Genomic DNA, 72089 nt, shown 5'->3' with positions numbered 1-72089 from the left:
TATTTATTACTGCTCCCTCTTCATCCCATTTCCCACCCCTCTCTTTTTTTTCTCAAAAGAGAAAATAAACAGATGTTAGCAGAGTAACCCTTAAGATAAAAATACGTAAGAAACCATGCATAATCTCCCATGAATTCCTGCTAAAGGAATATGGTCATGCACTGTAAGCCTCATACTGACCTCTGGTCAGTGTGGGACATTGTTTTATACTACCAGAATAGAAATGCTGTTCTAACTAAATCAAAAAGCTTACAAAGTTTATAAACTTAGAAAGTTGAGAAATTCTCTGCTGGCAAGGTTAAATTATCCTTTGTTCTGAAACTAAACATTGAAACCATCTGGGAAGAAAAAACCCCAAAGTGTCAATTATCTAAAATGAGTTTGTGCTTTACATATAGCTTATTAATAAATACATAATCAGACCACATCAATTCTACTGAGCAAATCCAGCCTGCAGGAAGCTTATTTTAGGCATGTGATTTGGGAAGCATGCAGAAGAGAAGGCTCATCCAGAGCTGGAGCAGTCATTTGGAAGAATGCTGTTAACTCGAATGGATGTCAGAGGACTCTGATGGCTGACAGTTGGATACCTTTGGCTGTCAGCATCGTAGTCAACCAAAGCTGTGGTTTTCTACACTGAACTCCCCACTACCTAGAAGTCCAAGTTACCTTGACTATCAGTGTTCATCATCAGGTTGGAGCATTTACTATCCGAGGTCTATAATCCTTCCACTCTCAAAAATCCCAATGGCTGTAAGACTCTTTCCAATTAAGACCAAATCATACAACCCCTGCAGCAGTACTCAAAAATGTAGTTTTTGAAATTTCACAAATCCAACTCAGATTCTTCAAATGTAATTTTGGAGTCATTCTAATTTAATTGTTGCGTTTTGCCTCAGAGTTTTTTTTGTGCCTATGTGCTTGAATTGAGCATTTTCAAGCCAAAACCTAAAAGCATTTTGCTGTAAGTAACAGTAGATGTTAATGTAAAAGCTAATGGAGATTGTGCTTACCACTGAATAAGGCACAAAGGAAAATAACAGCCCCAAAGAATTTACCATCTAAGGGCTCATTAAATTCAGTGGGACTACTTCCAAGATTAAATGAACACTTCTGGGCTAAGTACTTGTGAGATCAGTTTCATTTTGCAGGCATAAGATACAAAATTGCCCCTTGAGACTGGGAGAATAATTCTGCGTAACAGGAGGCATGTACTCACTCTTACTATAATCTATAGCAAAACTTTAATGATTGTAGGAGAGCCCTCTGAATTGCTTTTACAATACACTCACTCATATACACTTCTATATACGTACATAAACGTTTTATCTTTATATATATATATATGTGACTTCCAGTTACATTAATATTAAAATCTTTCTATATTCATATATGTATTAAAATCCAATCTATCACTGCTGAATAGCATATAATACGAGCATATATAAGCTTACAAAGCAAGATGGTTAGAAGACAGGAAGCATTTCATAAAGGCTGCAGCTTCATTCTCATAAGACATTAGAGGTCCCAATTCCAATTTGAGAATCTCATAATCTTATTGAGTATATGAAGTAACTCCTCTGCCTAGAGGAATTCTATCTCCAACTACGGTCAATTGAAAGTTTTCCTGAGCTTCCAAGAAAAATCAGCCCAGGCCTTGCTGCATCCAAACAGAAACAATTCAGACAAGACTATGGTGTCCCTGCTGATGCAGGGGGTTGGGTCTGGTAGTTATATATTTTAAAGCACCAGATAATTCAGATTCACCAATAAAAGGAGAAAAACAAAAAAACCCACACTCAACTAAACCTATTTCTTATGTGGATTATATCAGATGTAGCAAAATTCCCTCTTTCCAACCTATGGTACAATTTTAAACAATCAGATTTTATGAAAGTGAGGAAGTAGATACTGACCACTGCTTTGGAATTAGCCAGGTTAACATTCTCGCAAGATATCAGGAATTAAACCTAGAAATTAGAAGGGATTATGATCTGCAAGAAACCCCCTACATCTCACCATGCTGTTCAAACTAGTTTCTAGTATTAATATTGAGCTCCTACCAGGTTGGTTTTTTCGTTTGTTTTAACACTAAATTCGGATTTATGCAAACATTCCTGAAACAGGATGAACTTATTATATCTTTTTAAGTAGGAGACTGAAAACTGCCTACACGCCTACAAAATCATCATTGCTCTATCAGTTAAAATTACACCCCATATTGCTCTGATTTAATCAAAAGCCAATCTTCTCAAGTTATTAAAAAAGCCTAGCTTCTTAACATTAGCTAATACCAACATTAAACAAACAAACAAAAAAAGTAATAGCTGATCCAAGAATTAAGGAAAGTGTGAAAAGGAAAAATTATCTTAATTTAATTGGAGTAGACTCCTTTCTCCAATAAATAAAAAGAAAATATTGGCAATTTTCAACAAGCATTGGCAGAGCACACATTAAGAAAATCATGTACGATTTCATCATGGTAAAAGTAAGATAGCATCAATATTTCAGATTTTGTAACATCTGTTTACAGTCAAGACTTTTTTTCTGAAGTACTATAAATTGGCAATTGTTTATCTACAGTAAGGGACTCAATTACTGCTACCCCAGATTATGTAATAAGCATATTCAGTAACTGAGATAATTAAGCAATAAACATATACTTTGAGCTACAGCAAAGCCTTGCCAGCATTAATTCTGCCAAATCAGAAGACATGCACACACTGCAATGTCATTTATTTGCACTTCATTTCTCAGTACTTTGTCCTTCACTGTTCACTTCTGTAATGCTAATGTACTATTGCTTTGGAAATAATTAAAATTATAGTCTGACCACATGCAGCTTGAAGAAATGAGTGCACGACCTTCAACACTACACAGAAACACATACATGCCTGATGACAAGGTTATGCAGCATTAGAGAAACCGCTACATGCAAACTTACACACATTATAAATGTCAATACTCTAACCAAAATTTTGAAAGACAGATTTTCATCGCACAAAGATGTGTACACTACAAGCTTACATTACAGAAACATAAGTTTTAAAAAGTGTCCCTCAGAATCTCAATTTAACCACCAACATTTGTCTCCAGCCTTTAAATACGTCAGGAATATTCTTTATTTCCATTAATTTTTCATGCTTTTTTTTGTAGGCCCAACACCTAAGCTGCTAATGGTTGCCTTTGAAGGCCTAAACCTCCTTAAGTTTACTAAATCCATGGGAGAGCAAAAATGCTTCACACCATCAAACTTGCATTATCTAACATCTCTTAGAACTTGCTAATTAGGAGAGACAGAACGTCACTGCAGATTAATGCACCTTCTTTCACTTTGAGCACCTGAGCTGAATCTAATCTGCACAAAAGTGACTAAAAATCAATCTAATCTGACAGTGGTGAAATTATTAGGTATAATTATATGCATTCTCAGATCCTTAGCTGGAGAAGACAGATTCCTTAGAACCTTTCAAGAGGGGAATTTAAATTATATTTGTAGGGGTTTTTAAAATCAAGATCATGCAGAAAACATTTGTTTTCAATCATAAAAGATAAAAGGTGATAAGACAGTATCTTTTGCTCATATCAGCCCTTAATATTTGCTACAGGAAACAACAAACCCCCATGCCAGAACTGTGTTGGAGGAAGGAAGGAATTGGGGGAAGGGAAAAAATCCTTGAAAAGTACTCAGCAGCACCATTTTTCATTACCTGAAAACATGCATTACATTTTTTAATGAAGGGCTCCTCTCTGTTAAAGGGGCAGAGAACTTAGCTTGCTCAGACAATGAAATAATTAGCAAAATTCCTTTTTTGCAAGGGGACATATATATAAATATATATATATATACACACACCCCTAATGCAAGCAAGTAAACTCGGCCCTTTTGCCAAACTCAGAGCAACGGACATGACCAGGAGAGCATAACCCTGACTTGAAGCTACTTTTTCCTCTCACTCAAGTTTGCTGAGCCATATTCAACTACAAATTAGGAAATAAAAAAGGCACTACAACTGGCTGACTCACCTATTTTTTGTTAATAATCTCAGCAATAACACAACACTAATCAATGCTGGAAAAATATAGTTTGTTTAAATACTAATCATGCCTATTGAAAAGATTCAAATGGGTTGCAAATTTTGTACTGTACAACATGACATACTCAACAGCACACAGTTAATGTTCTTCATCAAAATCTTTCTTCAAGTGGTAAAATGCATCCATTTATAATTCCAGTATTTCAAAAATGAAGACACAGATGAAATCATTGTATTCTGAGCATTAAAAAGCACAGCAATTCTATGCATCAGAACTAGGAATGTAATACTGTATTTGTATTTGGTGAGAATAGTTTCTCATGTAAAAGAGAATCACATTGTTTGCTACTACTGTTGTATTTTTACGCCCACAAGCACATGGGCAGTGGAAATCCAGTTGATACAATCTATCTGGATTTGCAGAAGGTTTACAAAACCTAAGTACCTACCAAAAAAACAATTAAAGTTCTTGCACAGATAGAGAACTTGTCAAAAAATAGAATATAATTGCCTAAAAGAGTTAGGGAAGTAGACTCCTGTCCTGGGACTCCGTGCTGCTCATTGTATTTATAACCAGCTAGAAAAAGGGTGTAGCAAGGTGGCAAAAGCTGCTGATGCTAGTTCATTATTTAGCATAGTGAAAGTGAGGGCTCATAATGAAGAACTACATACAGACCTTATGTGACTTACTAAACAGGCAATAAACCACCACAGGAAATTCAATATAGATAAATACAAAAAGGTACACAGGAGAATAAAGCTGTCCAAATTTCAGATATACAATGAGTCAACCAGTATCACTCAGAAAGAGAGACCTTCAGGTTAGGACAGACAGATTATGGAAACATAAGCTTGGTGCGCAACCATAGTCAAGGAAAGAAAATAACTTACTCAAAAAGGAAATTAGAATAAAACAGAGAACATCCCTTTGCTACCTATAGAGTGCCTGCATCTTAAACACTGCATGCGGTTTGTTCCCTCCATCTGAAAGGATGTAGAGCTGAAAATGTTCCAAACAGGGCAACAAGGAGAATCCAAGCATCACCTTCCATATAAAAAGTAGCTAAGTAAGCTAGAACTCTTGAGTCTGGAAACAGAAATGTTTAACACTGAATAAAGGAAAGGTCTATAAAGTTTTTAGTGGCAAAGGAGAGGATGGATCTCTAATGTCTCTCCAAAAAACAAGTGCCAAAAAGGACCAAATGTGGCTAGAAGGGAGTCAGGTTCAAAGCGAGGAGGAGGTGGGTTTTCACACACATGACTCAGCTGCAAAACTTCTGGTTGTGGGACACCATGAACACCAACAGCTCAGACTTGTTCCAGAGGCATTGGATGAATTTACAGAACTGGAATCTACCAAGAGCTACTAAATACACAGAAACCATCTACAGAAAAGTATCGTCTTGCGTAGTTACCCTGTTTGTACAGTCTTCCCCACACATCTGCTTTCAGCTCCCGCTGAGGATGATGTACTGGGTTGAACACTCTGACCCCGTACCACTAGCCTCACATTCTCACTTCTCTGTGTGAAAGCACATCCCTTTTACAAATAACGATGGAATAGACAGTCACAGAAAACTGAACTGGAAAAATCCTTGAGAGGTCATCTAATCTACACTTCTGTCTCTTGGTAGAATCAACTGTGCACAATCTTTTGTGGCAGATGTCTAACCTGTTTTTCAAAACCTTCAAAAGCAAGCTCTTCAAGTGTGAAGCTGGCCTTCTCTGAAAAAAGCTCTTTTTAATACAATCTGAATCTTCCTTGCTGCAAAGTTAATACCTTTATTTCTTCATTGTTACAGATACGGAGAGAGATGGTCCCTCCCGCCTTGCAGTGGCCTTTCATATCCTTGGTCTTATCTACCAAAACCCAGAAAGAAAACACAAGCCCTCAAAAATTGCAGTAAAACTAATCATTGAAAGAAAAAAAACCCCAAACCACCAATGCCCCCCCCCCTTTCCCCAATACCAAAATTCCTCTACATAGTACCCATTTGAGTGCATCACAGAAAGTAACAAAACAGATCCTTCCAGTAGGGCCATTACTAGTACAAAAAATAATAGATGTATGTGTGGAATATGGTTAAAGAATGGCCTACACTGCTCAGTGAAATGAGTTCATCTAACAGGCACAGAGAACTGTTCTTCCTTTTCCAAAGAAATCTCCTCCAGCCCCCTTCTCCTCCATATGCCACACATGTAACCCAAATTCTCTATCACTATTCACAGATTACAATTCCTAGACCTCAGAGCATCCTCTTACTCTCTTTAAGAAAGATAGGAAAGATTTGGAGACAGTCCAGAAGTGTAATGCCCAAAGCTAGACATAGCATTCAAATTGAGCTTAACCAAAGCTTTGACAAGTGAAAGGATTACAGCATGTGCCTTGCAGGCTTCCTGCATGTGTGACGTGTGTGTTTCAAGGCACTGTGATACCGCTGATTCATATCCAGCTCATAATTCACCCAGGCTTTGCAATGCCTTCTGCTGCAAACTCATTTTTACCCCAGCCCATGATTTATGTAGTTCCAATTATTTTCAATTTTTTCTGTCTTGTAGAACACTTTTTACTCAAAAAGAGACGATGTTTTTTAGGAACATCACAGAAATTACACTGTTGCTAAGCAGTATCAATTTGCTTCTCTTGGTCACCTCACATGGACTCTAGGGATTTCCCAGGATCAACAGATGAGACTTCAAAATCACTAGCTATAGAAATAAAGTATGAATTTGTGCTTGTCTGTGCTGGTTTATTTATACATACATTTTCAAAAAAACCCCAAACAACAAAACCCAAACCGGAAAAAACTTTTCTCTAAATTCTAATCTTATGCTCCTACCATCTCCTCTTGGCTTGGTATCATGTGCAAATTTAGTCAGGTTTTTTTCTTGTCTGTCCCATCATCTGGTTTGCACAGTAGCAACTCAGCAGAGCAGAGACCTTGGCTAAGACACTGAGTGCGATTGCAGTCTGAGTAGTGCAGCACCCACCACAGTGGTTTATCTAGCATCTGAATTCCTAGTTTGTATTTGAAGAAAAGAAAAAAAAAAAAAAGGGGAAAAAAAAAAAGAAATGAGGCTAACAAATAACCACCAAAGTCAAGATGTTATCAAGCAGACATTACATATTGGTTTCACTTTGCATCTTCATCTTTTGGGCTTTTTTTTGCATCGAGAAAACAATAGTGAGCAAAGCAGATAACATTCACAAATGGCCCACTAACACTTAGAGATACTTTTGGCAACGTTAACTTACTCAAATTTATAACCAAATTGTAATAAAAATACCACAGCCTTAATCTACAGGCAAACACAAAATCACTATAAAACTGAAAGTGCTGTAGTACTAGAAGACTTGTTCTAACAAGCAGTGATGCATGAGCTAATCCCTATGAGCAATTTATTCAGTGACTCCAACCCCTGTTCTGTTAATGAATTCAATGGGACATTTTTATTTCTGTGAATTTATTCTTTATTTAATTATGAATAAATTAATTATATGACCATGCTCAGTCTCCAGATTGCTTGCAAACTATCTGCCATCCCACCAAGATCTTATGTTCATAAATCAGATTACTTACTCAGCTAATCCACATTTTTTTCAGTCTACAAACCTACAGCATTTTCAAGGTGGTTACTGCATTAAAGATTATGCAAATGAGCATCATGACATTTTTATCTTTCTCAGCTGAGCATTTCATAAATCAAGAACTTGTTCACATGAATAACTGCAGAAAACATTAATCAGAATCTGAATGCAAACTAAATAGCGAAATTAACCCATTTTCACTTTCAAAAAGATGAAATCTAATATGATAAATTAATTCATAAATCTTTTGAGATGGTGGGTAAATATGTTAAATATTGCATAATAAATAATTATCCAGGATATACAGAATACAGGGTTCCATTAACTGCACAATGGCAAATTTCTTTCTTTATTCTGTTTGCGTACACTGTGGAAGTTTAAAATCAAATACTACATGTCAGTGTTTTTTCCAGTGTAGAACTCTATTTTACCATAGTGAAATCTGTATTTAATATAACTTTTGGGGTTAGATTTCCCTTGCCTACACAATATTTTGGTCAAACTTCCCAGACACAGCATTGCATACAATTTTTGGTCAGAAGGTAACAACACTGATAAATGGTAAATGTGCTGCCAACATAACTTTTCTGAGTTAGTAGCAAACAATCCAAATGAAGTAAGACTAAACTGCAAACAGAAAACCACTTTGACTCTTCTCTTACAGCTCATTCTGAGGTGTCAAATTCATCACATTTTAAAGTAAACTTCAAGAAGGCGAGGCTACTAGAAAATAGGCACAAAAGGCATTTCTAAAGACCCTGCTTCTCTTTTCGCATTACTAAGAATACAGAAATGGCTTTTTCAAAATTTCTAACAGGAAGATTGCATTGAAAGTTACATACTTGATGTGTGCAGTAAAAAGGCCTTTAATATTACAAAAGTAGTCTCCTTAATCCAAAGTTCAAATTCCTATTTTAAAGGCATTCAACATTATATTTAAACAAAGCTAGTGCAGTGCCTGCAGCTGCAAATTGCAGGGAACAAATGCAAATCACAAGAGTTCACACTGCAGGCTCTGAAAAGTCATCAAAGCCTCCAAGTACTTGTAAAGAATAATGTACAGAATGCCACCAGACCTCACAAGCTACCCTGCAGGAACCCATTGCTTTTTACCTGATAGAGCGGTGAAGCTAAGAACTTCAATCCCTTCTTTTTCCAGAGTCTCTATAAAAATGCAAATGACACCCAGTAGACACATACACAACTAAAAGAAAAGGTGTTTGTTTTATTTTTAAAGATTTTAAAGCTTAGAAATTACAGCACAAATTGCATCTGTGCAATGCTGCTAAAAATGCATAAATTAACAGAAAAGTCATCTGATACTGTTGCCAGGAAATTGTAATGGTACAAATTACTATGTAACCAACACTAGGAGACATTTCTCAACTGCCACAACTTCCTACATTGAGCTCAACCTACCATCTAGCGAAAAGTTATCCCCGCTTTCTAGATACAGAAAAAGAAAAAAAGAGAGAGAAAAAAAAGCAGAAAGAGGTTATTTAAGCATGTAAAACCTTAATTTTAATTCAGTGGTATACAGAGGGATTATATATATTCTCTTGCACCATTTTAATTAAATTTATTTATTTAATTAATTATAATTTAAATACCTAATAATCTTACAAACTGCAATATGGCCAATGAGTGAAGCCACATACAATTTCATTTTTAACCTGCCCATTTTTCTGGTAATATAGAAGTATGAAGAGTAGGAATGCTGAAAACTAAACAGCCAGGTGGGATGTAAATTTGGTACTCAGGGAGATTTAATTTCAAAGTTTGGAACAGAATAAATTCAGTTGCAAAGACCAGCCTTTTCCTTTTGATGGAGCAGAAGAGTACCAAAGCATTTGATCCAAAAGCATTCAAGGTATTTGCTCCCACACATCCTGAATGTGGCAGTCTGAGAGTGTCCCACTGCTACCAGCCGCTCTGCTGGGCTGGTTCACCAGTACCCCTACAAAATGAGCTGGCACAACTCCCTACTCACTAAGAAGCTGCTCCCAGGGCTGGGCCCAGCAAGGAGCAGCTCTGACACAGCTTATGCTCTCCCAACCATTTCTTGCCAACAGATCTTCTGTCAGCTGTCCCTGCATCTCCAAATACACATTACTAAGGTTCATAATGGTGGGCCATCCTCCTCCATTTCAGGTCAGTCCTTGCTGTCCTGGCAGCAGATGTCATGCCTCGCAGCCTACAACAGAGCTCTCCCATGACTGCTGTGGCTCATGGCTACAGCATGCACAGGGGCAAAGCGTGGCTGCCAGGGGCCTCACTCTCCCTACTCTGCTTTATTCTAAGTAATGCTAAAGATACTTCTGCTGGTTTTCAAAACATTTTCTTCTCTCATCACTTTCTTCCTCCACTAAGATAAAAAAAAAAATTAACCTTAAATTATCCTAATCATGAGGCCCCCACCACCCTTCATAAGCCTCAACAACTTCACACTGGAATAATTCCCTCTGCATTATGAGAAAACTATCATTAGTAGTCAATTTTTATCCAGACAAAGGGGGAAAAAAGAACCCCAAATAACAAAACCAAAATGCTGCCTCACAAACCTACAATAAGAGGCTGAGATCTTCCCTAATTCAGCAGACTGCTGTATTTTTGCTCACATATTATTGAAAAAAGTAGAAGGGGCCTCTCCAGTTCACTGAGACTATTACTAACAGGCAGGTGGGTAACTGCTCACATCACAAAGTATGCAGGTCTGTTGCTGAGCTGTATTTAATTGTCTTGTTAGCAAGGCAGCATATAAAAAAAAAAAATAGACCTTGCAGTACTAGTGAGGGAAATGGTGTTCAGCTTGAGCCAGGTTCAGAATGAAGAGCAGGAAAAGCCAGGTCACACCAAGCCAGACTAGCAATTGCCATTTGCACTTCTTCAGGCAAGCCCTCATCCATCTCACAAAGCAACTGCCCACTGGAGTGTGTAACAGGAACCTAGCAAGACATATATTGCACTTACTCACCAGAATGCCATCTCTTAATTTTCAGCAGGGCTGGGTGTGGACAACCACTCAAGAAGCGGGGAAAAGGCAGCCTTGCAACTCCATAGCCCTTCCTACATCCCTCATTCTACTACTCATCTCCTGCAGACACTCTCACCATTTACACTGCCATTATTGCTATTTTCCAATGAGTTGTAGGCCTTCTGGGATTGTAAAGCATTTGGTACCATGTAAAATTGCATTGTACTTAGTATTGCTGCAATACACACGGGCCTTGTAATTTTGTTTTTAGTAAACTGATGGATAAAAATGGGTACAGATAAGAGAATGCCTGGCTAAGTGCTATTTAAAAACTTTCACTGATGCAGCACTTTAATTCTCTGCATGATTCACATGCAACATCTACTTTGCAGCAGCCTTGAAGATGCTCCTCTCAGTAAAAATATCCCTATGATAAGGTATGCTTTCTTTTTTAATTGGGCATGCCTGGGAGCTGAGCACACAGCATGTGCATGGGAAAGAGATGGCATGTAGCTCTGGGAATGAAAAAAAGGCTGAGTAAGACAAGAACAATGCTTTGAACGCACAGAAAAGCAGATCTGGCTTTGTCAGGAGACATGACTCCCCTGCAATTCCCAGTGCCCTTGCCAATTACAAACTCGGATCACCATCTTGAGCATGTGATGGGAGGCTGTCATCTGAAGTGAGAAGAAACATACTGCATAGCACACATCAGCCTAAAACAATCACTAAGGGTAAATACAATCGCATGTACCAAGCCAGCTTGGCAATGCTGCTGCCAGCCTGTGTGCTCAGACAGAAAGACAGTGACTACAGTTGGGAAGGAGATGGAACTTGGATGTTTGTATAAGGTCTAAGGTCTTGCTTACAACCCTGGCAAGCAAATTTTGTCTTGCTTTAGTGCTATATACACAGGTGCCTGGAACATAGCCTGGAAGTCCAGGCTTTTGTCTTCAACTTTTTTTCAGGCCACCTTCAAAGCTTTTGTTTTACACAGCACTGCCGGGCACCCCTACTGTGACCAAGCTAAGTCCTCATTACAGCACCGTCTATAAACGTGACCTAATTTTTATGCCTGAGTATCAACTTCTTGGACCTCTGTCTTTCCACAAGGCATGCGCTGGGGCAGGATCTCATACAGCTGCAACTAGAAACCCAGTAGTCAGGCACTGCATAGAAGCAGCTGAAACAGGTATAGTAGTAAGTTGACCGTATGTTGAATGCAGGTCTATACAAGCATAAAAATGCTAAAACAAGTTTTATTAGTTATCAAGCGGCTAGAGAACTGCCTGCACCCCATATTACCACCAACCAGTTCTCTGGGCTAGGGTATGAAACAGCACAGACAGCAAGAGGCCTGTGAAAACGCTTTGGAGCACAGTCTGAATCATCACTGTTTCAGTATGTTGCTCTGGTGCAAAATAACTCCAGATTCCAACAAGAGGAAAAATTGCTGGACCAGGTCATGTCAAAACAGAATGGAACCAAACAAATCTGTAACAGTATGAATTACCCAGCAATACATTCACTATCAGCTATCTGTAGTCATATTTTGAGATCTTTAGTGACAACTGTCATTACTTGAAACTTGCATTTAAAAAGATCACAGCTGAAGTGTGGACAGTCACATAGAACACTCACCAGTAGGCTTCTCAAAGGTCATGGTCTTAGAACTGAAAGGAGCAATTAAAACCAGCTGTGTGCTCTCTCAAGGCAACTGGGAAAAGCTGGCACACTGGAGACTCAGAGAGCTTTCTTGCAGTCTGTAAGTGTTCGACATAAACTTCACCTCACTTCGGGCAGGCTTAAGACAGCCATTGCCTGCAAACATGGCACCATACCCCAGCGCTCACGCTGTGGCGGGCGAGGCGAGGTCCCCCCATCTCCCACACTGTATATTCAGTCGAGTCTTACAGGTTTTTATTTCACACTTCCCAAATGACTGTGCACTGCACGACCCCAAGGCCTCCGTGACATACGGGACTCGGCGAGCGCTGCCCGCCCGCTGCCGCCAAGGGCTGGCACACCCGAGGCTCGCCGCGTTTCGTCACCTCCCACACACGGGGCCCGGCCGGGGCCGCGCTCCGCCGCCGCCAGCCCTCCGCCGGGGCCCGAGCTGCGGTGAGGAGGCGGGCGGCTTCCTGCGAAGTCCGCCCCAGCTGCCAGAGCACCGCGCCCGCAGCCCCAGGTGCAAACCCCTCACCGGCGAAAGCCAAACCCCCGCGCCCGCCGCCCCCCCGACCACCCTCCGCAGGCCCGGCGCGGGGGAGGGGCAGGCCCGCCGCCGCTACTGCGCATGCCCGCCCGCCCGCCGCGCCGCCAGCCAGGGCCCGGGCCCGCGCCCCGCTGCGCCTGCGTCGCGCTGCCCGGCGCCCGGCGGGGGGAGGGGCCGCGCTCCCGCCCGGTTCTGCTCCGGCGGCGCGCTCGGCCCGGGCGCGGAGGGACGGGGAGGGGGCAGCAATGGCGAGTCTGATCCCCGCGGCGGCCTCTTCTCCCGCCGGCGCCCCGCCCCGCAGCAAGAAGCGGCCGGCGAGCCCAGGCACCGGCAGCGGCCCTGCCAAGAAAAAGAAAGCGACGGCGCCGGGTGGCTCGCAGGTAACGGGAGCGGGGCGGCAGGGCGCGGGCGCGGCGGCGACATCCCTCCCCTCCCCTCCCCTCCCCTCCGCGCATGCGGGCGGGAGCGCGCGGGGCCGCGTGGCCATCCCCGCCCCCCGGGCGGTGCGTGGTCCCGGCGGGCTCCGCCCTCTGTCGCCGTGTGCCCGCTGCTGCCACCCGGCCGCCTCCTCCGCGCCAGCTCCGGGTTGGGGCTGGCCGCCGGTGCCTGCCGCGGGGCCGGGGCGCCCTGGCGGCCCTCGGGCTGGCGGTTTGTTCCCGGGCGTTCGCAGGCCGCGCTCCGCGCCTCTCCCTTCATTCCCCCCGCGGCGAGGGGGTGATGGGCCCCTCCGTGTGCGCAGCCGGTCGCATGCCTTCCTCAGCCGGGGGTGCGGCCAAGCAGCAAGGCGTAACCCCGAGGTGCAGTTAAAGCTCTGTTTGAAATACTGGTCGGTGTGCTGTGTGTGCCAGCGCTCTCTGACCAAACCCATTTGCAGCTGTTAGGTTTTTTTCCCTTTGCCTTCAGTAGCTTGCTTTGTACCGATATTACATATCCGAGCGCCGCATGTACACCGGCGTGCACAACGCCCAGATTGTGCATTGTGATGGTTTTAATTTGAGGTAGTGGATCTGTCACAGAGGAGGGACTAACGCTCGGAGCACTTTTTAACAGCTGCTAGTTCTGTGGTGTGCGGCTTAAATACAGTTTTGCGTTACGGCCTTCTCTCAGTTGAGCTGAGTGGACCTAATGGTTAAATGTGAGGTGAAGATGTAACTTCAGAGCCTGAGTTTTGGGGAACAGGGTCAGGGGAGGGGGAAGGTCTATTAATATGAGTTTCTCCTAACCTCCTACTCCCAGTTGCAGCGGGTAGTGCAGCTTCAGTTTCTGCATCGTGTGGCCCTTATGTGCAGCTCCGCAGACCCATCCCCAACTGATGACATCTGCCTCTTGATCATGAGGTAGCATCTCATACCCCAAAACTAAGTCCCTGGAGAAGTTCAGAGTCAGTGTGTATATGACACCTGTATAGACTTCAGATGCAGCATGTCTTGAATTACTTCTTTTAGAAGGACTTGAGTAGCTAAAGTGGTCAAAAAAAGGCTGGAAAAAATAGTAGTCTCCCCTGCCCCACCCCCCTACCCCAAATGATTCTTCTGAGCAGTATTTCATTAACTATAGCAGTAGCACAGCTACAAAGTATGCCCTACTGCCAGTAGGTTGCTTGTTTGCATTTCACACGAGCCATCTGATCAGGGGAATGTTTCAGCGTTTTTCAGCAGATCTTCTCTCCAGACAATTAAAAGCCATTGTGCACACTTCAGAGCACAGACACAAACCCTTCCTCACTCTGAATGATGCTCTTGTAACACTTGTTTTCACCCGGTGGCAGTTACATAGTTTCTTTTCTGGTGGCCTTATCCCTGGGAGAGGGAGTATGAGCCACAGTGATTAATGTAGTTAAAGTGCACTGCAAGTGTGAAAAATTACTGCCTGGCATGATCACGTTTGACAACTTTTTCAAGGTCTGCTAGAGGTAACAGTCTAGATTTTTCAGCATGGAGAGGACTGCTCTGTGCATGTGTGCACGTGTGTGTGTGCGTGTGTATACAGATATAAAACATTATATATATGATGTAAATGCAAATAAATCTTTTGTATTTTAAGAACTTCCCCAAAGCCTTCAGCCTCTAAAACTGTTTTCTGAATGTCACACCAAACTTAAACCTGTGGACGGTTTCCAGTGTTATGAGGCAATCCATGGTTTCATACTCAAACTGGGTTTTCATAGTGTGTGATAAACAGTTTTTGCAATTCTTCTCACAAGTGATTTCAGTGGAGAAAGGAGTAATTTCTCTACATTATGTCTAAGTCAGCATACGCATTCACTGACTTCAGCAGTGCAGATCAATCCCGTAAGGAAAAGAAAAAAATTAGTCTCAGAAAATGTGTAACCTCAGGAATGGGAGAAGAAACAGCTCGTTGATCTTCTAGCAATCACATTCATTGTTGCTGACTAGCTCTGGAGCGAGCCAGTTGAAACAGAAAATAAATGGGGGTTTCATGTTTTTTGAGTTAGAAACATTGGTCGCTGGGCACTTTCTTCTTCAGTACCTTATTTCATCTTAATCTCCAAATGTCCTTATAAAGTACTTAGTTAATTGCTGAATAATTTAGTTTTTCTGGATAAGGAAACCTATGACAATGAAACACTCAATAACTGTAGTCCACTGAGCTATTCACAATATAGCCAGTCAACAAGCACTTATCACTCTATTTTATAACTTATCCAGTCTTTAAGTAGCTCAGCCAATCAGGACCTAGATCGTCCATGAATTTTAAATACTTTTTCCAAATATATTGTATAGTGTGTATCCAGCCATTATGGGATTTTTATTTTACTTATCTAACTCCAAAGAAGTAACATTCACCTGACAGTCTGATAGGTACACACCTTTAATACACAACACTTTCAGCACAGCTTTGGAGGTAGCACTTGTTAGTCCTCTTGACTGTTCACTTTCCTAATTAACCCCTTTGATATTTTTTAACAGCCTTTTACAGCATATTTTCAGCCTTTCAGAAGTCAAATATACTATGCCATAGCTCAGCAGGGAATGGTTTCCATTTTAAGTAAACTGACATTGTGAAACAGATGGAGAAACAGTGAATTATTTCCTTGGTTAACTAGAAAACTGTAGGTAAGAGGATCCCTACTGAGAGGTTTGTAACTATTTGCAGGGGTCAGCCTGGGATCTGGGGACTCATTATATTAACTGGTACTTCTGCTGAGACCTTGTGCCTGGCCTACATGAAAATATACTTCACATTGTCCTACTGTGAATTTAACCACATCTGTGATTCCATATTCCATCACTATGATATTAAACAAAAAGGGGATTTTATAGTTTCCACAGATCACATAGTTTATTTTCCTTTCATATGGTTTATGTCACAAGTAGCTATCACAGTGCTCACCCTGAAAGACATGCTGCTCTGGTAAAAAAGTAGATTTCAAAAATGTGTTTATTTTTCTATATAACGAATTTGCTTAAGTATAGTGATGTAATTAACTAATTTGAGTAACTATGTGTATCCTACAAGAAGGCACAATTATCACACAGTATACGGATTTTTATAAACCCAATTTTGATTATGTTTCTCAAACATAGGAGTTGCTACTTTGTCTAAGATACACTTTAGGAACATTACCAAAAACCATTCTTCATCGTTTTGTATAAGCCCAAAGGTATTAAGTCATATTTGTTTTGGAAGCACATAGGGCTTGTCAGTCATGTCTACAGAAGGAGACACATGCTTTTTGGATATAATGCCAGTATTTGCCAAATGTAAAATTAAAAGTGAGTTTACAGGAAAGCATGATTGCAAATTGATTACATCACTTTTGTTAGCATTACACAAATACTCCTCCCATGCAGTTGTGCCACTGAAAAATACCTGTCTTTGCTGCAGCAGAAGATCTTTAATGTTGAAGATTATTATGTATATTAAATGTTAACATTCATGTCTCAAAACCAGTGCTGTTTAGTGGTTTACGCAGCACTGTTCAGTTAGATGTCCTTATCCAATGATCCCCAATAGCTGCTGTGCTGGTTCAGCTCCATTGCTGGCTCTTGTGCAGACTTGCCTCCAGGTCTCCAGTCTTTTTAATTGCTAACACTTAACCTGGGATACAATCTTTGTCACTGATCTTAAAATGGCACCAGTTTCCTCTACCTTAATGTTCACACCATTATTTTGTAGATCATACAGCAACAGGAAGCTTTTAAGAATATATTCTACATGAATATGTAATTGGTGAAACAAAATGTGTACCCATGACAGCTAGCAAGCTTTAAAGATAACATTTGCAGTGAGATAAGAGATGATTTGGGGGGCAAAAAAAAAATGACTCTGATTTTGTCAGAGAACAATTAAAGAGAGAAAATACGCTAAGTATTATGGTAAATGTATGTTTGCTTACGTTATTTGTGAAACAGCTTCAGACTTAAATGATGAAGTATAGGAAACGCTTTGAGAATGACATCATGTTTTGCCTTACATTCTGAGTTGATGTAAACTGCCCTGTAAACTACAGAAATGCAAAGAGAATCCTTTTTGCTTCCTTCTTCTCCATCACTGTAGCAACAGCAGGTCTTGGTACCATTTAGAAAATAAAGGCTGAACTTCTGCAATGGTATTTAAGAATTAAATTATTAAATATATTGATCTAACCTCTAATTATGAATATTGTGGCAGTACTACTGGCAATCTCCATTTTATGTAACTAGCTCTCATATGTATACCTAACACTTTCTGTATTTCTTGCTCTATGCTTAAAACCAGAAACCCTACAACAATATTAGAAGATAAAGTAAAAACGGGTTTAAAGTTATCATCCTCTTAGATAAGCTCCTCTCACGCACAAAGTGAAAATAAAAGGAGGGAATCTAAGATACACTTAGAACTCCATTTTTATTTCAAATGAAACTGAATGCTGATGTTTTATATCATAAACTAAGATAATCAGATTAGAGTTCTGATAGACAGCTGTAAGTTCATCAAGAAGACTTAAATATATACATATTAACATGTTTACTGTTATGTACTCAGAAGCTGTTCACTGAAGACAGAGTTTACCCTAGTACATAAATAGCATGCAATTGGACTCTAAAGCATCAGTAAATTTAATCAGTTCTCCTGTTATGCTATTTTACCAAGGCTATCACTGTAAGTAGGAAATCATCAGATCAATTTTAAAATAACTTTGTTTTAAAAAGTCCATTTGATCTGGCTGTAATTTCCTGAAAAATGAGGTTGAGGAGAATGAGTTTAACTACAGAATTGGTGAGTACCACTACAAGTACTGAGCTGAACTGCTGCTCTCACCATGTTCTGGGACAAGTACCTCTTTTAGTGCATCATAGTGTAATAACTTTCTAATCTGAAATTAAAAATTACCTACTTACAAATTCAGACCTTGTTTACTCCAATTACTATAACACTATACTTATTCTAATTATTATAACACTGTTCCATATAAGACTTCCTGTAGCAGAAAAGCATGGTTTTCCTTTGTAGCTGGAAACCTAATAAACAAGCTGCATTTCTCACCAATCCACCTGACCTGAAAGAGATAGCAGGGCCCTGATACAACATGCTGGTAGGGAGATGTAAGTACGTACATATTTGCCAGTTATTAAAAAACTATCACATCATTATGCTCTAGGCAATGCTTTTTTAAAACAAAACAAAACATCTTTCAGCCCTTAAGGTTATGACAGTAACTGAAAATATATTAATTTAATGAATGAAGCAGTACCAGTCTGAAGCTGCTGCTTGCCTGGAATGGTATCTTTAAAAGATGTAATGTGCTTCCAGGGGATGGTAACTCAAACCTAATTAAAGTGATTTAAATGACACTCTCACTGGATAAAGTCTAGATACCACGATATGGTGCAGTCGATTGCTAGTTATTGGTGGTACTGCTGAGGTGAGTTCAGCTCCTTACACACTTATTCACAGCCCTACCCAAGTCTTTGCTCCTGCAAAACTAGCAGCCAGTTTAAAACAAATTGCCATGTCTTAATGAGACTTTTAGCAGGTAGTGTTTAAATTGGGATAGCTGTCCCACAGATAGGTAACATACAGCGCATGTCACCAGAGCAGAGAGCACTGAAAATCTCCGGAACTTGCAGGCTTACATCTCTTGTCCCACTTAACCACAAAGGTACTTTCTGCTACAAAGTAATTGCTGTAAATCACTGAAGTAGTAAGCATCTCTTCTTCCACCGGGTTTTTGTACTCTTCCCAAAACCCAGCTTATTTTCAGGCAGTCCATTAGTGAAAGCCAGGATTATGCCTAGGTACCAGTTTTTGTCACTTGCACATTTGAAGTCAAATCTGTTAAAGAACCAGAATCTCTCCAGTCCCAGATGGGGAAAAATGATAATTAAAAGACAATTAGCAGATTTTGTAGGGAAATCTGGCAAAATTTCTGTGTGTTTTAAGTTTAGCTTTATTCAAAGAAGGGAATTGCTTTTATGGAATAATCTAGTTTAAAAGGGAAACTGTCAAAAGTGAGAGCTTTGCTTGAAATTTATCACATATTGAAGGCTTTAGATGATCTGTAATCATAAAAGTATGTGAATTTCCAAACCAGACTACGCCAGTCTCAGAGTTACCAACCCCCCAACCAAATGTGATTAGATTTTAGATTTAAAGTAAACACAGATGTGTTATGTTGTAGAAAGGCAAAAGCATCTGTGTATTGAGTTTTACTATGGCTGTCCATACGCTGGTGTCACAGGCTTTTTTACCCTTCAGCCCTTATCCTAGTAGACAATTTTAATTTCTCCTTTAGCTAACAGAAGATGGAGAGTCCTACTATGGTCATACTTAATTTGGGGATTCATAATAAACATATGAGAAACTTAGGAGAGCTAGTAAAGGTGGTTCACTGCTTTTATTGTAAGGAGATAAAATAGGATGAGTTATTTTTGTGAAAGAGAAAGAGCACTCTAAAACACTGCATGCGTGTACTTCTGCATGATGTTTTTGTCTGAGAGGTAGTGCTCCTAAAAAGCAATCTGAGAATCCAGTTAGTCCATTAAAAGGTTCAGATTAACATAAGAAAGCTTGGAGTCACTTAACTGTTTAGATACTGCAGATTCAAAGAGGTATCAGACTGTTTTTCACATTTTTGTGAAGTCATAACGCTTGTGTTAGGTAATAACTTCAGGTTTTGCTTTAGCAAGGCATTAGTAGTTATATAAATGTATGGATTTTGGATTAGAAAATCTAATAGAAATATTAATTTGGTAGCCTGGGAGGATTTTGAACACATTTTTTAAGCATTCTAAGAAAACAGAATGGAGAAATAAGCTATTTATTTAGACCTGCAGAAAGCGATAACAGTTGGGACACTCGGTGTTGTGAAATAACCCGGCCCTCGCAACAGAATTCATGGTTGTGAACAGCAGCCTGTCTTGCCTCACTGCAGAGCACACCTGCAACTTCAAGAGGCTCAATCAGGTAATCTGTTAGCTTCTCATGATTACAAAGGAAAGAGTCCTCGCCGCCTCCTGTCTTACATACCTCCACAAGTCTCAGCTGTATGCTCCTGCTGTCTGCATCAAGTCAGCTTTATGGTACTCACCAGACCTGCTCAGCCACTGACAGAGGTCATCAGTCAGAAGACTCCGTTAGGAAACCTGTCCCCTCTCCCGGGAAGCTGCATCGTCTTCTGCTGCGTGGGTGAACTGGACTGATTCACAGGGAAGTCTAACAGGTATCAGCGAGTAGCATAAGGAGAAAACAGGACCACTTGGCGAGGAAAACCACTTTTCCACTACAAGTGAGCTATTTCACGAGCTTAGATGCTCTTAACTGCAGATTTCATTAGTTAATCGTAACAAACTAAATGAAAACTGGAGCAGTTCAAGATCTCATTCATTATAGATCCAGTTTTCATTAGTTTATCGTAACAAACTAAATGAAAACTGGAGCAGTTCAAGATCTCATTCATTATAGATCCAGTGTCCCTGCCTGTGGGAAGACCTGAGGAGTAACAGCTTCAGCTGTCATACTGCTTGCCTGTCAGTCTCTAGGTGCCTTAGCTGATTTTACAAACTCGGGCAAACTCTGTGAGATGCCACCAAAATAAGCTAGCAGGAAATACTACAGACGACTCCTAATTCTACTTCTCCCTGAAGATTTAGGCAACTCTTTCTGCTTGGGATTCAGAACCATGAACATCTGCCTTTCTGAAAGCAGATATTAAAATCTTTCAAAAGTAGAACAGAAGTCACACTTACGGCACTGATACTTGCTTTTTATATCATGCGTCCTTAAAAGTGCTTGCTGTGTTCTGCACTTAAAGTTGATCCAGTTCCTGCCTCTGCCTGAGGGGATTCAAACCCTCTTTTTCCCCATGCACACCTTACCACCACTGGCATGGTGGGAGGGGGGCGTGGGTATGTTTTCTCCTCTCCAGCCAAGGATGGATGTTCTGTCTGTTCCAAAGAGAATGACTCCCTAGTCTGATATTGAATGCAGTTGTCAGGATGATCTGCTTGTGTGGTTTAGGTATTTATTTCTCTTTAATATTTTGTCTAATGATGATTTAAATGCAAAATATACAGTTGTGCGGACAGGGATCAGAAATCTTTTCCTTCCAAAACTCTCACCAAAAAGCTACATAGTCATGCCATCTAATAACATGCATTTATGTTGTAATAAAAATGCATCACTGTTAATTCAAGAAACAAATTTGAAATGGATAAAAGGAAACTATTTTGTGATTAATATGCAATTAAACTGTAGCAGAGTTCATCATTCTGGGAAGGGTGAATATCTGTAGTTACATGGTTTGTAATCATCCTGCCCCAGGATGTTAGTGCTGGCTGACTCAGAAAAATTGTCCTTGCTAATTATAAGACTCTGCTTTGGATAAGGAACATTTTGGGGAATTAAAAGAAAAAACCTTCTGTAAAGCATTGCAGGCCATTGCTAGGGTTTACCACATGAAGAGAGACTTGAAGTATCGTATCTGGCCCTTTATCATTTATTAAACAGAAAAAAAAAGATTTGTTTTATATAATTTGTCCTTCATTTTCATTAACAGACAAAATATCGTGCTTCTGTGTACTTCTATGCACAAACTGTCTAATATGTGAATTACATAAAATTTAACTTAATTTAAAAAGATACCTCATTTTCCAAACATCCACACAGGCCTAGAGGTGAAAACCTTGTAAACAGTTTTAAGCAAGTTAGGGTTTTTTTCACTTTTCTGCCCTTACAGTGTTGGCATGCTAGTAGCACTACCAACCCCTGTGTACATAAAGATGCAACATGCTTGTCACGACAGGACCATTTACTGCTTCCTCAGATCTGGGCTTTTCTGAGTTAGGGAAAGAACGAGAAGGGCATAAAAGGCTGAGATGCCTATGATAGTTTGCGCATTATTTAGGCAAGGTTTACACGTACGCATGGTGTCACTTAAGTGGTACAAGCTGGAAAAACCAAATAAGCTTTCAAGCATCCATGTCTTTTTTCAAATCTGAAAATACTTGAAACTTCCTAAGCTAAATACAGAACAACTGCTTAGAGTTTGGTTAGGTATGTATCAAGTAGACCATCTTTGAATGAAAGGTTAGTGGCATCTCAAGAGTACACGGGATATTAATCAGGGATGGGAGAGGGTATTGTGAAAATATAATCTAGGAGAAAGGAGGAGGGAGTTAAAACCCTGTAGAAAACTCTGTGAAAGTTATGTGCCATAAAAACAGTCTTTCTGTTGAGTCCGTGGTGTATTGGTATGCAGTCCATCCAGAAGCTTGTCTTAATTTTCCAGATAAACAGGTACATTTAATAAAAGATGACCGCTCTGTGACCACTCTGCCTAGCAACTTTGTTACATTTATGCCCTGAAACCACCAGGGCTACAGCAAAATACCGCTGAAATGGAACATGCAGAAATTAGGGCAGTAATTAACATGAGTTATATGACTGCTCAAGACCAGAAGAGCTTTTTGTTAATAAAACCAGTATTTCCTATTTCATAGGATATTGATTTCTAACTAGGGAGATGGAGAGTTGCCCGGAGAGCTGTGGAATCTCTGTCCTCGGAAGGTGTTCAAGACCTGCTGGGACAAAGCCCTAAGCAGCTTGGTCCAAGTCAGTTTTGACCCCGCTTTGAGCAGAAGGTGGGCTGGTGACCTCCCAAGACCCTTTCCAGCCTCTGTCTCATTTCAGATGTCTGATTTATGTGATTTGGATAGGCATGTCCTCTCCCTAGACAAGCAGTCATACACGCTTCCATAGGCAAGTCAGGGCACCTCAGCTGGGTACTTTTCCCCATAGTGCATTAATGAAGTCCAAAACTCAATGATTGCATTTATGCAGTATTAATTCCCCCCACGCTGTAACAATGGTTATGTTTGAGCAGAACTGCTTTTCTCTGGGAGGAACAGCACAATGTTCTAACAGCAAAATTAACTCTTAAAATCAACAAACTGGAATATGAGGCCATTTCTCCTTAACATATGCATAGTGTGTTCAGGCTCCTCAAACCAAAGTAGTTAGCTGGAAAGTCCTTATTCCTTAAGTTGATTATCTTTGCATAGTCTAGAACTAGCAATGCTAGTTTGAATCTCACATTAGCAACCTTAAATTTTCTCAAGTCAGAAATTCCATTCTCTTCTTCATTTTTGTTAGACCTGTTTGTTGCACCCAGAACTGCCTTTTGTTGCAGCCATAGAATGGCCCTTTTTATCCTCCTCCTTTCCGTCTGTCCAAAATATATTATTTGCTAAATAATTCATTGTGGGAAGCTTCTTAAAATATCCTGCTAAACCCATCACAAAATATTAAATACTACTTTTCCCCTCTCACCTATGATCATGAGTGTAATACCAAAACTTCACTATTTCTAACGTAGTAGTAAAGTCAAGTCAGTTCATAGTTCTGTTCTGTTTCAAGTCCAGTGAAAAGACAGTCAGAATACAAGTTTATATGCAAAACACTGAACTGTCTGGCACTTTTTAGATGTGCTGCCATTCTTCAGCTTCAGTATATAGTATCAGGGTGAAGTGTATGGCCACAGAACTTACATTGTTAAGTAAACAACCACCTACTTGTACAAATGTGTCTGCAGAAATAGTTCAGAAGTTTGCATTGAAATTAGCATCACTATACAACTCTCTCCTCCCTTTTCCTCCTGAGCAGCCTCAAAAGAGTCTACAAGATATACTTGCATTACCTTTTTTTCATCTAAATTAGAATTTGTTGTATGTTTATTTTGGTTCAGTCATCAGGTGTTTTTTTTTTCATTATCTAGTTAAACATAGGTGTCCGTAGGATAATGCACCTACAGTTCTGCTGAGTACAGGAGACCCAGTCTGCTATTCAAAGCAGGAATGATTCATGTTGAGTTTGCTAGATAAGGAACATGGGTGTAATATTCAGGGAATGTACCGCCAGATATTCTTGTCCTATAGTTTGGGACAAACAATAAAGATGACGTTTGTAGTCTGAAGATTTTTAAAAACTAAGGTATAGGTTATTTTCTTGTCTTCTTTAGAAGACCTTTGGAGCATCTAGTGAAATTACTGGTCTCTGATGCGTTATGCCTTTGATAACTTTTTGAAGGTTTGTAGAAGGAATATTTTTATCCTCAATTGCTTTATAAGTGGAATGTTCCATATGTCAGCGTACCCAGCATTTGTCTTTCTGACATTGTGTTTGGGTATGACACTGAACTACCTGTACACAAATGGAAAAGCTGGCAGTATGGTTGCTAGTACTTACTAATGCGTCACGGCAGCAGTAGGTGTAGTTAGCAGAAATGTAATAGAAATAGAATTCTTATCTACGAAAAGTGACAAGGCAGAAGGAAGTGCTAAAATACGCAAAAAAATTATGGAAAATGCAAAAGTTAAGTTTTGTTTTCTGTATTTGTTTACCAGTTAGTCCATAACATCTGCATGTAACATTTGACTGTTCTAATTCAGGTCTGTTTTTCCTAAGAATAATAGGTAGAACAGTAGCTCTGGAAGAAAGTTACACCCTGTCTTTACTTGAAAGTAATTAATTGACTTTCCTTGAAGAAATGCTGTTTTGGTTTTGTTTGTTAGTCAAATGTTGTTTCTTGTCAAAATGGATAATGTTTTACAGAATAAACTACGATCAGGAAACTATTTTTTGCAGAATGGAATTGCTTTCTTGTCAGCTATAGGAGCCGGTATCTTTTTGCTTTCCTTGTCCCTGGTTCAGTCGTATGCAGATGAATGGACTTGGATCCTTCTCCTACCATGGCTGAAGCCTGTTATTTGATAGAGGGATTTTGATATGCTCCCTGAGCAGCATTATGATGTTAACAGCACATGAACATATTGTAATTCTCCAGTCTTTTCTCCAGAAATACTTTGACCTTAACTGTTCTATATCAAATGATGTATTTTAAACTGTGAGAAGTGGTTTAGCTGAAGTCGTTGACTGAGCTGATTTTTTCTGATGGAGAAAGGAATGTACTGGCAGTTTTTTTAAAAATTCAATTGTGATTTATTCTTTTTTTTTTTTGGTAGTATGCTTCCATCCATTTTCAGTCTTAAGACCCATCAATTTAGAAGACTTTCTTGCTCTTGGGGAATCAAAATATTCTGTTAGCTGGGCTTGGTTATACCCTTGGTGAGAGTACAAACTAACATGTGCTTTTTCATTCCATATATCCTGAAATTTTTAGCTCCAGAGCTGCTTCAGCATGCCTTTTAGCTCATGAATTTGTCCAAGTTACAATTTTCTTAATAAACTGTCAAATGCTACAAACAAGGAATATTCCCAGTCCACCAAATGAAATCTTAAAGTGAGAGATCCTTTGCGATTATTTAAGCTGAAGGGAGCTTTGTGGCAAATGCAAATTAAACCAAGCTTTTCCAGGATAGTGGGAAGCTATTCACAGTTGTGTCCCAATTACATTTTGTTTGAGGCTTTTCCTCAGAGAAAATGGTAATATTTTTTTCCTTGAAATATCTGTAAGTTATAAAACTTTGTCTATCATAGTGGTTGAAAATTTTTAAATGGAAAAACATGTTTGGCATCTGAAATCTCTTGAGAAGAAGTCATAGCTTTTTATTGAAGCTTGTTAGTCTCTTTCTGTGTTTGAAAGTTTAATAATTTTGAAGAGAACAAAGTAAACTGAGTTTTTCTGGATTTTTTTTTTTTTTTTTTTAAGTGAGCAGTACCAGTAAGAAGGTAGTTCTTGCTAGGTCTTCTTCCCCTAGGTTTTCAAGAAACGTTTGAGAGGCGGGGAATGTAATTAAAATCTTATTCTCCTTTTGGCTGCATTTTTAATTTTGAATTCAAACCCTCACGCAGCATAATAGAGCTTTGCTTTAGGGTATTTTATACCTCTATCAAAGTGACTAAACTAATTAGTATTTTATACATTTTGGTAAGCATTTTGTCACTGGAAGCACCAGTGCAGGTGAATGATAATGGTTTGAAGCTCAGGCAGTGACAGGACCCTAAATGAGAATGTCGCCTTTTAATCAAGAGCACTTGAAGTCTATGGTATTGAAATGCCCTACAGAGAACATAGAAAAGCCATCCATCACTTTGTGACAGTCCAGTCTTTTAGCGCATGAGTAAAATTTTATTCAGCCTTTCTAAGGCAGCTGGATTGTAAGACGTTTTAACTCATCTCAAAACAGCAGTGTAAAAGTTTGAAAGCATGATGTACAGATTGCATTTTGGACAGCATATGTGTCTTCATGTATTATCTTCATTTATTTAGATTTCACTTGAAATGTTTTCCATGTCCTGCTTCAAACATTTCTCCCTTCCCTCTCATACACCCAACAGGTGAGATTATTTCTAAATTTTAGTCATATGTTTGGAGTGAATTTGCGTAGTTGGTTAACTCTTGATGCTCAGCAGAAATACTCAGCAAGCTAGAAGGAAAGAACTGCTGCTTTAGGAGGGGCAGATTTTTTAAGTCTCACACAAAAAAGTAGTTTGACTTGGGACTCAGAAGTCCTCTGGGGAATGCTTAAAAGAAGGTGAAGTACATTTAGTGTGGAATTACAAACTGTTATTATACAGTTATAATCAACAATTAATTTGAAGCTTTGTGTTGTTATGTTTGTTTTTAACAACCCTCTCTCAGCCTTCTTTATGAGTGAGAGCAGCAGCAGCATCTGAGGACAATGTTGTATTTTAAACAAAAATATTTTTGGTATCAGGCATTTGGGAGATTTACTTTTGATGTCAATGGAAGCAGAAACCTGTACCAGGAACCTTGTCTTTTAAGATGAGTTGGCAATCCATTGATTTAAATGGATTTACTGTCAATTTACACTGTATGCATGACTGTCTTGGCCACCCTACTATCTGCTTGAAATCAAGAAAATCGATCTGCACTATACTTAATACCTGTTTTCACCTGGCTACTACTCAGGTTTTTTTGTGTAGTAAATAGAGTTTTTCTGTACCCTGTGAAACAAAATCTGCTGTGAATATGCCAGATTAGGTTTTTTTCCTTTCTAGCATTTGGACATTTTCAAGCTGAAATTTTTTTTTTGTCCTACCCCAAAATAAGGTAGGACCTTCTGTGAAGAGAGAATGTTCCTAAAATGCTACCATGTATCAGAGTGCTGAGACAGAAAAGGCTGGGGAAATTGTGTTGGGCTTCATTTTAGTGAGTGGAAAGGAAGAGGGATGAAGTTTTTCCTATTGAATCCAAGAACCAGGAAAATGCAGCCAGATGGGGAAGACATGTTTATACATGTTACTGAATAAGTCTTTCCAGCAAAGCTTTCTGTCACAGACATAGAGTTAATCTTGTTCAAGAGAGTGCTATTTCTTCAGTCTTACATTGTTAGAGTCTTCAGTGAGTTTGCCTTCAGAAATACACTGTGCTAATAACGTTGGTAATGAGAAGGTTTTTAGCCATCATTTTAACTTGAGCTTAAACACATCTGACACCTTTCTCTCTGAATTGTTCCCAGCGATGTAAAGAGCAGCATTTTTGTCTGCCAGAGTGTACGTGTTCAAGTTTTAATGGCTCCTGTCATGTCATCACGCAAAGTTAAATGAATTAAATATTCAGAATGTGCAAGAGCCTGTGCCAGGCTTGTTATACAGTGAGCTAATATATTAATCAAACAGCTTAATGTATGTTCCAGTATAAGCAGTATTAGCTGGGACTCCGTTAAATAGCTGACATTCAAAGTCTACTCCCAGTTGTGAAAAGTCTGCTTATATCATTGCTGCTGTCATCTGGTGACATTCATGCTACGTTTCCACATGGCATTCTGATTCACTGTAATTGGCTGCTAGTGAAAATACAGGTATTATCCATCGATTTTATAAATTACCATTTTCTTCTGTGGCTGCATGCCACAGCCTCATAAGGATGTTACAGAACTTAGACGCAGCTAAAAGCTGAATAAGTTGCTACAAGTTAGATATTGCTGCTTTAGAAGTAACCTACTACAGGAATAATTAGACAGATACCGTTATCGAGTCTGAGTTAAAACAACTCTGTCAATGAAATTAGGAATGTCACTGTAGTATTATTGTGATTATGAAAATCAGCTGCCAAAAGTAAGGAAAAATAATTTAAATTATTTCTTGAATTTCATATACAAAGGTTGCCTCAGTTAGCCAGACTGGGTGCTTGGGGCAAAGTTATCACCAAGTGTGATATGGTATGCAGTGACAGGATGCCAGAAATGCACAAATTGACATCTTTGACTTTCATGTTTCTTCTTGGTTTTTTATGGTTTTGTTTTTGTTTTTTTTGTTGTTGGTGGTTTGTTTTTTTTTTAATGTTTGTTTTTGTGTTCTTTTATGTTTTTTATAATTGGTAAAATCCTGTTAGTCTAAAATAATGAAGAAATATTATATAATATAATCCACAAGTAAATAGGTAAGAAATGATACTTCAGCATATATCAGTTGTTCTGTTATGCAGTTCTAATCTTTGCCCGGGGTGGGGAATGATGATTCAAACTAGCACTTTCATAATAAGTTAATTCCACCTGGTATTTAGTCCCATCACAGACACCCATCCCAAGCCCCACAATGCTGATTCTACCTAGAAATAGCCAAAACAAAGAATCCAGCTTCCATGGTCTGCAAGTTTTGCTTGTCCTGTCCCTAAATAAAACCAGACAGATGGAGCGATCTATGGAAATCATGTGAAAACCAATACATCTGCGGTAGGGAATTTGGAACAGAATATTTCGAGAAAAATTAATAGATCTACCAAAACCTAAGATTGAAAGTAGTATGTGAACAGGCAGCCTCCCAGTGTGTGTTTTCTCCCACTACAGACAGCACATACAGTAGGGTCCAAACTAGGCTCATTCCTGGGGTTTGGCTTTATTCAAAAGAAACCAGTCTTAAGTTAGCAGAGCTTAGCTCAGGTCTCTTCCCCAGACTTGGCTGCTCTTACAACAAACCTCTTAGGACATCCAAGTGTTTGCTGCAGGTCTTTGCACTGTCTCGCATTTTTGCTGTCTCCTAACCAAGTGAAATCCTCAGCCAGCTTCCTCCCACACTGACTGTCACCTGGTCCTAGTACGTAACAGGGAGGACACTGTCCCACCCCGCTGGGATGCACTGAATACTGTATAGATGGTCTTGTGAAAAGAAATGCAAAAAAAGAAGCAGCACCCCTCACTATAGCTCCCATCAATCCCAGGAGTGATAGAGGTTGCCAACCTGTCACACTGTGGTTGTAGTCAAAAATTCAGCTAAAGCACATATACACAACTTTATAAAGGGAATAAAATTGTAAAAGTCTTATAAGAAGCCTTTGCCCTGCTGTCTACAACTTTTAAAACATGCCATTCCAGTCAAGGTTGCTCTGTGCCTGGCTAAGGAGGGTGCTGGGAGGAGAACAGAGGTAACGTGAGAAGGGGTGGCAGCATGGACTTCAAAGGATGAATATAGTTACTGATGGCTTAGCTGCAGTCTTTGGTGTTTTTATTGTTATTTGGAAGGAAACTAGCATAAGCATGTTCAGCTGCAGTGAAATCACACCTTCCATTTGTCAGTGCAGATGTACCATGTAAATGTAAAGCCACCCGCGACTCTTTGTTGTTATAACCTTCAACAACCTATGGAGAAAAAAATATACTGCTTAGTGACTGTTGTAGCACAAATTCTCAGTAGCCCTAGTTACATAAACCACTGTTTAAAAGACACATTTTAGTTATAAAGTGCAGATTAAAAGTCGCTTCACTGTCTCTCTACTTGAAGTGTATATTGAGCTCCCCATAAAGGATGTTTACAAGATCGGTTAAAAAGAAGCTTTAAAGAAGCTGTCGAGAGTTTCAGCCCATGATTACGCTTTCTAGCCCTACTGCAAAGCATTTGGGATTATCCTAGGGCACAGGGTGTGAGGGGTTTAGAGAACATGTGCTGGGGACCGGCTGTGAGGTGGTGGGATAGGGGAGGTTGCAGCACACACTGAGAAGTGTGTGTTCCCCGTGACAGGCGCTTCCTTGCTCTGCTCTTCGTGGGACTGCAAAGGGGATCTGAATTCATTCCTGTTTGTTTGCCCCAACACATGGCAGTGAGGAACAAACTACCTTCCAAACTAAACATCCAAGCTAACAAGCACATTAAGGAGAGATTTGTTCAGTTAATGTTACAAGTTAAAGATTACCTTTACTGTACAGTAATTGTTCACTGAGGAATCTTCTTTCAGGCTGTAAATAATGTTTTGTATTGCCATTGTATTACTCACTTTCAGGAAACGTGGGGTTTGCTGTACAAAGGTAGATCCATATTGGTTAAAATTCATTTGGCATCTCCCCCTGCCTTTAAAAAAGACCTTCAGAAAACAAACCTGAAACATAAAATGATGTTGCTTATGCTTTAAATCCTGGCATTTTAAAACATAGTCTGGACAGGCTTGTAGGTTGTTGAGATACTTTCAGTTTGTGGCTATAAAACTGCTGAGGGTATCAGCTGAGACTTCTGCAGGCTGCACAGAGAGCGTTCCAAAGCTCTCTGCTTGCCAGAGTTCACTCCTCTGTGCCATAGCACATTATTCTGGAAGCAGTGCTTCTACTCAACTCTTTAATGTTTTTCCAGAAAGAAAACCACATTAGCTGAACATCCTTTCCATAGCGCTCCTGCTAAAAATCAGAGTTTTCATACAAGCAATGCTGAGTGAGGAAACTGGCATGCTTCTACAGTGTCTCTTTATCTCAGTTCCCAACATTCAGCTGGGATCATAGTGCTCGGTCTTATTTGCTTCCCAGTCTATCACAGGGCTCTGAAATCATGGTATCGGTTGCATACCACTATGGTATGCATGTTGCTATACAGTCCTGCACACCAGCCTGCACCCTTTGCCTTGGAGGGGAAACCACTGCTCTCAAATTGTCCATGACAGATCCAGAAGCTACTAGTGATGTGTCTCATTGGGACTGGAGGATGACTTGGATGTCCACATGGCCCAGAAAAGCAGCAGCTGCTACTCCAGATCCTGCTGCCTCTAACGCTGTGCAAAGGATACCGGCGCAAACAAAATTAACATCTGGCCTGTAACATGAGTTATCTCGACTCTTAGCAGCACTATTACCTGAACTCCCTTAGGGGCTGGTCCGGAAAAGAAACTACGTGTAGAATTTACATTCAGGAATTGTCCTGCCAGGAACAGTTCCTTACTTTCCTTCCCAATGCGCCAGCAAGATTAGCACTGAATCCACACAGAAAAAACCCACTGAAGACAGTGAGTGTAATATATTAAGTGTACCCAGCTGCAGAAATTAAGGACTATATGTATAAGGAAACTTCTTTCCCTTTACTGTTTAACTACTTTTATTTGCTCTGTCTCAAAATACTAGATACTGTTTTGAGATATTGTTAAAATGCTGCTCAAAACCTGTTCCATAAACAACAGAATACTTTGGAGAAGGTCACTGGAGGGGCAAAAGTGATAAAGTGATTAATAAAAAACTGCAGGACTGAATTTAAAATCAATCAAATTGTACCAAATAAAAGGCAAGGACACTTTGAAGAATAACTGAATGCTGATTCCTCCACTTAGAGAATTTACACTGATAATGAGAAGTATCAGAGGTAATTTATTCATCAAAAAATAGTCTTGTATCTCAAGCCTTGTCTTTCTCATGATTGACTTTAATGTGTGCTGCTGAAATCTGAAGTGGTGGAAGCATGCATGTGCAAGAGTATAGTTTGAAACCTAGCAACTCATTGTATAAAGCAACTTTACTCAGGATTGCTGAAGGTATTTTCTCGGCTAACTTTAACATTATGCATGTTTCTAAATATCCATCTGCATTTCTTCTGTTTCTCTGACAGTCAATGCCTTTTAATATTGTCCTCAGCAAGGGAAGAATCAAGTTTAAGCTACAGACTTCAACGTTGCTTCCACTGATGTTATGGCAGTATTACCCTGTACTATGAGCTTACAGAGGACTGACTATTGTTTTGAAAATAGATCATCTCTATTCATACATTTTATTTTAATAAGACATTAGAAACATGACTATTTTACTTGAATGCTTCTTTATAACATACTTAAGACCTCTCTTTGCTATGTTAAGAACAGGCACTGCTGGATAACTGATACATTTCCCCAGTGTTCAACTTGCCTGGTTCCTGATCTTGTAATTACTTATGCATGTAGTTACGTATACAAACACTTCCCTTGTAATCACATGCAGAAGGATATGCTGAATCATGGCCTTAGCTATATAGTCTCAGTTTCTAGAGGTTCTCCCATAATTCACTAATAATAATGATATTTTTTTTTCTCTTACGTAAGAGGATTGTATCAACACAGAAGGTTTTGCAGTGCAGGTTTTCACAGGAAAACATTCTTTTTTCCTAAGCATTATCTGTCTGAAGATGGAGAAACATTTTAACCACCCATTCAGTAAATATTGATTTAGCTTTTAGCCAAGTTCTTTGTGCTTCAAGAAAAAAGAATCAAGGTATGAAATCTTATTGACTGAACTGCCAAACTCTGGCAAAATTCTCATTGGCTTCAGTATGGATCAGGATTTCACAAGGAACATTTGTGTATGTTGCATGGGCTTGTTCTGGTAGTGTGGAGACTTACAGGGCATTCACAAAAAACAACATAAAGGCAGTTATGCACAACTATCAGAAACTGGTTAGACTGCCACACAACTTTTTTAGCTTTCCAATCACACACACCCCTTCTCCAACAGCTCTTCCAGCTAAATAAGTAAACCATAAAGAAAAGCCTAGAAAACACCAACTAGTATCTGTGTAGATTTTGTGAGGCTTGTATATAAAAATAATATATATAATTTTTTTATCTCTCAATTCTCACTCAGGCACGATTGAACCCAAGGACAGAGAATAAACTGATTAATCAATTTTTCTTTACAACCTTGAAAAAACCCTTTCTATAAATTTTATATATTCCTGTTAATGCTCTAATATGGAACATTCTGAAATAGATCCAATGTACATTTCTGCTGTTTCAGGTTTCACACGCTGTTTTGCACTTTATAGAGATGGCTTTCATTAATACTGAAATAAACCCAATGCTGTTTTTACTCAGTAGGCTTTGGCTTTTCTGTTCCCCCTCCTCCCCTTTATGTGTTGGCTGTAAATTGCTTGAAAAATATTCTGTTTCATGCTTCCCCACTGCTGACATGCAACATCTTTAAATAGATTCAAAAGAGATAGGAAGGGTAAAAAGGCAACAGGTAAGTAATACAGCAGACAGCTCTGTCTCCAGTTAAACTTGCTTAGCATAACATTCAGTAAGACTGTCTTTTTTTCTTCAGAGTGCAGGTGGGGAGGCCATGAATGAAAACAAATTTCTGAACACAGACTCTAACACAGGATCAGTGGAAACTGCTGTCAAGCCATTGCCGTTTAAAGATCCAAACTTCATCGTAAGTATATTATTTTTAACAATCTGAAATTCTGACCTCTTCAAATAAAACATTAACTAGGTTTCTATTTAGCCATATTGCTAATGTAAATATTAAGAAAGTCAGCTTAACAGCCAAATAAAAGGTCGACAATTTTGAAGAAATTCACCTCAACTCCATGCCACACTATGGTCCAAAGCACACACTATATTATAGCATGAAAATGGCACTGGTCCAGAGGCAGAACTATTATATTAAATTCTGGAACAGAGTCAGAAACTCTGCTAGATCAAGGTAAGTGCGGAAGCTTTATGGTGTGGTATCTCGCAAACTAACACAGCTAGAGAGGAACAATTAAAACTGCTGTGAATGTAGGAAACGCATCTCCCAGTTCCTAGCCAAGGCAGGCTGCAAAGCAATAGAACTAGAAATCAGTTGGAGAGTTATTAGCAACTGTCATTTTGCTCCTCTCCCAGTCTCTGAAACTCTTTAACAGACCTGTGGTGTCCCTTCTTCCAGTAATTGCTAGATTTAGAAGTAAATGCTCCATGCTCCCCAGAAGCCTGGCCTGCTGGCATTCAGAAGTCATGTAAACTCTGACAGCTGATGAAATACAGGCTGCTAAACCACTCTGAAGTTTAAACGGGGGGGGAGGGTGAAGGAAGACTACAGCTAGTAATGCTGTCGCTGCTGGGTTTGGGTTTAATATCTTTTTATCTTGTTGTGCCAGGGCCAACTCATTGGCACACTGTACAAATGCTTTCTAGAAGCAAACTTCTCAGACTGCTGGTCCTAAGCCAGTACTTACAAAGAAGGATTTCATCCCAGATTTTATTCTGTATGAATAAGATACAATATCCCACAGCATAAAACCTGAGTAATCGGGCATCGCACAGCTCACTAAGCACAGGTTTGGCAGAGGATATAAAATTAATCTCTGACTTGCAAGCTGCTCTATGTCTGCTTTGCAGGTGACTTCTGTCACAAGAGGGCCGTTCAAACAACTGTATACTTTGCTCACTGTAATCCTCCAGTGAGCACCAGCCTCTTCGAGAAATGGGGCTTATTGGAAAAGCTCCATCTGCTCCCAGAGGCATTCCATGTAGCTTCCATATAGTATTTAAATAGCCATGAGGCCTTGTGCTGATATTTCATTTCTTAGAGGGACATCACCTTTTCCAAAAAGGAAAATACTAATGTCTACATGCTTGAAATAATAATGAATGTACAGGGCCTTTGGCAACAGCTGAAGAAATAATAGGGAGTTATAATAAAAACATTAAATTATCCTCCCCAATACAGTAACTAATTTAAGAAATGTATTGAGTTTTAACTAGCTTTTCATCGGTATGAACTGCTAGTAACAATCTGGATCACTTCTTGCATCCTTCCAGCCTAATTTCCCTTAAAAGCAAGAAAATAAATCAAATAATGCCTATCTCTCATAAATACACCCACGTTTGAACCATTAGCTCACAGCAGAGGATAGACTTAAAAGCAAAGAAGGAAGAATTTACCTTTTTCTAAACTTCCTGAATGGAATTTGCATCCCTTGGCAACGGGGACGGGGAAGAAGACCTTCTGACAGTTGTACAGAGCAATGAATAGCTCCACCTGTCCTAGCTCCAGCTTTCCCTGAACTTCACTAGCGCAGAGGTAGCTTGGTTCATTCACGCTTGGCAGTCATTGCCTTTTGCTTGTAGGTATGTGAGGTGATACCCAGCCCCATTCCTAGGAGGCCTGACTTCATATAAATCCAGTAGTTGCTTTTAAGAAACCAGATTACTGGGGGAAAAAAATCATTATGGAATGATCTGGGGAAAATTCACGTAAAGAATTTGAATTAGTAGTGTGGTAGTACATCTGTTTTCATCTCGTATTCCAGCCGTTTCTATTTTACAATGATCTCTAGGTTACTAAGGTGTTACCCTCAGAGCAAACGTTTGCATATACCTTCTGTATTGGATATCCATTGCCAAACCTCCACCTGTCATTAGCTCATGAGCATCTTTTTTGAATACAACTTACATTTACAGAAAAAAGCTTTCTAATTGAATCTTTCCTCCTATAATTCTTAGCAATTTAACAGGCTAATTTATAAACCAATCACAGCAGAAGTGTGTTTGCAGAACTTTGCTGAGTTTTGCTGAGACCGATGTCACAGGTAGTAATTATTAACAGAAATAACAACAACACCCCAATTGTAAGAACATTTTCTTTCCTGAAGTAGAGCTGTAAATATGTGTCCTTTGATCATGTAGAAGTAGTACAGTATGTTGTGCAGCTTCTATCTCTGGAGGGACATAAGTAAATTACTCTGTAGCTATCACATTTGATAACTGAAACTACCATTGTAGTACCTGTGGCAAGCCTTCTATTAATGTACCTTTCAAAATGCGAAATTGTCTTGACAGCCAACATTCTATTTATTACTTCTATTCTTCTGTCTTCTGTCCTTTGAAAGGAAAATAAAATTTCCAGAAAGTTTCTCATAGCATTTATTACATTTTGCAAGATCAGTTGTGTTTTCTACAGTCATGGGTAATTTGTCAAAGGAGCTAGAGCTGCACCTGTAATATGCCATAAAAAGGAGAGAGAAAATTTAGCCATGTAATCACAATTTTAGACACAGCTTCATAATAATAAGTTCTGATATGATGGTAAGTACATACAGAATCCTCTAATCTCAGGCTAAACCTAAACACATTGATTTTCTATTTCCATGTAAAAAGCAGATTTTCATTTCCTTCAGTTAATGGTAAACACAGTAGCTTTGACACAGTTCAAAAAGCTTTGTTTTTCTTGCAGCCAAGATTAAAGTGTACAGTATATTAGCCTACTGATGAAATAAGTGAGGATAACAAATGGCTTATGACAAGATGAGAGTATCAGAAAGACTATGAAATACAAGTGTCATGCTTTGAAGTAGTATTCTTTATTTATTTTTTTCTCTAAACACCGTATTTTTAATTCTAGCACTCTGGCATTGGTGGAGCAGCAGCTGGCAAGAAGAACAGAACTTGGAAGAACCTAAAACAAATTCTTGCTTCTGAAAGGGCATTGCCATGGCAACTAAATGATCCTAGCTGTAAGCTGCTTAGACACTTTGCATGTATTTATAAATAATAAAATCCACACAAGTAACTTTCTTTAAAACAAACCTAAATTATTTCATCAGTGCATGCAGTTTCCTGCTTTTCAACAGGGTCCAGTAGTACATTTAAGACTACTCCAATCACACTTGGCAGCCTAAGTGGAAAGTAGGGGGAAGCAAATAATTTGGAGTATTGTGACAAACTTCAAATACGTTTGAGGAGAGAATTTCATAATGGAAATGTATTTATGCAAACCAGGTCAGAAACGCCTTGTTCCCATCAGTTTTTTCTCACCTTTTCACTACTGAGGAGCCTCCTCCTCTGCGTACAGCCTGAAATGTCTTCTGATGGGTGGCTGCTACTTGGCTAGCTATCTTTGAACTATTTTCAAATAGATTCTGCAAAGTCACCTACCTGCAGTAGCTTAGACCTCAGCCCCAGCTTCCTATCCAGTTCCTTATCCTAGATTCTTGGGAGATTTAAATTCTACATCCCCTATTTATTTCAGCACAGCTGAAACTACACTATTAGTAGTCCTGATTAGCAGTTCTAACTGGTGTACATCTACAGGAGCAGAGTTACAGCAGTGCTCTTAATCTACATATGCTTCAAGTCTGCTGGTAAAGTAGGATACTTTTGAACATAGCGGGAGGCAGAATGTGATCCTTAGGTTTTACTTAAGCAAGTGGAGGCATTTCAGAATTGAATATATGCATATACTTCTTGTCAGACTCAGTGTTTTATGCAAAAAAAGCTTGCCATTTTTTTGAAGCGATTTAGACACAACTGTTACAGAAAAATGCAGATTACGATGTGTACCTGGCTACTGTAACTGACAATCTGCTGATGTTGCTATTTCTATTACGTTCTGTTTGTAAGAAGGTAAGGCAAAAAATTCAGTTGCATATTTAAAACCAGCTGTGACATTAGTGTCTTTTGAATTATGAGATGATGAGTTAGAAATTTGATATGGATGGAGCATTTGACTCGATCGTAGTAGCATCTGAATGAGGTACAAGGGAGATTAGGAAGGAGGAAAGAAATTAGTCAGGTACAAGATATTTTTGTAAACAACCAAAATTGGGGATTTAACTACTTAAATGTACCAATTGTATCTTAAAAATGTTTATGAATGAGAGTTGCTATCTAAAGGGCACCAAAGAACAGCAATTTCCATCATTTAATTTAAACATTCAGACAATTTTCTAGGTCATTGACTGGGCTTGAAGTGGTACATGCTTAAAGATTTAACTGATTTAAAAGATTGCTTTTCTGGATTATAGTATTTCAGAGCTGCAGTCTTGAGCCGTGTTTTGTGGTCTTAGCATAAAGCATGTGTATGATAATGGCTATTCTTTGCAAATAACTGACTGTGAGGGAATCCATTAAGGCTTGGAAGAAATCGACACGTTCCAGGTAGCTCTCACATTTTTCCTTTTTGGGAGGGCAGTTCTGCTTACTGAACTGGTATCGGAGAGGTGAGCAGAATCAGGCTGCTGTTCACAGTGCGAACAGGCTAAATGTTTTCCAAGGTAATTCTGCTTCATATTTCTGGCCCTTAGTGTTGCTAGTTAATAGAGACCTCAGAAAGTAAAGGCAGCATTCTAAAGAAGTATTGTTACCTATTTACATTTTGAGTTTATGTTTTAAGATATATATAGCACTCTGAATTTATCCCTTTTTTTCTCTCTAGATTTTAATATTGATGCTCCTCCTTCCTTTAAGCCTGCCAAGAAATATTCGGACATTTCAGGACTTCCGGTAAGTATTTTATTTTTCCCTTCAAAATTGGCATCTCAGTTTCCATAATGAAATAAAGCTGGTGCATGCTTTTGTAAAAGATGTACTTGATGAGGTTCCTATTCAGCCTTGTGCTTAGTAAGTTGTCCGGTGATTTAGGGCCAAACCCCAAATACTGTTGCTACATCGCAAAATCCCTAGGTTGTTAATAGATGTCAGGAGAGATTAAATACCTTGTCCTGCCATCATGCTATCGCACCACTTTCCCAGCTGTGGAGTCTGCACTGTCCCCACCATTTCTGATTCTCTAAATTGTTACATTGAAAGCTGGTAGCCCACGGTTTCCAGGACTGCTAACTTTGCCAAGCTTTAACTACAAAGACTCAAACTTGCCATGCTGAGTGTTTGCCTGAGGCTGATTTATTTTGTTATACCTTTTAGAGAAAGTTGTAAAAAGATGGCTCAGCGATTTCCAAGAAGGAGATTAGTAAAAATTACATTGATTGGCCCAGATTAAAAAAACCACCAACTTATTATCATTGCTCTCAAACTTTCCCTCAAACAAACCAGCTGGAGACAGACACTTGGCATGCACTTTGGAGAATTTCAGATACCCCCATGCTTCAGTGCTGGGAGTTTGGCAGATGTATAGCCTGTGTGTCACAGATGGGCTCTTTTACATGGTTCTGTTAAAGAAAAAAGAAAAAGAAAAGCGAAAAAAACCAACCCACATTTGAGTTAGATACGGTTTGCACATGCTCCAGAAGTGTTGGTAGTTACAGTTTGGCACCTGAATTCCCCAGAGATTCTGTTGGCACAAAACAGGAGTAAAATCATTGAATTCTGCCCAAGAAAAAATTTGTATCTGCTGCTATCACTGTTCTTATGTGACATGAATAATTTTACTTAAAACAAAACAGGTGTTAGTAACAGCATATCTTTTCACTTTTCACCTTCAGTTTCCAGTGTTTTGTGGTTTTTTTGCAGAAGCCTAGGCATTTATTACAATTGAAATGAATGAGAATGTTCTTTTTCAGACTATCAAAAGGGTTAATTAATGGTTAGACTCAATAACTACAATAATGAAACCTTTGTAATGTCAAAGAGCCTTAGACAGAATTTCTGGGTCCCTTCCCCCCGTTCAATCTGTTTCTCATCCATAGGGCGCTAGCCCACCTCACAGGCTTGATATCACCTCATAGAGATGTCTGTAAATACGCAATATACACATTTGTTATGTTGATGCAGGTTAACACAGCACTTTGCATTCTGTAGACTGAATCAGGTCAAAGTCCCTGTTGGGGGCGGGGGGAAAAGAGTGAGCACTTATTTAAGGATTGCCTTATAGTGGATACACAGCGCAAGGTATCAAAGAATAGCTATAGCATCAGCTTTAATCCTGCACATCTTAACATTTGAGTTCTTGATTTTATAGCATATGTTTTCTTTGACTTTCATTTTTTAAGTAACACATTTAAATAAGGCACCTTGGAGGTGGAATGTTAGCAGCCTGGGAAATGGAGTGGGTTGCTTGGATTGAGGCTGATAACTCTTGGTGTTCAAGAAGGAATGGGAAAGCAACATCTCCCTCAGGTGAACTGGCAGACAGCAAGTGGAAGAGACTGCTCACAAACCCAGGGAAAATAATTCCCTCCAGCCAGGCAGACTTACAGTCTTTTACTCATAAGGGTATTGCTTTGATGTAATAGCAACTTATTTTCAGAGAAGGAGCAGGGGTCAGTTGAATAAGGAACTTTGCATAAGTATCCCTATTCAATATAAAGATGTAGTAGATGGAGGAAGGGTAGATAGGGGGACATGTGGAATAATAATGAGTAGATTTCACCAAAATAGCAAAAATTCCATACTGGGTCATTTAATGGTATTCATCTGTTCCCATCCTGTATCCTCTCCCCTCAGAGCTGCTTTGCAAGTGTTAGTGGCATTCACACCATGTTTTATTAGAGTTGCTGCAACATCTCTGACCTGTGAGGGGTTTATGTGGGGCTGAAGGCATAAGGGTATAAGTCTTCTTCACTGCCCTATCTCCAAGAAACCAAATAATGCTTTCCAGCATGGCTTTGATGCATTTCAGAATTAGTCAGTCGTTGCACCTATAGTGAGATGATGATGCAGGTTATAGATGCGAGTGTCCCTACCAGCTAAAGGGGCAGTTTAGCCATAGGAAATAAGAGTCTTCCTCTCAGTTCCTCAGTTTTAATTTGTCAGCTCCTCCTTTCCATCAGTGATTTATATGTTCTATTCTAGCTCAGTATAAATACTCTGCTTTCTGTATGAATCCATTCAGTGCTGCTTTTGTATTCTTTTTTTGTCTTTCCAGTTTTTGTTTTTTTTGTTCTTAATTTCCATCCTCTAATTGCATCGTGAGTCAAGTTTCCTATTTTACCTGGCCTGCAAGGTTTCTCCAGACTATGATAAAAATGCTGTTTAAAAAAAATCTTTTTTATTAAGGTAACTGAGACAGCGTGTCCTTTACATTGCAATGCTAGAAATGTTTCATAAGAAGTACTAAATATATTTTCAAAATAATTTCCTAGTTAGTAGGAAGGTATCTGGGCTAATAGAATATTTTAGAAATCTAGTGCAAGAAGCATGTCCCTGTATTTTCTATGTAAAATCTGAAAGCATTTGTGTAAGAATATATTTTCTGTGGGAATGCTGGATTCCCTGGGGCCGGGGGCGGGGGGGGGGGGGGAAGTAAAATAAATTCCTTAGCATTACCCATTTGGGGAAGAATTAAATGGTCTAGCAGGTACAAAAATAAAGAGAAGTGTATTAAACCACTCTCATCAGTACTCTCATCAGTATACCTGCAGTTATATGAAATGCCACAATTATATTCTACTGATCCTCTTCTCTTTCTGTATGTAAAACAAATGGAATTAATTTCACCAATGGTCTAAGCAGAGCAGCCAATTTAAATTTGTAAGGCAGCCTAGAATTCAAAAGCTATTATCTACTGTATTGACACTGCAAAATAAAATTATTCTTTCTAAACTTGCAAGATGACTATTCCGATACTCTAATATGCAAACCAGTAATTCATTGTAAAGCAGATTTAAAAAAAACCCCAAACCTTCAAATGTTTATATTTCCCTTCATTTTCTGAAAATGCATCAGCCTTGTTACTATAGAAACAGATTGAGATAACTAATTCATTGTATTTGAAGAGGATGTATCTGTGGCCTTTGACTTAGTTTCTAAACATGACAGAGTTTTTTCTTTGCAAAATCACTTTACTTCACTTTTCTAATCTGTTTTAATTATTGCTGAAGTAGCAGTGAAGTTTGTTTTCACACTGAAGTCATGGCATAAATGAGTAGCTACCATACATTAGTGACTGCAAATAGTACAGCCCAATACAAAGTATCAGAATGGTGAAGAACTGCCATAATGTTTTTAACCTAGACTGGTGTGCGATACAAATTGCAGATGTTGCTTGCCTAGCTTATTACAGAATCATGTACATTGAAAAGCAGTCTACTTGATTAGCTTTTTCTTACACGAGGCCAGATTTTTGAAATAGAAGTAGAAATACATTTATAGCTGCTGCAACCGTGAAGTTAGCACCAAGGATAAATTTACTCCTAATGTCCTAACTTTGCAATTTGTTTGAAAATTAATTGAAAATTAGCTGACTACATTTAATTAACCTTCTGGCATTTCTTTGTAAAAAGAGAAGCTACAAATAACACTTAATTTTCTGCTAAGTCTTATCAAGCCAGGTGATTAACTGGATTGTTACCATGGTCAACAGATCCTTTCCAACATAAAAATGGTAGAGGGCTCTGCACTTCAACAGTGTGGATGGGAGGAATGCTCCGGCTTTTCCTGGCCTTTTCTTTCTTAGTTGCAATGTCTTGAGGGATCTCAACTGCCTGGTCCTTGCCAGCCACCATCTCCTGTTAAAGAAAGGTACATAAGACACTTTCAGAGCCTTGGCAGACATTTGGTAATCCAATGCTGAACAGGCAGTGATTGTCCTGGAGGCTGAAAGTGGAGATGCGATACCCTGAAGCCTGTCTTCTTCCAGCCCAGCCTCCTGCACTGCCCACAAGCTCATCTGAGCTCAAGGTTTCTGTAGCAACGGGGAAGGGGAGAGGACAGAAGGAAACTGGCACTGCTCCCAGGCACCCAGGGTCCAAATATAGCAGAGGACACAAGCGTAGCCCAGGGTTAGCTGGCCAGGCTGCTAGCCTGAAAACAGGCATCTGTAGCAAAGCACAATGCTGAGTTCAAATTTCTTATCAGTTCAGTCACAGAACCATAAGCTGAAACTCCCTTGCTTTAACAACCACTTAAAAGTAAATTAAAAGCTAAGTTGTACGCAGGAAGAGAAAATCGGTCCAAAGCTATCAGAGCACCCATAATTCAGCCTCTTTGTGGGTAATTTATTGGCAGCAGCCTGACTCTTTGGAGAGCTGCCTTGAGAGAGACTGCACAAGGCACAGAGTTGCTAGGGTGAGTTTAGAGAGTTGAGGAATTTCTTTTGCACTGTGTTTTTTATGAAACTATTTCAGCCCTCTGTTATGTTTAATGCATTTCTAATGTGATTTTATAGGGGTCTGTTAACTTCTCCTAAGTTCTGACACAAGGAGAAAGAAAAAATACACACTCTTGGTCCCGTGGTAGAACAGTAGTGCTGTTACTGGAAAGTCACTATTTTGTCATCATGTAATCAGACACTTTTTTTAGTACTCTGTTTTAAGATTTTATTTGAAGAGTGTCTCTGCTATTGTTTCATTTTCAGGCAAATTACACAGATCCCCAGAGCAAGCTAAGATTTAGCACTATTGAAGAATTTGCCTATATTCGGATGCTCCCTTCAGATGTGGTGACAGGATACCTGGCTCTAAGGAAAGCAACGAGTATTGTCTCCTGAAGAGACGAAATATTGCTGTATATCGCTTGTGAACAGTGCTGATTTTGAGACTCATGGTGGAAACTCACTGCAGGACTGAAGTTCCTTAAAGCTATCCATGGATTTTTACATCTGGAAGTAGTTGATGATACATGGATTTGGAGAACATATGGATTTAATTTTGATAAATGCTGATATTTGTTACTTTGCCAATTTGTAAGCAATTTGGTTTGGTGAACAGAATAACTTAGACCTTAAGGATATGTATCTGCACTATAATGTCTGAGTTATATTTATTTCTGTAGAGACAGGACTTCATCTCTACCCTGTATATTTTATGTAGTGCTCTAGCTCAGAAGAAACAGTCATTGAATTAAAGAAAAGGTATGAAGATATCCCAGCTTCTAAACCTGCCTTGCCAGATGCATTGGCCACTTCTCTATGAAGAAGTTTGTCCTGTCTGTAAAATGAAGCTAAAATACCTAGCAAGCGCTGCTATTGTGATGACCATTATGGTACTGAGCCCTGTGAAAACAAAGCTTCACACAAATATTGCATTGAGGAACCATCAGCATAAATAAAGTTGGACTCAAACTTGTTTTTAAAATATCCTAATGAGTATGCATAACAGGATCAAATCAAATCACCAGCTAACTCTTAATCATGACACTTTGTAGTTTTTGAATGCTTCATTTCACAACCTGACTATTCTTCTGCCTTTCCTAGTTAGTACAATATTAGTACTAATTAGTACGAAAAAGTACTAATTTCCCAGACTTTTTAAGATTTATGCTAAAAAAAGTAGGAATTCCGCTGTCCATATGGTCTATCCACACCCAGATGGTCTTCAGCAAGGAAGACCTCCTACATCAGGACACTGACCTTTGCATCATGAGGTACCAGAATAACCAACAGCAACAGAAAGTTGTCACATTTTAGAGGAAGGAGACTGAAGTTTGGAGTCTTGTGGGGGGGCTGACAAGTAGCATGCCAACATCAGAATGATTTCCTGAAACTGAGTCTAGGGGCAAGGGTGCAGAGGGTTTTCTGCCCATTCTTTTGTTTTGTCCTCTTTCTTACAACAAGCTGCTGATTTGTTGTCTTCTCACTTCTGCATATTTGGCCCAGCCTTAGACTCTTGTCAAGTGTTAATCTGGACTCCAAGTTCAGGCTCAGCCATTCCTAGCCTCCAACCACACGGCCTTCATGCCCATACTCCACCAACTGCCCTGTAGCTGTGAACTTACCTCCCTTACCTGTCTGAGCCAGAGGGTGTTAGCCAGAAAGGCTGCTAGGCGAGTTACCACTTGCTGTGGGAATGCTGTCTGCCCATGTGCAAAACTACCAAGTGGAAGACTTGTCCCACAGCTTGTTAGTCCTGGACTGCCCGGGTCACTAAGGAGGTGAGACGCTGATCACAGCACAGCAGTCCTGGCTGACCCAAGCTCCGTCATGGACATCGGGATCTTGTGCAAGGCGCCTCTTTTCTCTGACTGCACAAGTAGCACACAGTGGTGACTAGTTAGTGTCTAAGCTGCACCTTGAACGCACATTTCTGGAGACATGGTAATATTGGAACATGGGGGTTTTTCTTATTGAAAGAATAAATATGCAGAGTCTTACTAGTGCTAGTTTAATTCCACCTCCAAAACAGGAAAAACAATAATGGACACATTGTTTAATGAAAGTCTGTGGCACTCATTCCTCCATTTTTGTGATCTAATATTTACAAAACCAAAGTAATTTAAAAAGTCTTTGACGTGCTTACAATAGATCCTTCAAAGCCCTGGATACCAGATAATGCTACAACTGTATTACAGAACAAAAAAGAATAAGACAGGATATCTCTCTTCATGCCAGTAAGCATCCAAGCCACATTCTCTTTGCATCCAAGTTTTAGAATGGATGTTTTTAACTTACTTTACATACTGAAGATGTGTTTACAAGATAAGCTTAACATTTATATGAAAACAAACCACATAGAACTGCCGTAAGATCATTTATGCTTTAAATAAGCAGATAGCAGCTCAGAAAATTGTATTTCACCAGCTTGTTCTGTCCCACAAATATTTTTAACGTTCTTTGGGAATGGCTGTTTAGGAGCCCAGGCTCCCTCACCATCAGAAGTGCTCCATGCACTCCTGCACTGTATGTTAGGTGTTGCTTCTCAGGTAATTTCTACCACACAGTGTTTATGCATTCCATTTTCAAAATCTAAGTGTCTTACTGAATAAATTGGCATCAGAAAAATAAATACAGCTTAGGTTTGGCAAAAACACTAGTGACTCTTCTCAGTGCTCTCTGTCCATATGATGGCTGCTAGATTCCCTTTTCTTTCCTTCCTTGTTTCTTCCTTTGTTAGCTACTGGCCCTTTTTTCTTAGTCAGTAGTGCCTCACTTTTACTCATTAGACTGTGCAGTCGTCAAGCCAAGACTGATGAGTCAGCCACCAGCACCATTCAGCATTGCATTGATCGACAAGAGTTCGCTATGTGGAACAATCAGAAAGAATTTGTTTTAGCAGGAAGCTGAGGACTGAAAAGATCTAGCAGCCATCGCGATGCCGACATCATTCATGAATGGCATCATTCAGTCTGACTAGGTTCTTTTTGGGAACAGTATGTGGACCTGCTGCTCTCATCAATGCCTTCTATAAGAGAACTGAATTGAGCAATACTTCCCTTGTTGTATGTAAGAGAAAATATGGATAAAGTGAAGAGCTCATCTGTGCCATGGAGTAGTTTTAAGGTATGTTTTATTGATGGCTATAGAAGTCAAAATTGAGAACTACATTTATATGTAAAAGTACTTACGGGACATTATCTAGATAAACATGTAAAAGTTGAATTTCAATTGAAAAGAGGACGAAAGAAAGGCATTCAGAAAAAGAAGCAGCAATGAATACCATTTCAGACTTGGGGAGAATGTATTTTGACTAATGGTACTGCCACATCTGTAAAGCAGAAAGCCAGCACTCACTGTGAGGACTAATTTGTTCAAGTATAACCATTCCTTTCTGTGAAGTATCACCTGAATTCACTACTTAATACAGACCACGGATGGCTTCAGCCTCACATGCATTTGCATTAATATGTTTCCTTGTCATCCCACTCTGTTATCCCTGTAATGGCTTGCAGCACACCAGTTGCTGAGCTCCCACAGAAATCCCACTGACATTAATGGGGAGCGAGCTTGTCCAACAGCTTGCAAGGTATGGTCTAACTGGCAAAGATTTAGTCTTTTTGGCAGGTGGAAAGCATATTTTCCTTTCATCTATCCTATCCCTAGGAAGGAATGAGGATGTTCACCAGAGGCCAGGCTCTTGTTTTCCTGTGCAGCTACCAGCCCCACACACTGCTGGTCCAGCGTACACTGGGGATGGGGATCACCTCCAGCGTGCTGTGGGGTTTTCAGGGTTTTTCTTTAAGACTTCAGTAGCTTGTATTTACCCCATGCTTTGGGTGGATCTGTTTGCTTTTGAAGGCCTGGACAAAGCAGGCAACTGCCTCTGCAGCTGTCAGCCCCAGGGCTGCAAGTAGCTGAACTGCCTGGGATGTCCAGAGCCCCAGGGCTGCAAGGACACAGTGCTGCGGCTGGGGCAGGGGCTGGCTCGCAGGGGGCTGTAGGGCTGCGGGGCCAGCTGCCTCTGAGGGGGGTGTGTGCTGGGGGCCCTGAGAGCAGTGAAGCTCTCCACAGCTGCAGCTGCTGCCTCCATCCTCTCCAGTGGATGGGAAAGCAGGATGTCAGAGCTCCAGGGCTCCTGCCTTGATTATTCGCTCACTGCTAGTTCGTACAGCAGGTCTGTACCCATGGAAAATTCCTGCCCCAGCCCTTCCTTCTGCTGCATCTGTACCAGGAATGACCTTGGCCCCATATCCTGGAAAGCAGCAAAATTTAGTTCAGAGAGGCCTGGGGCCAGCTCAATTCAGAGCCCCTGCGTTTCACACCGTTCTCCCATCAGCGTTCTGGATCCCTGTGGAGTTGCTATATATGGGCTTCCACGGAGGGCAGGAGTGGCAGGCACATGCAGGCACAGGCACTCACTCCTTTACAGAGGCCTCTTCAGTGTCAAACCCCACCAAAGCACACGGGAATGAAGCTAGGCAAAGGGGAGGGCTTTTTACTGATGAAGAATATCAAAGTAAAAATTAACGAGTGTAAGGTTAAAAAGGTTTTGTAAGTCCACTCTGTTAAGAAGAAAGCTCAAGCTCTCTGCATGATTACAATATTTTTCCTGAAGGGCTAAATAATTTAATAAATTAACATAACAATAATTTATTACTGGAAAATTTACCGATGGGTCTTAAGGCCTCTTACAATCTCTAACAATGTACATGGTCTACATACTCGAGACAAAACAGCACTTGGTTTTGCTTTCTGAATCACTCCAGGGAGGGAGACTTTCACAGACCTGATGTCAGGTTCTGGGAGAAAACCCCTGACTTAGTGCTCTTTTAAGCAAGAAGAATCAAGCGTTATCTGTGTTGTTACTGAACACTTCAGTCACACTAAGATGATGATGTCACTAATACTAGAATTCACAGAAATCCTTTCATATTTTTCCCATTTTAATGTGTCCCCTGATGAAAAACCACTTTACCTGTTGGGCAGTGGGTGGGAGGGACATATTAATATATCTTCAGGTAAGAAAAACATTTTAAGTCCATTTGTTATCTGTAAGCATTGCTTGACTTGGTTTTGTATTATCTGAGCAGCTTAACAAATCCAGTCTTTTCAGATGATTACACTACTGTAAATCACAGCCTACAGACAGCAATAGCAGTAATCTCTTGGGAGAGATAATAACAGCAACAACTAACAAACACTGTTTAAACCACTGGTAAGTAGTGCTTCTGTAATTGCACACAGTTTATGACCTATGAGATCACGTGCGTTAAGTACAGAACATCACTTTCTCTGACACCATCACCTAAAATCAATAATCTCTACATAAAAACCATAGTACTAGTGGACTAGACACGAAGTTGCTTTTGGGGTTGCTGTGGTTGCTGTTTGCTGTCATGTTCTCCTTTGGGCGAGAACTCCCATCAGTTGCGTGCATGCTGACTGCTGTGGCTCTGTTACTTGACCTCGGTACACCCAGCACAGCACCCCAGAAAACCACATCCTGGTTCATGGACTATCTGAAGTCTTCTCCAATGTCCCAAATATGGAATGTAAAAATTACTTTTCTCTCATAGTTTAGTTTAAAAAAGAAATAGTTTACAAGCTGCCAACTGCACACAGCACATGTGAACAGCGTCCCTTTTCTCTGCCAGTCTTTAATCCAGAGCATAGTTTGTGTGAAAGGAGGACAGGTGCCCCTGGTGTGGGTACTTCTGTTTCAGCATGGGTTACACACAAGCAAGTTTTCAGCATTGGGTGTTGGAATTTCTGAAAACAGCTGCCTACCCATGCATGGGGAGGAAGCGTTTCCTGCTCATCCTATCAAACTGGTACCCATGCATGTTCAGTGCCTCTGTATAGATCTGATAAAGCTACAGCATTAAACCCTCACAAGCAGAGATGGTCTGCTTGGGCAATATTTGGTGGGCATTGGGAAGCAGTTAAGCAAAGGTGATAGGGGATGTCTGAATTTTGGCTGTGTATCCCATTTATATCCTGAGGGACAGCAGATTTACAGACAGCTTCTCTTGATTCTCTCCTCACAGGGAAAGGAGATGCCTCTAGAAGGACACCCCAAAGACACACACATATTGGCTACGTACTGTGCATCAGGTCATTAGTTCCATGACTAATGCATCAAGACAACATAGAGGGGACAGAAATAAGGATCTTTTAATATAGTTGTCTGTTGGCCCAAATCCTCTCTCATTTTCCAGCTTAGATAACTTGGATGCTGGTAACCCCTCCATGCTCACAGAAGGGCGTGAAGGAGTGACCCCACCACGTGGAGGAGTGTTCCTTTGGTCTGAAATCTACCCAAACAATTAGAGCCATTAATTGCAGAAAACCTTCAGGCCGTGCCTGCTTACCGAGGTGGTGGAGGGCTGGCTGTACAGCGTGTGCCTCCCCTGTCCTGTGTCTACAGCTGCATCCTTCACCAGATGGCTATGCAAACATGGTGGGGATGAATACATGCAGGCAATCTCACGGTGAGTCTGCCTTCCAGCTCAGGACCAAAATGCAGGCACCCACGTTCAAACAACTGGAAAAAGTGAGCAGCCTCTAGGGGTGTGCCTGAATAGCAGTTCTTGCATAGGGAACAACAGGCAGTGTGGGGTCTGATAATAACCTTAATAAAGAGGAAATCTCAGGAATTTCAACAAGAGCGGGACTTAGACTAAGGTGAGAAGACTGGAAGTGGGACTGCAGAAGCAATTGCCCTGACAATATAAGGCTATGCTGAAGAGAAATCGTTTATATAACACGATGGGTGATTCTTAATCCTCTGCAATAACACATAGCATTACAGTGCCTTTATATTTGGAATAAAGAACATAAATAGAGCATAACTCACTACAAATTGTGCCTTTCTGGAAGGTATGTCATAGCTGGTGATGTGAAGTCAATGGCTGCCATCAGTCTTGTGTGCACAAGTGACACCAGCTAATAGGCACATGCCTTGTTCTCCTCATATTAAACGGGCTTTTGTTACTGAAGCTGATGGCAAAGCACAATCAACCAAATATTTTGGCTTCTAACAACCAAGAATTTGTTTGTCATGCTTCATCTCTTGTACCAGGCTGTACGAAATCAGAAAGCTAAGCAATAAGTACTAGCAACTCCTTTCCAGTGTTACGTGAGCTCTTCCCACGAGCTTTGTACGCTGAGAATTATTACTGCCATTTCAGTGAAGGACAAGATTTTCCATGTCAGTACCCTGGTTTGGCCCCATGCTTCCAGAACCCTTGGGAAACGGCACATAGAACTCCCCTGTGAAACCCTCCCCTGCAAATGGTTTATTTCAGCAGCTGCCTCCCCATTCTTATAATTTACCTAATAATGAACTGGAAGCCAAAATATGCAGACCTTGAGTTGTCCTTCTGAAGGATCACACTGGGACAGAAAGTGCAAAAACAATTCTTCCTATATATTTCCTGTATACAATGCCACTGGGACACCCAGACCTCTCCAGAGCCTTGGGGCAGTGACTCTCACTCCAAAGGTCTGTTTATGTCTTTCATAAACAATACACATAAGCCACATGGATAATTTTTGGAACAAGCAGCGGAATCCTACTCTTCCACCTTTCAACACGTGTTCTGCTCACTGTGCTTAACAGTCTCTCGATTAAACACTCCAACTTTACAAATCACGGGATTGCACCCACTGCAAAGCAGCGGTAGTGCCCTGGTAGTTTGAACACTCTTCAGAGAATGTGAGAGGTGCTTTGAATCTGTTAGGTGAAAGAGGAGACTGAGCCTATATCAAAGGGCTGGGGGGAAGCATCCTCACCCTGTGTGGCTGGATAAGGAGAGCAGGAACTGCAGCAGCATGCCTGCACTGGCTACGTTTCAAATGAAGGCAACAGTCTACAATAGCCTTTTTGCAGCGGCTGATCTGGAAGAGTGCTGCATCTGCTGCTGCAGGACAGGACGTGGGCAGGAGGCTGGCACCAAGCTGCTCAGCTCTGTTGAGGCTGACATGTCTCTGGGCACGCTCAAAGGCAGATCTTCAGATGTCTGGGTAACCATCCAGGATCCGGTCAGCAACAGTGTGAGGATGCAGAGGACTGCAGGTTTGGGCACAGACTGCCTAAATTCAGTCCAGAGCCCTTTTGGGGGTCTGTTCCTCTCTGAAGACTTGGGAATGAGTCTTACCAACACTGGATTTTGACTCAATACCTGTATCATCTGACCAGCTCACGTGACACGCACTTCTTGTCACCAGAAGGTACCTGGTATTTCTCCCAGTACGGGATCTTAAGTGGTGAAAGCATGAGCATTAGAGGAGGAAAAAAACCCCAAACAATGGCAGACAGGGGCCCTCTTGTCATTCTCCCAGAACCTTATGCTTTCCAGACCATCTCTCTATTACCTTCATGACCTATTCAGCACTACCTTCTACCTCCAGCTTTTCCAAACTTGGAAAAAACACTAGGCAAGGTTAAAAATCCTGTCCTACCTACAACATACATTTCTAAGCATATGTCAAAAGACATAACCAGAATCCAGCAGTAACAGGTATCCTAAAAGTTCTCCTTTGCACCTCTGTATTGCTATAGGTGGCAAAGTTTTGGTAAGAGGAGGGCTGCAGGGGTGGCCTTTGTGGGAAGAGGTTCAGGGACTGTAGGATGTATAAGAATTACAGATGCACTTTCCCGACCCCCTAAAAATGAATATTGAAGTAACAGCTTGTTTTTGGGGTTGTACAGAAGGAGAGGCTTTATTTTGTCCTAAATAACGCAAACAAGTTTGATCATAGAGTGATTATATCTGAGCCACTAAGAAATAATCTCCAAGGCATAATTAGTAACAGCACCTTCCCTGGGAGATGTGATTCCATCCACCTCCCATTTCCCCTCCCTGCTCCAAAAACCCAGCAAGCAACCAACCAAACCCCCTCAAACCACCAAAGCCCTGTGATACTCATCTTAAAAAGGAAGACTGAAAAATAAATGACCAGGTTAATCAAAGGAAGGTAGAATCAGGAATCAGTAGAATTCACCTACAGATCTGCAGAAACTGTTTACTGAGAACAGAAAAGAAGCACTAGAGGAGGAAAAATCCTAAGTGGAAAAGCAAGAAGAAAAGCTGAAACCACAGGAGGAAAACTAACAGCCCACGTTGCCAAAAAGACAGCCTTCTGCAAAGGGTGATCGAAAGGCCAGGGTGGGCCAAAGCCAGAAGCATCCTCTACAGCAGTCCTCTGTCAAAAGGGCCATTGAAGCAAAACTTAAAATGGAGCCAGCCAGCCATCCTAACGTACAAAGCGTTTTCCATCAGCAAGCGTGTTTCAGTTTCTCAAACTGTGTGGCTACCCAAGGCTTGTACTTACCACTTGAGAAACTTAAAACAACTTTAGTAAATGAAAAAGACATGCACACACTGAGACCTTCCAGATTTCACTCAGGCACATGGGCACTTCCGTTCTTAATACTGTCTCCTTTCTGCCAACTTGTCTCAGGGATATTTGTCACACTGTAACTCAATCTACAAACCCCGAGTGTAAATATATGTACAAAACCTTAATGTAAATATACACATTGGAAAGACTTTGCCAGGGAGTTAAGAGCATGCAAGCGCTTCAGGCTTATCTCTGAGTAATGAATTCGCTCTGACGCAGCTAATACAAGTTCTCACCTAGGTGAGCCCACACCCAGGGCTGCACAGTGGGCAGGGCCCGACCCCCCATGCCTTGGCCTCAGGCTGCTGCAGGAGGCAGTGCTGGGGATGGCACGGTGACCACCCTCTCAGGAGTGCCAGGGCTTACTGGGAGACTTCTTTATTTTCCTTGGCTCAGATTTCATACACATCTCTCCACAGAACAACCTGACGTGCATTTTAAATGGCATACTGCTATAAAAGCAGCACAGCCGGGAAAACTATTGCACCTGCATACACATGGGGATGCACCTTATAAATATTGCAGTTAAGCAAAAGCTAAGGGATAACCTTTGATTTTGTTTGCTAAAATATAAACCTTAAAACTGCTAATAAGCCACTAAGAGCTATTCAAGAGATCGTCTATTACAGGAAATCCTGCCAGGACACTTAGGTAGTTTATGGCCATCTCGGATATCTGGGGAAGAGTGAAATGGGTCTAATGTTTCTGAAGTTTTGTGAGGTTATAAGAAATCCAGACATCTGCATTTTAATCTTTGGAAAATCCTGAGATCAGCAAGACTATCGTCTGCAGGATTTAACCACAAGTTGGACCCACCTCTTAGCAAGTTTAAAAGTCTTATGATTGCTGTGAAAAAAAAAACTTTTTTTTTTTCTTCGTACGTACACATAATGAAGGGGTTTGTGCTGTAAAATGTTTGTCTTTAAATGACAGGGTAAGAATATAATCATGCTTTCTGCATAACCAAGTTAACTGGATGTGTCTCAGTGACTGATTCAAATAACCAGCTTTTCACCTGCTTCTTTGTCTGCAATATCTTTATTGCATCTGAGGGGTAAGAGCAGCTCTGAGGCAAGACTCAGAGGCTTGCAAAGCACTCCTCCTGCCTTTTAGATGGTCCTGTTACCCAGCTACCATCACCTTTTACCTTTCACCTGGGGGACTTTTTGTACACACGGGATATGTGGTTTGACCAAGAGGTGCTGCGTGTGCGCACCAGCACTTTTTCCTGGCAGGCACACTTTAAAATTTCACTTTTCCTCTCTTGTTACTTGCGCTTCCATATTTGCAGGCTGGGAAAGACTTGAGTGCAGGCCCAACTCTTCATGATACTTGAGATTCTGAGTTGAGTGGGACACTGAAATAGCTCCAATGTCATCAGCAACCACCTCCAACTAAAAATGTAAACAATGACTTCCCTTTTGATGTAAAATGAATCATGTCAAGCGCTCAGATTTACACATACCTTCATATGTACCTTTATACATTTCTAGTACTTGCTTTGGCTTCCTAAATCCTCTGTTAGCGAAGCCTTATTTTTCCATGACACAGGCAGCTATCCTGAACTTTTCTAGAAGCTGATATGACACACTCCCCTTTGGAAAATGCAATAAAGCATGGGTACACACCCAATGCAATAGCTACAGCTATTAGAATCACTGCACATTAAAAAGTGAAAATTGGACAGTGCTGTGGCAATACTGCATTGCTCCATAAACAAGAGAAAAAGAAAAAATTAAAGCCATTATGGCACTTGTCTCCAACAAGGACACTAATTTTAGGTATTTGGAGCAAAGAACACAGTGTATTTAAGTCTTTTTTCATCTTACTGCTTCTAGATTGGGCAAATTAACATTGTTTTCTTAACACAAACCTCAGGAGACGCCATGGTTTAAGAACATTTTTCTGAACACTCACGCTAAAAAGCAATCAGCCAGTTGAGCTTTGGAGGAAGGAGGTGGCATCTCCATTCATACACCCATCTCGAAAACAAGTTATCTGGCAGGGAACCAGGCTAGGTGAACAGGGGGTAGGCAGAAGTACTGCAAAACCTTCTCCCTTCCATCCAGCGACAGCATAGCTCGTTAAAGCTGCTATTTTGCACATGCCAAGGTGGTAATCTTGGATTAAAAGGCTTTCACACTTCTTCAGCATGCCTTATAATTATCTATCACCACCTATATGCTGTTTTAGACAAGTAGAAAGGCATGTCATCCCTTCTCTCTCCCCCTCCATACAAGGGTACACAAAGGCCAGCTCCTGGCCCAGCCCAGCCCCAGCACAGTGCTGCATGACAGAGGTTGCCTAACACTGCAGTGGTGGAAGCCCCACCACAGCAGAAATCTGCGTGTGCTGCTAAGAGGGAGAAATACAGAAAAGGGAAAGAAACATGACTGTCATCCAACCTGCAATGTATTTCTATAGAGAACATCCATTTTATTGTATTAACCATTATATTTTATACTTTTTTTTTTTTCTATGGTGGCCAAGTTTTAGTGGAGCAAAGGTTTAGTTAGTTTCTGAGAAAGGAACCAGAGGTTTGGCACCTTAGCAGAGGGTGGGGAAGGGGGAAGAGCTGAGAAAATAGCTAACTTTTGCAACAGGCTCACGCCGGACCGTCTGCCAAACTCACCCCAAGCCAAGCAGCTGGGGAGCCCAGGGGCTGAATCAGCGGTGTAACACGTCTGTCTAAACTTCTCAGAACACACAGATGCTGGGCTTGGTATCTGCCAGACAGATAGATTTCCGGGGAAAAACTGTGCGTGCGTGTGTGTCCCCACACTTCCGTGCCCCTCTCCTGCCGTCAAGCACAGGAACAAGCCATCTGCTGCCATTAGCTCACAGGAGCAATACCTACATCCCAGCCGGTCACAGCGTGTGCTCTCCACAGCACTATCCGCTTTCCGCTCCAAGCTGTGACGCACCGTGACATTCCCCTCCGGCCGGGGACTCCAGGAAGCGAGCTGTTTGGCTTGGACGCGGGCACAGTGACACAGACACAGGTGGCTCCATCTATTGCGACACAGGGTCAAGCCTGCTGCAGAGGGTCCTGCTTTCCCCGGTTGTTTCTTTAGGGACCAGGAAACAGTGAAGAGCACACCCCTCGCTGGAATTAAATTATATTAAAGTTCACTTTGCGAGTACCTGTGCACCTCCCTGGCATTTCTTGATAAATCAGCCCAGGCCCCAACAACAGGGAGAGGCAAAAAGCTCACTTTTGTATCACGTTTGGGAAAAATCACAACCCAGGCTTGGAAGCCACTTTTTGGCTGATGTGTTTTCACTGCACGCTTGACCAAAACCCCATCCACCCAACTGCAGTTGCAGCACATTTGGGTCTGGTGCAGAGCTGGATGGGTACCTGTCCTCTGCAGTGGGAAGCTGCTTCCATAGTAGCTGGCTGAAAGATCTGCTCAGTAGGATGAGGCACATCTCCAGGTGCATGCTGTTTTCGTTTGGAATGCCTCTTCCTCAGCTGTTTTCTTCACCTCTTGTTGATTTTTGGTGTAACATCCATTTTAATGTGTTTGCTGCCATCTTTCACCTGGTGCTATTTTGCTCCAGTGGGAGAAAGAGTCAACAGTTGAAATGTGTTTGAGGGGAAAAAAACCGCCAAGAGTCAAGCTCTCTGTCAGTGATAGGGGCTCCTTCCTTTTCTGGACAGTCTGCACTTGTTTCATTGACAGTAATAATTTTATCCTGAATAAAATTAGATGAAGACCTCTACCTGCCAGGCCCGAGGCAAGCAGTCCACTGGCTGACTTGGCCAGCATGTCAGATGTCACTCTTAACACTGACTCTGCAGTGACAGCACTGTTTGGTTAGGATGCAGGAGGGAGATGCTCCAATTAATGATGGTGAATGCTGTGTGAGAAGGCATATCTCAGAAAGGAAAACAAAAAGTGCGGTTATTCCTAGCAGGAGCAGGGGAGGGGAGGCTGCAGAACTCAGCTTCAGGGGTCACTTCCCTCCCCTTTCTGACAGCACGAGTGGTGATTCACAACTTGGAGCTTGTGTCCACCTCACCCCCTCTCTCTTTTTCATCACTGGTCTGGCAGCAGAAAGGCTTCCCACATGATCTCCAAGCCAAATCCTGCTGGAACTGCAGTTGTCTCATGGTGCTTTCATCCCAAATAGCTCAGCTGCTATGCTGGCTTCTGCAGTTAGGAGCTGTTTAAATTTTCTGCTGCCTCAATTGAATATATTTCTTGTTAGGCATAGCGAATCTGGGACTAGGAGCAGAACTATGGAGTGAGGAATGGAAAGCCCAGTATTGCACAACTGGTTCACATCTCTGCTAAAGATTTCACTTGCAGTGCTCTTCTGGAGTTAAAGCAAATTCACTGCCAAGTACAGTAACTGAAGTATTCAGTAAGAGTAATTTGTTGTACTTGATACTTCTGACCACAAAAGGATATTTTTTACAGTTTTTCCTTATAACTGTGCAGTGAAGAGGTTTGATAAAAGCAATTTTTGCCTATGGGTTGTTGAATGGTACCAGTGTCTCCAAGCATTTTTGTTCAGGATTCAAATATGCTGTGTGACTGGTCACCCGTGTTAAGCAATATGGTTTCTATTCCCTAACCAGATTCTTACAGAGGCCAGGAATATCTGGAAAAAATCAAAAAGGCATTGAAAGGGGATATAGGGAGAAGGACAAATTTAGAAAATTCAGCAAACTTCTCTTGTCTTGGAAAAGAAAGTACCTCATATAAGGCCATACATGTGCAGTTCAGGCTTTAAAATACCCGTGTTCTTTCTCCACTTGCAGAAAGACCTCTCTACTAGATGGTGTTTTACTCAGCGCATCTACTCCAAGTCCTGCCTTGTGCACGTACGCTTTGAGTTTTTTATTGCAAAAGGTGCAGACGTCTCAGTTTGGCTCAGTTTACCGCATTCAAACCTAAATGCCAACTTGAAGTTCACCGAGATGCTGATTTTCATATGGCACATACCTCATATTATTTCACATATTTACTGGTTCTATGACTCGGTCATGCCTGCTTTGTATTGTGGCGTGGCTGGCTAAGTACAGCACTCCAGGTGTGTAAAGGGCACAAGATGGTCCAGGAGCCTGTGGATCTTCTAGGTTCTTGGGAACTTCAGACCTCACCTAGTTAAAAGTCCCTCTCTGTCACCCACTTTCTGCCACCACAAAGAACCAGGATGAGATGGAAGCAATGGGGTCTCTTTGACGTTGCGCCCAGAGACAAGCCTGTAAACTGGTGAGAAAGCCAAACAGGGGGCCTGCGCCAGGCATGCTGCTGTCTCCTGGGGTTTCTGGTTTTGGTGTTTTGCTACTGAGGGACATGTGTTTAATGCTTGAGGGAGAGGAGATATACTGTGTGCTTTTTAAGCAGAGGACCTCTCTTTCCCCTTCACCACCACGAGTCCTCATCCTGCTTTTGTACACCCTGGTACTCAGGCTAACAAGCTTTAAAACACATTTTAAGATGTATACACTAGATAGCAAGATTAATGCCCAAATTCAAGCAATAGCAATGTCAATGAACTAAACCGTCAGCCTGTCCCAAAAACCTTATCAAAACAAACTGCTTGCTGTCTGTGGCTCGAGGCAACTTTGTATTTCATTTTGTAATACGAGTTCTGTGACTTCTCATGCTAGAGACTGCCTACGATATTTAAACTCACGCCTTCCATTAGTGTGTTATGTCTAAATCCCTCAGTCAAATCTAAAAAAAAAAAAATGTGGGGAGGGGAGGAGCAATGACACAAGAAAAAAAGGCACCTATATTTTGAATGTTAAGACCTGCACTCTGCATTTATGACTGGTGAATGTGTTGTTTCTTAGCCTTGATGTAATATAACTACTTGGCTTTCATGCAGATATAACACAGGTTTCAAAATATTTGAAAGGTTCTGCAAGCACGTACATAAAAAGCTAGCACTGCTATATGGGGTAAAGTTTTCTTTAATGTCATGGAACAGATAAGGAGCCAATCACTATAATATAACCCCTAGAAACATGGTGCTGTTGTTAATGGTCTTTAGATCGTAGTTGGCTCTGAGTGCTGACCATCTATAGTTGTACTGTGTCAAGCTCAGTGAGTTACAGATATTTAAAAGTCTACGTTTCATTTATCTAAACTTGCATAAGCATACTTAAAAAAAACATGTATTGGGCTCTTATTTTAGCCACACTTAGCTTTATATTTTTTATAGTGAAAACATATTTACACTTCTAATATATATTTTCCTCAAATATACATGTTGCTGCAGAACTTCAGCAATAAGGATGATACATGCAATCCCTCAGAAAGCAAGGCAAATAAAAAACAACTGAGAAAATATGCTGTGAAGAGAGTCAACTCTGAAAAATAAAACCTTGCCAGACCTCAACTTATGTAACCAGTTGTTGAGAGCACTTCATATGTTGAAAAGAGATTGAATAACAAAAGCTGAATCCTGGCTGCCTCTGCTACTTATACAGGTAATCTTCTAGGGGGGCTCAGTTGACTTAAATACTGTGTTACATAAATGCAACTGGAAGTTTAAACACCCTATGTGCGTTTCAAAGCCCTCATCACAACCTCTAAAATGTTCTAAGTTCATCTCAGATAAATGATATGGTCATCCTAGAATATTATACCACAAAATATTACACTTTTTAAATGAGGATTTTGTTAAAAACCCAAACAAGATCTCTTCTGCCTACCAGGTAATAGACTACAAAAATTAAACTCTTCAAAAACTGTGAAATAAGATGGAACTAGTAAGAGTGCACCGTATCTGTGCAACAAATTAAATGACAATACAAAATGTAATACGAATGGAAACTATTAGCAAAATACATATACTGGGCACCAAAACAGAAAATATGTTATCATTTGCTGGCACCAGCCTAAAAAAATCTGCCAAACAATAAAACAATTTCCAAGGAGACTTCCCTGTGTCTAACGGGGCTATGTGTTTAACACTTTTTTCTTCATATTAGTATTTGAACTCAGTCACATACATTCCTCTTAAGATGACATTTTAGAATCTATTTATAGAAACTCATCCTGTCTGCCACATCTTTTTTCAATTAAAATCTGATCTCGAAATGAGACAGAAGGGTGGAAGTGGGGGCACCCTGCAGTACTGGCTACTGATGATCTATAAAAAGTTTATGCTGCGCTTAGAATGGAAGTGAAGGCTTGCAGGAAAACACCACCACAGAAGCACTGCCCCAGAAACCTGCAAAGCCTCCTTCTGTGGCAGGAGAACAGTCCCAGACATGTCCTCCTGTGCCACCAGCACAGTGTGCTCCCTGCTGTTCACATGCCTTTTGCCCGTTTATGCAATGCTTCTTGCCCCGTTTCTCTGGGTTTTTCAGAATGCAAGACCACTGCCTATTTTAGAAAAAACTGTTGCATTTCAGACTTTTGTTTAAGCAAAGGTCTTTGCGGATTTCTGTTTCAAACATGTTTCTGGGACGCAGGTAGATTCTTCTGATTGATCTTGGGAATCTTGGCTGGCTTGTGGTATTTAATGGACTTCTGCATCCCTGCCTTCCACCCCAGTGACTTCAGTTCATCTCTCCCGTCCTCAGTGATCACGGCCTTCACGGCATGTACTGCCACTTCACATTTCTACGGGTCTTCTGCCTGCAACATTACCTCTAGCTGCCTCCCAAGTGCCCTAGGTTCCCCTGGAGGAGGGCTGAGCTCTCTTCCTCATTTCTGGCTGGCTGAGCACAACATGTGTGGACATGAGCAGGGTGAGAGATGAGGGAAAATCAGGGGAGATAGAAATCAGATGGACAGAAAGGTTGAAAGGCCTAAAGAGATAATCTATAAATTCATAGCTGTTGCACGCTCCTTGCAAAAGAAAGCGCCTTACATTGGGCTGCATATGGTGCAGTTCAGACTTTAAAATATTGTGCTCTTTTGAGAAAGGCAGAGAGATCTGTCTCGGGGCACAGGAAAACTCCCTCTGGTCAACCTTCATTTCCACACAACTAGACAGGAGTTTAATATCTAGCAACTCTGTGCACTCTCAAGTGAGAGTGAAAGCAGCCAGCTGGTTCAAAACCCACTGGAGAAATGGTGGAGAAAACTTACACCATACCTACATAAAATAACACCACCAACACTGTAGCTGCTGGTGCCTTTACCCAGCATTGACAGTAGGAAGCAAGATGATTCAGGAGCATTGCTCTGGGCTGCCAGAGCACAAGCCTGGTCTTGAAACCCCAGCTGCACCTCATCATAACAGGCACTCAGAGCTGCCAAAACACATAACACAAATTTCATACCTGGCCTGAAGAATGGAGAGACACTTGGGCATCTCCACCCTAATTCCTGGGGCTCCCACTGCCCCAGGCCCCACACCTCTCCTTGGCTTGTCGTATTTTCCAAGGTCACAGCAGCCCCCAGCTGTCCTCTCTGCTCCTGCATTGCACACGTGTGATCTCCCCATCTCAACCCTCCCCAGCAACTGCGCCCATCCATGCTGACCTGAGCCCCCAGGTCTCCTGCTTCTGCCTCTTACATTACCCCAGACCGCTGTATGTCCTGTGTGCACACACACACTCTCACATTTCCTTCCTCCATTCTTCTGTCTCTGAAGTTAGACAATTTAAATGTTTTTATGTTAATTGCTTTTGAATAACAGCCTTTCTGGAAAACAAAAGGTTTCCCAGAGTACTGGTTTCTTTGGAAATGTTCCCATGGCCAACTACAAGCTGAAATAATAACAATAATAGGAAAAATTCCACATAAGTATATAAGACTTTTTTTCAACAGCTGGTGAAAAAATTGTGGGGTTCTTTTCAGTTGTTGGGGGTTTGGTTTGTGTTTTGACATTTTCAAGCCAGTTTTCCCCTCTAGCCTCCCAAGCCCCTACTCCCACCAGGAGAAAGGCATGAAGCAGAGTCTTGCTGCAGTCGGCTTCAAGACAGGGAGAGGCAGTGACCTTGCTTACTGAGAGCACCCTCAGTGCGTATGGGTGAGGAGCTGCATGGAAAGGCTGCCTGCCTTGGCTAACACTCCTCCGTTGTTAAAGAGCACAGGAAACGATGGACATTTCTAAACCGGAAAAATTTGCAAGCAAGCTTTGGCTAACCACAAAAAACTAAAGCACATGGCAAGAATCACAAGGCTCATGGCAGAAGAGGAAAAGCTGACAACTTTTGATTCAGGGGTTGTTAAAGGTTACAACGCTGCCACATATTATGGAAATGAAACCATAGTTTTAAACACTAAGCAGGTAGCTGCTTCCGCAAATAAACCCAGGGTTTGCTCCTTTTCATGTTTTTGTATGTGAGGTGGTGGTGAAATTGGGCTGATCTCCCAGAGGCAGTGACACTTTGGGGTGGGGGAAAGGGGTTGTGAGGGCCATCTGACATACAGAGCTGTACAACTCATCACTCGCTCACCTGGAGCCAAGACATTTAGAGTACAAGCCTGGTAAAGTCTGCCTTAGTCTGGCTCCCATCTCCCTGATCTTCTGGAGCTCTCTGATATCCCCTTCCAGCTTAAGAAGGTGAGGGTCTAATGATAGTACATGGGCAGTCCTACAAACTGGGCCAACAGCTACCTTACAGCCAGCGTGAGTAGGTGAACGATAGATGCAATCCTACCTTTTTGCCTTTTGCTCTGATAGCCACAGACTTAAAGATTTTCCTCTCAGTTGTTTCTTCTCAGCCTGTCCCGTCTTCCTTTATTACGCTCCAGTTCAACAGGCTTCTTAAAAAAATGAAAAAATCATTTAAAAGGTGCTATAAAGGCAGGCATACATTACATATTATCCCATTTCATTGTAGAATTTTTCTCACAGCATACACATAATGTTTGTTAACTACTAAAATATCGCAAAAAGTACTACCATCTCCTATGTTGAGTTGGCAGAAAGAGAGGAAAAGCAAATCAAAAGCTCCCACCAGCAACTGGCACACTTGGGGGCTTGGCAAGGAAAGCCACTGCTGAACCATCTTCTGCCAGCACAGAGATTTCCCCAGTGGCGGCACTGGCATGGCTGTGCCCAGGGATATCTGCATGTGGGGCTGGTGGTGAAGAGAAGGAAAAAGGTTTTCCTTGTGGCCCTCCATTTGCATCAATGACCCTGTGGCATGCATAGGGTTGAGGAAGATAAAGCAGAGGATCATGGTGGGACTTGGTGCTTTACAAATCTTTACCTTCTGACAGGGCTAAAGGGCTTCATAAAGGTTTCCCCATACACTGCCACACAAAGGGGTGCTGAGAAGAAAGCTGCTGGATTCCTCCACCCCATTTTTCTCATGATGAATTCTTTTAAATCACCGAAAGCATGAAAAAAAGGAAGAAGAAAGGAGTCCGAAGTAACCTCAGGGGGGTGAAAAAGGGAATGTGTACTTGGAAGCTGGAAGAGAGAGAGCGCCCCAGCAAACAGCAGCTGTTGCAAAATAAGCCCCAAAAGGCTGCAGGTGCTCGTTTCCTCCAGGTTTAAAGAAACAGCTTGCAGCAAGGCTGCTGGAGCTTAGCAGGGGGCCTTGGAGCCAGGCAGGGACTATCAGCTAGTCTCAGCCTAGCCTATCAGCTTTGGCACAAAACCCACAAGATATGTTTTTACTCCTTTCAAAAAAATATTTTCTGTGTTCAGCAATAGCCTTGGCCTTCCTGCTAAGTAAATTTTTCATGAGGTTTGTGAGGCTGCCTATCTTGATTTTGCCTGCAGCAGCAAAGCCACCTTCTGTGAGCCAGGTGAAAACATGCCTCCTTAAAATGGGGATCCATACAAGCAGTATTTTGAGGCTGAGCCTGTTATTAGCAAGAATTTTCCATTTCCTTAGACATACAGTGCTTGCACTATGCTAAAAGGAGACAGTTTGCCATGAGCTGGCAGTGCTTGTTTGATACCCACTGCCTGTGTATGCATGCAGGGCTGAGCTGCTGGAAGGACAGCGAGACACAGAAGAATCACAGCAGCTGCCACTTGAAATTGTGTTACGCCAGCGCAGGCCTTGTTCTCTTCTAGTATGTGGAGCTCGGCATCCAAAAGCTGCCTCCAAAAGCCCTCAGTAACAAATTCCTTGCCCAGATCCACTGAACTATGCAGCCTCTGCTTATTCCAGTAGAAACTGGGCCCAAATGGACAGACAGAGATGCCACAGACCCTGGCACTGGTATTGAAGGAGACCATTTACACAGACACCAGGGTTCATATTCCCAAAGGTACCCAGGCATTTTGTATGTGCTGCGGTCACAGGGGCTGGCTTCCTAACTGCTGTGGGCCCCTATTCCTGTAGTGGCTTTCTCCTTTCAAAGCTGAGCAAACAGGGGGCTGGTGTTGATGTATATCTTAATTTTATGTCTCTGAGTACCATGTAAGCTAAAGGTAGATTCCCAGGGTACGCAAGAGGTAAGTGAAAGTTGGAAGGAAAAGTCAACTGAAAAGACTGGTATCAGTGAGCCTGAGGTTATGAGCCTACAGCTGCTGAGCAAAAAACATGTATTCATTCAGAGATGGGGAAATAAACAGAAAAACTGATACGCTGTCACCCTATGCCGCACGTATCCAGATGAAAATAATGAAAATGCATCTCAGTGTTTTTCATGCAGATTTAACAAAGCATGAATGCCCTCTGCTCCCCTACTACTCTGCAGACATGGAGGAGTGATGAATTAGTGTCAGGCACTGAAATGGGTGAGGTAGCTGCTTTGGCTTTGCCAGCTAGCGTGAAGCAGCATGAGACAACCACCAGACATGTGTAAGCACCACTGTGGAGCACAGGCTGCCTCCTGGCTGAATCCAGGTCCAGCATAAAGGGAGCCCGGAGGGACAGGCTACTCCTGCAGATGGATTTGCGCCATGGCCATATAAGCTTACTCAAAGGTGGAGAAATGTAGGAAGTGGTGATCATGCCTGAAGATGTGTAGAGATCAACAACAGAGAGGGACTTCTGTGTAATGATCTTCACCACTGTAGGATTTAGCTCTTAATCTCCCCCACTTGCCAAGTGAAGCTATAACCGTCTCAAGCTATTTCAGTTGGGGCTGTCCAGATGCTGTCAGCAAACTGTTTGAAGTTCTTGCAATTGAGGGATAAGCAGCTTTTATGCAGAAAAAGCTGGCACTTCAAAATTTTTAAAAACTAAATTCAGACACCAAGCAAGGAAGTCTTTAAGAGCTGCCACTGATGCAGATTCTGTGTAAAGAATAACTGCTTTTCCCTCAAACAGCAGAAAGGTAAAGAAATGGCAGTCTCCCCTCCCAGCACACTGAAAGCAGCTATGGGCTAAATCTGTCAATTCATACTCATTTTAAAAAAGAAACTGAATGTAAATGCAAAAATACAAAAACGTGTTGGATGACATACATAAAAAAAAAAAAAAAGAAAACGGTTGGCAATACTTTCTGTTAATTACTACAGCAAGTAATGAATGCACAGCTTTCTGAGACTGTGTTGCTGAATCATCTCAGTGGTAACGCTGCCTTCTTTCCTATATGTTTCTTTTCTTGTTTGTTGCCCCTCATCATTGCACTGTACATGCAGCAGTGGGGCCCCAACAGCAGCAACTGCACAAGGTCTAGCCTGCTTGAGGGCCTGTGCAAACACAAAAAGGGATTGTGTTAACCCATTATGCAGGTTATTTTGTGGGGGACAGCTCTGGACGCTCACACAACAGTGTTTTCTTAACTGTTTGTTAGAGCTAGCTTGAAGAGTGCCACAGTGCATATAACCCTGAGCAGCTCTCCCGCATGCTCCCGAAATGCAGCAGCAAGTGCGGAGTGTGGCAAGTGGTGCCCAAAGTACACAGTTACGTTACTGTAGCCAAACTAGAAATCAGTCCTTTGTTGATCCAGGGAAAACCTAAATCTTTTCCAGGACAGATGTGCATCACTTTCCACCTGTATGCTATATATGTATACTGGTGTTTAATTTACTGCACTTTCACTTCATATCATCAGCATTCACATATTGCAAACAGGAAAACTGAGGCGGGAAGTTTGGTAACTCCTTTTATCTGATGGATTTAAAAAGAAAAAAAATGTAAACAGCACATCAGTTACTGTATTGAACAACAGACTAATAAATTCTAGTATTGCATATGCTATCCAGTAAAAGTTAACAATCCCTTATTCTTTAGATTAAGTGTCTTCTCCCACAAAGCACACCCTGAAGGGCTCAGCAACAATATTTTTATCATCTGTCTAGGTACTTATATGGCTCCCATCACTGCTGTACCTGCTTTTATGGTAGCTGTAAAATACAGAGCCATAGAATCTAATATGGAATCAGAACCAGGAAACATTGTCCAACTACTATATAAGCCAACAAAGGAAATGAAACAAGAATCCCAATGAGCTCCAAGCTCTTTTTATGATGCTGAATCACTCGACTTCTAATTTATTGATCACAAATTGCTATTGTTAAGAGTAAGTATAAGCATCACCTGGAAAAAAGCCACCACTTCTTGAGAGACTGTGATGTGAACTACAGAGAAGGAGTTTCTCTTATGAAACCCTCAAAACAGAGAATGTTTTTCTTGCCAACAACCATCAATTGGTATGAGTGACTTCACTTCTCTAAGAAAACAGGAAAGAAGAAACGAGAAGCGCACGCAAGAAAGCAAGTGCACATACATCCCATCTGTTATGCCCTGCCTCTCAGAACAAAATGGTATTATCTCCTCAGGGAAGACCAACTTCATTTTGGTCCCACAGTCATTAACATCTTCATAAAGTAAATACAAGAGACAGCACTGGGCATTGTTTTGTACTCTCTGCAGGGATGTGATTGATGGTACAAGACAGTTTACTGTGGAAGAAGCAAGACTGAGAACATAAAGCTTTCATATGCCTTTCTTGTGAACATGGCTTATTTTTAGTAATGAACATGCTTGGGTATTTTGATCTCAGACAGAAGCAGGAGCAGGGGTTTTATTTCTGAGGAAAGAACCATTTGGATGAAGAGGATGAAGCAGCCTGTGCCAGGGGCTGATGGGCAGGACTGCCAGCAGCTGCAGGACAGCAGGCAGTGATCTGCTGCTGAGAGTGGAGGTGCATGTGCATCCTAGATTGGGACACCCTAGGGTACAACAGGACAAACACCCTCAGAGCTGAGAACAAACTGTGTGAGAGGTAAAGCAGGCTGGTGTTCGGCAGGACATCCTTTGGGAATAGGGAGGTGTAGGGAGCAGTACGTGCAAGGGGGGAGAGAGGTTGGGTGGAATGCAGACATGATACAAAATCAGCTCAGGAACACTCTGACTGCCTAGAGGAGAGCAGCTGCCGTGCATATAGAGATGCTTAAGACTTCCCTCCAGGAAAGGCTCCCCAGGGACCTCTACAGTAGGAAGGTTGTAGCTGGGAACAGTCCTACCAGTAGGTCAGTGAAAACACAGAAAGTTCTCCTTCCAGCCTCATCTCACTCAGCTACAAAGAAGTCCCACAACCAACATGACTTTGTCAGGGATCTGTCTTGGCTTTCATGAGATTCTCAGACAAACTTAGTCTGCAAGACACAAGGAGTCGTGACAGCAAGACAGAGAAAGAGCCACTGACCAGAGAAAACATGAAGTCCTGGCCAGGAGGTGCTTAGCAGACAGCACCATGGCTGGCCAGACAGACGTGCACAAGCAAACATGGGGCTTGAGACAGAAACAGCGTTAGTGAAGTCAGTGCTGGGTTTAGGTCTCTATTTCAGAGAAGAAATCCCTCATAGTGAGCTCCAGGGCAACCAGCCTGTATATGATATCTGCATTACTTGATTAAAGTAGAGGCCAGAACCTTATTAGTTCATCCATGGGAATGTCAAGGAGCAAGCAGAAAAGGAGGTGTTTCTTCACAGAAAAGATGTCTCTCTGAGGCTGCCACTTCAGAGATGTTGAAATGACACAGGGAAAACACCTGTGGTGTGTTCTCTGTTTCTGAGGCAGGGGCGGAGGGGAAGAGAAAGGGTTGCCAGATGCCATTTTGAAAGCAGCTTTTCTGTCTGGTGTTAGCAGACGTACAGGGCTACAGGCCACCCTCGGATGTAGGTGATGCCCATGCTGACAGATGTCGCTGAAGGGTGAAGCCAGGGGAGGAAGCGCGGGTGCTGCAGCACCAGTCACCCAGGATCAAGCACTCAGGGTCAGGGAGCATGTCAGGAGAGGTCCATGTCAGGAGAGGTGGCTGTCATGGTTCCCTTGTCTGGGGAACTAGGTCCCACCTCTGCTTCAGGGCTTCAGAGGTTTAAACTTAGATGCAGCCCTGCACAGGCAAGGTGGCAATCCACACAGTTTACACAGCCGTGTAACTACTTCACTGTTAATGCTTGCTATTCCTTAGCTTGTTTTTGAGGCTGTACTGCAGCACTCGAAGCAGCTGTAGAGGTGGCTTCCTCCAGCTCTGTAAGACCCTGTGTGGTCACCCTGTGTACGCCCAGCTCCGAAAGTGGCAGCTGCTGGTGGGGAAGGAGGGTCTGGGGAATTATATATGTCCCCTGCAAGGTGACTGCATGGTGGCAAGGAGGGAGCAGACGGGTGTGAGGGCCGTGGGGTGTCAGGGGCTCTGAGGCAGGTAGGGTGTGGGTCATTGCTTCTAGGCAAAAGCCTGCTTCAGAAGCAGTGACCCACGAACTCGCTGCTGCCCCTGTACCAGCCACACCAACTAGGAACGATCTTTTTTGGACCTTAGGTCTCAGCCTAAGTGACAGAAGTACCTACTTCTGCCAGGATATGGGTCAGGAGGAAGAAATTAAGTAAAAGCCCTGTGTCTCTTTCCTGCCATCTGATGCTGGCTCCTCTCCTCCCTGGAGAATTCAGGGAGGAAAAAAAAAAAAAAGAGCAAAATAGTCTGGCTAAGCCTGTGTGTCTTTTCACCGCAAACATCTTCTGTTCTGGCCTATGCAGTTGCTTTCACAGCTGGAAAGGGAATATTTTTTACCTTAAATAAAAAAAAAATAATTACGGCTGGACTCTTTTCAGAGTGCTCTGGGGAGCTTCAGGAAGCCACATAAAACTAAAATACTCTCTATCACACCTCTGGCACCTCTCCACAGCTCCCTGGGTGTCATTGTGAATTAAGCTATGTTGGCTACACTTACAGGTTTTTGCTGAACATAACTCATCAAAGGTAAACACACGGAAAATCTTTGGCTTTGGTTGCAATTAACTGACACGTCTTGATGACGAAACCACATGTTCCCTCAGAGCTGGTCCTAGGCGTTCTGCGTTAGCCAGGCTCCAAATTTTGAAGTGACCCTCGAAAGACACATTCTACTGCCTGCCCCAAAGGCTGGATGAGAAGATCTAAGGAGAAGCTAAAACCTGTTGCAACAGAGGTTTTGCTTTCACAGCAGGAGAGAGCAGGCTCAGACCCCATACAAGGATGAGGCACAGGCAGCAGGGAACAGGTGGTGGGTGCCCATTCTCTATAAACCACTCCTCAGCTATCAAACATCTCCTGTGATGTTCTCCTACCAGAGCAGCTGATCCCTCCAGCAACCTGGGTGACCAGCGACATCCTTCCAGCCAGCTTCCCCACACCGGCTCTTCCCATAGGTAGCCCAGCCCCTTGGTCTGCCTGCCTTCAGAGGCACCGCAGCGGCCAGAACAGTTTGTGTGGGCTTTGTCTCCCTTCAGTGCAGGCCTCCCCACAGGCAGTAACTCGCTCCCATGCCGTAGAGCCACCCCAACCCCAGGAACAGCCTGGGTGAGAGTGTGCGCAGGAGCCCTCCACAAGGACTAAGCACTACACAGAGGGGCTCCGAGGAAATGATGTGGCTTATAGCTGAAAGAAGGTGAGGAGGGGAGGGATGTGGCCACGGCTGCTCTCTTCCCACGTGAGTGTGGAGTTTCCAGCAGAGGTTTCCTTCCCCATGCAGATGTGGGGATAAGAGTGGTTAACACTGTTTGCAATAAGTGAGGGCTGGGGGACCAAGCACCTTACGTTTTTTCCTTCTCTTTACTCCCCCATTTTTAAAAGAGAGAAGTGTTTAATATACTGGCGCTGACCTCAGCCTTATACCAGTACAATTTAAGACTTCATTGATGTGCATTTCTATTTATACTGGTAGAAGAAAAAACAGAATCGGTTTCTACCCATAGCAGCACTACAAAGATGAGAAGAAAAAGGACTGTGAGAGCTATAAGACTAAGTTGTCATAGCAGCATAATTATGTTTGAGTCTACTTTGTACAAAAGCAGACTGCCAGAGCCTCATTTTGGAGGGAGAATCACTGTCAGGAGAAAAAGGGAGTGCTGCGCTGCTCTGCCTAAATTATATTAGACAGCAAACAGCAAACTGTATCTGCATCTCCCTGCAAATGAACCTCCTTATAATGCAACAAGCCAGGCCATTTTCATCTGTTATGAATTCAGAAAAAGATCACATGAAACACTTCTTCACAGAGTTTGAGGAAAGTAAATCAAATTGTAAACTACAGTGCATAACAACCTATTAATTATAGATGCAAACAGTGTTTTCCAGAGGTTACATTTTCACTGAATTAAAATTTAAACAATGATGAATTGGTTCAGTTGCCTTCCTGTTGAATAAGTAATTTCAGTAATCAAGTAAATATGTTTTCATTGACCATCAGCATACAATCCTGTGTAGGTGCACCAATTGTGTAAAAAAACCCCACAAACAATCAACCAAACAAAATATCCAGAAAAAGACAAATTAGAACAGAATGCACCTTAATTGCTTATTCTCTGACATGCAGACAGGCTAGCTGCTCAGTTCAGGTTTTCATGGCACTCTTCAAAACAACATTTCCTTTGGACACCAGCTCGGGCAATTCTGTACACTGCCTTCCTCCTTGGCAAGCTATCTTAGGGAAAGATACTTTCCCATTGCAACATGTCCATATTCACACCTCATTTACAGTCTTTCATAGCCATTAGGAGTCTGACCTTCTTCCACACACCTGGAATGAGCATCTCAGAACCCTGCGGCAGTGGCTGCTGGGGTGGAGGTTCCAGGCAGCATATCCCCTTTTCTTCCGAGAACCTCACACCCTCCTGCACTGGTGTGTAACCCTGAGTCAGCAGGGCAGGACAATAGATACTCACTGCTGCCAGGGCAATTTCTTTCAACAACTTTACATAAGTTTGTGTTTTGTGTGACTAACTTGTAAATTGGTTTTTATAAAGAAACAGACAATAAGAAGTGCAAAAATTAAATAGTGAACACGCTCCAGGCAGTGCAGGATTACTAACCAGAAATAGGCACACAGTTTCTGCAACAAAGCAAAGAACAAGGCAAAACTATACAGGCAGAGTTTTAGGTGGAAAGTCAGAGAAGTAAAATAGGGGAGACAGTGTCAGCAGCAAAGCAGGGAGAATATACTTGGTAGCAGAGCATTTATTATAGCTAACCAAAACTTTCATGCAGTGTAAACTAAAACACTCAGTAAACTTTCCTTTTCTTTTTCCTTCATTTGACATTGTTATTTCTTTTTCAGAATATAAGGACTTTTTTTTTGGTTGAGAGCTTGTGTAGTCTTTACACTTTTGCTTGTAAGGAAAATCTTTATCATGAGAAAAGGCATAATTGATGTGCTTTCTGAAAACAGCAGCTATCATATGCTGAAATAGTATTTCTGCATCATAAGCAGCTTCATTTGTCTCCAGAAGACCTTCACACTGAAGCTTCACTGTGACCATCTCAGTGTCAACATCATTAAATATTTTGCAGCCACTCAAAGCTCACATTCAGGAAAGAAGTTTCCTACCAATCTTTCCTCCTATATTAATGGCTGTAGCTATGTTTCTAAACAGTCAATATTGTCTGTGCTATATTTTATTTTCGTGGTATAACTAAACACTAGATAAAAAGACAACACTATTGCTTATCTCTTGAATTTTACCAGTCTGGGAAAATACTCTGTCATAGACAGATTTCCAGTAAAATCCTGACATACTTTCCAGATAAAAGTTCACATTATAATACATCTTATGGGCTCCTATTTTGTTATTCAAGTAAACATGCAATCATTAACATTATCTACCTCTGAGTTAAACTTTCCATTCTTCTTGGGAGTGACATTAAAAAAACCCAAATACTTTAAAAGCCAAGCCTTAGCTCTACCTTTTCCGGGGTGTTTTTTTTGTTGTTTTTTTTTGTTTTGTTTTGTTTTGTTTTTGTTGTTGTTGTTGTTGTTTGGTTGGTTGGTTTTGTTTTGGTTTTGGTTTTTTTTTTTTCATTTTTGTTGTTGTTTGGTTTTTTTGTTTTGTTGCTTTTTTTTTTACAAAACATGGAGCTGGAGCTTCCTGATTTTTAGGTTCAATGCTGTGCTGCAGTGGAATAGGATGATATTAATAGGACACCACTGTCAGCAAGCACAACCGTCAAAAGAAGGTGAAACTTAGTTTTCAGCCATTTGGTTCTTTTTTCAAAAATGCTGCAAACCTGAGATCCTTGCAAGAGCTGATGGATACCTTGGGAGAGTCCTGGGGCACTGAAGGTGCAAGGAGACCCTGTGGGCAGCACCCATGCACCCGCCGCCCAGTGCTGCCCTGCAGAGCACTGGGGGCAAAGGGGAAGTGGTGGCATCACATCACACCTTAATACCAGAGACAGACTCCTCTCTAGATGGAAGCATTTGCTCCCATCTGTAGCAAAGGCTGTTTCTGTTCCTCCCTTAGTTTTCAAAACCTTTCTCTGTTTGTGTTCCCTCTCTCTCCTGTCTGCTTTGCAGCCTAAGAAAACACACTGAAACCAACAGCTGTGCACCCTAGCAACAGACAGCAGCTCCTGCTCACACCCTGGGGACAGCAGAAAAGCCACTGGCTGGCCACAGGCAGGAGCCACAGCACAGCCACCTCCCTCACAGGAGTCCT

At 41.3% G+C, this 72089-nt stretch overlaps 1 protein-coding gene across 2 annotated transcripts; it reads left to right on the top strand.

Moving 5' to 3' along the window:
* The first annotated feature begins 12307 nt into the window (after positions 1–12307).
* INO80C (INO80 complex subunit C) lies at positions 12308–43915 on the top strand. 2 transcript variants are annotated; one of them, XM_055800705.1, is made up of 5 exons: positions 12308–13195; positions 33500–33610; positions 36566–36677; positions 38378–38445; positions 40766–43100. In XM_055800705.1, exons 1-5 carry the CDS (start codon positions 13061–13063, stop codon positions 40799–40801), a joined length of 462 nt encoding a protein of 153 aa, XP_055656680.1. In that variant the 5' UTR covers positions 12308–13060; the 3' UTR covers positions 40802–43100. The 2 variants fall into 2 exon arrangements, with proteins under 2 accessions (XP_055656680.1, XP_055656679.1); XM_055800704.1 differs by lacking the exon at positions 40766–43100 and adding an exon at positions 43196–43915 and having other exon boundaries at positions 12570–13195.
* Positions 43916–72089: the final 28174 nt, after the last annotated feature.

This window comes from Falco peregrinus, chromosome 3, assembly GCF_023634155.1.
Source record: "Falco peregrinus isolate bFalPer1 chromosome 3, bFalPer1.pri, whole genome shotgun sequence".
Classification (NCBI taxonomy): domain Eukaryota; kingdom Metazoa; phylum Chordata; class Aves; order Falconiformes; family Falconidae; genus Falco; species Falco peregrinus.
Note: the sequence above shows the minus strand (reverse complement) of the source record. Positions and strands in the feature narration are given on the sequence as shown.

Coding starts and splice junctions, on each gene's coding strand:
- INO80C (XM_055800704.1), top strand. CDS start 13,061: ATGGCGAGTCTGATCCCCGCGGCGGCCTCTTCTCCCGCCGGCGCCCCG. Junction 13,196..33,499: donor CGGCGCCGGGTGGCTCGCAG/GTAACGGGAGCG, acceptor TTTTTTCTTCAG/AGTGCAGGTGGGGAGGCCAT. Junction 33,611..36,565: donor TTAAAGATCCAAACTTCATC/GTAAGTATATTA, acceptor TTTTAATTCTAG/CACTCTGGCATTGGTGGAGC.